The following is a 72,089-nucleotide window of genomic DNA, read 5'->3' as shown; positions in this document are numbered from 1 at the left end:
TTTGTCGGAATTATCTTTTGGCAATTTATTAATTAAGTTTAAAGATATTACAAGGTGTGTAGCTGGCATCACTGGTCGGACGCAACCACCCAATTACTCTTGGGAGGTAAGACGAGACCTTTATATTAGGTTCGGAGTGGGAGGGCGACGATTGATGGGTTTACAAAGCTATTGACTTCAAATGTATGTTGTGTATCATATTCTATATAATAAGATCACACCTCTGTGTTAGGTGTAGGCAGAATCATATCATATATCATTCGAATTAAAATTATTTAACGAAAGGTAGTGCTGTGGTATATAAATAATATTAGGATAGAAATATTTTCGTTATAAAAACATTGAGCGGTTGACAGACCGAGGCAGTGTTTATGTAGTATTTGTGAAAGTATATGTGCACTAAGTGATATTTCTTTTTATTTTAATATAAATCACTTCAGTTACTAACAATATATGTATATTGTGGAAGAAACTTTTTTCCAGAAAAGCGTATTTTTAAGTTATATTTTCTCTTGATGTTTCGAAGACTTTGCAGCTTTATAGTCCGAGGGGGACTGAGGTAGTCGAACGAACGGTCAAAGTTAAAATATTTACCACTTTTAGGTACCTACTATAACTTTTATAAACATAAGAAATCATTATCTATTCATATCTTTTGATTATGAAGTACTATAATAGCAATGCCCTGGGTTTAATAAGACTATACTATATTAACATAATAGTATATTTATATTTGGTGACAGACAGACAAAGCGGATCACCAGACCGGCTCGGAAACAATATGTACAGACAGACAAAAAAGTACCTAAAAAAATTAAGATTCAAATCGCCTTTAAACTTTTAAAAATAAATTTCGGTTGAAGATCACGTCACAAGAACGAGAACATATTGGAATTTTGAATTTGTTTACCTATGTGACTGACCGTACACTGAACATGTCAATTCATCGATATAAGTACTACGTTTTAAATTTGGCGTTCCGAATATTTACTGTGTTCAACTGAATTGAACTGCAATCCATACAACTGCTTAGTATGGTGTCAATATTGACAGCTTGTTGTGTACGGAGTTGCGCTCATAATAAAAGAACTCGCGTCTAAGTGTAAACCTGTATATGAATAAAAAATATTAGTCAAATAAGTAAAATTATTTGTTATTTAAGTGAATAAATAGGTTGTAACAGTGACGTTTTGTTTGCCATTTTAGTTCAGATTTTGAACGAATAGTTTATATGGACGTACGTGTCTATAGAATATACGTCAATGTGTCAATTATATTAATAACAACAACATGATCCGGAGTTAAATTGACCCCGGATTAATGTCCTCGGTCCGCGACTAGTTGAACCGTCTCGGGTAATGGTAGCCGAGTGAAATACGACCCCACGGCATCGAACCCATTCCGGTTTTAAACAACGCAATCTCAAGGCGTAGGTGAACAATCGTTTTCCAATCGATGGATATTTATGTCATTTTGTTGGGGATATATCCGACATACTGGTGGTAGGTCTCTCATATGTGAGAGTCCGTCTAGGTAGGTACCACCGCAATGTCTATTTCTGCCGCCAAGCAGCAGTGTGTAGTCACTGTTGTATTCCGGTTTGAAGGACATTGTAGCCAGTGTAACTACTGGACGTAATGTGACTTAACATCTCACGTCTCAGGATGGCCAGTGCAGTGGAATACCAAATAATACTTTGTAATTCAAGGTGTTGGATGGTGTTTCTACTGTTTATGGGCTATCGTATCGCTTACCATCAAGCGAATGGCATGCTCGTCTCGTCATTTAAAGCAATAAAAAAAGAATAAGTGTTTTTTTAGATATACGAGTATTAAGTGTTGCTACAAATTTATCAAAATTGGTTTAATGGGTTCACTGTATCCGAGAATGTAGTAAACACGGACAAATACGAAGGTAAATACAATATGTACATAAAAATAAAAAAAAATATTCAAGAAAAAAATTTACGACAAGCAACAAATTCTACAATAGACAAACATAATAAATATTTTAAATTGTTTTTGATTTTTTTTTTTACAGATGGCAAAGTAGAGTTGCAACCAGTGCATCTATTTTACCAAATTAAATTGCTGTTACCTGATTCGGCTGGGAAAGAGACTAGTACCCAAATAAAAATTAAAATAAAAAAGTGTGTTTTTAATCTAATCACAGATGACATGGAACACTAGCGTAATATCTCATGATTCAGATCCCTGCGCTGCTGTAGAAATAAGGCGATATATATGACGACTCGAATATTCTTTAATTCAATTATTACCTATCAGATTTTACCGGCAAGCAAGGACTATCGATATATCTATATCTGCAAACAAGCATCATTTAGATCTCACACACATTCTGATAAATGTATTTCATGAACATTCAATTCGAATCCAAAATGTCAGGGTGTATACCACTACGTTATCCCACACAGAGCTTTGTAATAAAATTTCAGATGGTTACTCTTTATTAGCAATTATGAATTCTATTTAAACAAGTAACTAATGTTCGTTATTTAATATTAAAGTCATTAATATCACATTTCATTAAGGACTAATTTTGCAATTACTAGATAAAATTTATCCGTCAAATATATATTGTCAATTTTATACGTACCGTCATTTTTAATTCGTTTGTGTTATACTTTACCTGATGATTGTAAATCAGCCATAAACGTTAACAAATGTGTCTTTACTACTTTTAAAATATTTCCTTATATAAATTAAAAGAGACCATCATATTGGTTCTTTCCTAGGCGATTTTTAGCCACGGCCAATCTCAACGATCAGGCAGGTACGCAGGAGATATTCTAGTGCACAAATGTGCGCAATACACAAATGCACTCCCTGTTTCTTCACTCTCATAACCACATTAATCTCTTTTTAACTAACACATTATATAAGAAAACGTACGAATTACTATGAGAGAACAAACCGAGACTAATTTCCCCGATGTAATCTTTTTATTTCTAACCAGAAGTGGTACGATCTGTCTTCGTCGAATGGTTCCATTAAGGCTACACTCCACTGGCGGCGATCCAAATTTACTACAGTGGGAAATGCCACGCGCGAGATTTGTGCGCTCCGTGTTAAACTTATTTGATGGCGTTAGTTAATAGCTTTACGTAGCTTGCGGTAGCTTGGAGTGTGACGCGCACTTTATTGTTATTATGGGCATCGATTAGAAATGTTATTCTTATGTTGTATAAGAATTAAGCATGATGAATGAGTGTTGGAAGTAGGATTGGAAGTTTCGATTTCTTTGTGTATATTCACGCTGGTATCCCTGAGCAGGGAAGTAGAGACACATGTATTGTAAGATGCCATCGCCATATCACTTAGAAATTTCAACCCAGACAACTCATGCGTGATTAATACTCGACCAGAGAATCGGCTGGTTTCATAGCACGATTGCCATTAAACCTGTCTTTGATTACTATTATAAGTAGGTTTGTTAATCCTTATATTGGTAGGTAAGAAAGTCATAGCAATGGGAATAAAATTATTTCACGCGCTGTAGAGTGATTAATTTAAAAAAGTACAGTGCAGTGCTTGTAGTAAGTTTCAAAATACACTGGCAATACCGCGTGCGAACGCTATATATAAAAGCTGTTTGTCGGGTTTGTTTGTGGGTCCAATCAGCGGGTGTAATGATGTAAGATTACAGCCCGGCCGGGTCGGCTTTGTATCGACACAAATTAATATCAGTAGGTATTCAAAGCGGGAACTGTTTAAGGCGATACCTCAAGGTCATATTAAATTTCGTCATATTAAATTTTAAAGGCCGAAATATCCATGATTATTAATTATTTTTACGTTTTTCTTTCAACTGCGAGGACTAATCACTAACTAGACGTGAATTTAAATTCTTTACTTGCCAATACTTGTTTAGTTACCCAGATTAAAGGTGAAACAAAATGTATGAAAATGGACCTTGAGGTATCGCCTTAATGTGTTTCTGTAGTTTAATACGGTATTGAGTTTTGTTTTAATGCGAGGTGTTAATTGCTTCAATATATGAATAATTTTATTAAAATGATTTTTATTGAATATATAATGTTTATTATTGGATAGGTATTAAATCAACGACTTTTTTATTGCTACTTTAGAGAGGTTTTGAAAGTTAGCGCGACACACTGTTACAACGTGATAGAAAATATTCAGCTTATTTTCTAACTAGCGGCTTCCTGATTTCGTATCGTTTTACCAGTAAATATATAAAAAAAAAATCGTACAAAAATAGTTACCTAACCTGGGATCCGAACCCGCGACCTTACACTTTACAATCAATTTACTATCCAAAGCTAAATTTTCAATAAACGATCCCAATCGCTTTTTCGATCTATCTCAAAAATGGACCAATCAGAACAAAGGTTTTCTGACATGCGTATTGCGTACAAGTGAGTTGTTTTGATTGGTCCATTCTTGAAATCGGATTGAAGATTGAGATTGGGATTGTTTATCGATGACTCCTAAGTAAACTATCGTATCTGAAAGAAAAGTGGACAATTAATATTTCCAACTCTTCCATATCTTTCTATTTGATTAATTTCGTTGCGGGATAATGACATATTAGTTTTCCCTGAGACTCGGCGAGCTTCACTGCTCGGTGTCATAAAATGCATGCCACTGCTGATCCTGGCTTACAGGAGTTGTAGTGGTAGGTGTGAGGACGGGAAAGTCTTGATTCTTTATGTAGGTACTGCTTACTACCAAAACCCATTCAAAAAAAGTTTGTAAATGATTGATAATGAAGTGTTTTTTTCTTTAATAACTTTTAAATTAAATGGGTTTGGTACTAAATATCACATAGATAATGAAACGCTAAAATGAATGTCGCAATTTTTACAGATACGATAATTTACTTAGGAGCCATCGTTATATAAAACGGCTATTAATTTAAAACTTGTAAAGCCATAGTTATCTATTAGTCAATATTGTGCTATCATGGACCGCGAGCTTTCAATTACATTCGCATCTGCCAAGCATCCTTTCATTTCCGCCGCGGTATCGGATATCTGAAATGTTACGCCGATGGCCAGGTGTAATATTTATCTATAAGTTTGTATTTTGCGTTATGAAGCTTTTAAACTCTTCCGATAGAAGGCAGCCGTGATTCTTTTGACCATTGATGTAACGTCATTCGTTGGTTGACGTCATATATCGATTAAAGCAGTGGCGAAAGTTGAAATATTTTGAACAGTAACCCGATACAATACATAGGTTCTAATATGCATAAATGCTATGTGCAAATTTATTTATTAGGTTTTCCAGCAGACTTAACACTACAATTACAATAATTTAAATATAGTTCTAATGTTGATTAAACTAAAACTGAAGCGATTTGATGAAAATAAAAAGAACTACCACTGGCTACGGAAATATTTTCACAAATATTTCACCAACCAACCGACCGGTACAACTGTCAACGACCAATTGCAACAGACCGAGGTCTGTCAAACGCTTAATGGTTTTATAGTAAATGAATGTCACAACACCCTCACAAATATATTTTTATTCTAACAATAATATCACGTCTGCATCCCGTAGGAATAGGCAGAGAGTATATACTTTGACTTGTTCATCTACTTTCATTAATCTTCTCATACTCTCCCTTCGGTAAAGGGCTTGACATCAAATAATATGTTACATTTTCTGAAATTAAAAAAGTAAAATTTTATCAAGGTGACTAGAATTTCAAATAATAAATACAGCATTTAAGTTCCCATCTTTTAGAATCTATTCGAGCGGCCACTTATTCATCGGCGCCCGGCCACCGAGCGTGACATTTTACTAAAAAAATACGAGCTCAACTAAAATATTTAAAAGCAATAAAATTCCCAAACGTATAAAAATGATTTATACATTCATACCTTATCTAAATAGTTAGGTGGTGTTTTTCAGACTGATATGTCCCCAGCGGTATATAAATTCGTGTGTAAACGATCCTGACGCGTTCTGTTGTCCTGGTACCCCTGAGGGAATCTGACAAGCAAAACATATTAATTGTGGGAATTAACCGTTTGTGCGAAGTCTCTTTGAACGATTGTGTGAATATTTGTGGTTGTTGATTGACTGATCTTGTTAATGGAAGAGTTGATATACAAATACATTTGCTATTACGTACGTCCTTTGTTATGTAGTGGTTAAGAAAGTTAGGTACTCTTAAAAACTTGGCATCCTTGTTTCTGTTCTTATGTTTACGCGAATGTTAGACATTAAAATATAACTATTAATAGGATTTTAAGTATTAATAGTATAATTTTCTACCGACGTTTTGAAGACTTTGCAGCTTTCGTGGCCTTTGCAGTCTGCCCCGTGACGTGAATGCGATAAAAAAAAAAAACTTTTAAATCCTTGTTTCTATTGTATAGAGACAATAAATGTAGATTCAACTCACATTATCATATTACAAAGTGCACATATGACCTCGTAAAGGTCGCAACAGCCCGCTTGATGCAGGCCGCTTTTAACTGGTTATTCTGGAAATCAAATTCAAATTCAAAGTTTATTGACTCCACAATAATTTTAAATCGTTAGACCTATGTTGAGCAGTAGAGTTCCAAAGACTGAAGAAGAAAACAACTAATTAGTTCTGTTTTAGTCAACAATACCAAACTACATAGAACCATATATTATCGTTTATTTTTTGATATGTCAAGCACGCCATATCGCTTGATTGAAAGCGTGAATTAGTTAAGCCAAAGCTTTTAACGTGATGAGAGCGCTCGTTTGTTCGCGGCGTTGCAAATGGCTAATGTATAAAAAAACGCGCTGCAAAGCGCTGAATGAGATTTTATGTACAATGTAGCTTAATGTGCATTATTTTATACTTGGTGGCTGGTGCTAATGTGCTGGATTTTTTCTTTGCTCTGCTGGATTTGTGAATGGCGGTTTTATGCCAAGCACGCTAAAGGTTGGAATGGATCACCTGAAGCAAGCTGCAGAGCAGACCCAAGATAATTTAGCGTAGCTTAGCTCGCGTAATTGTTAATATAAGTAAACTCAGCCAAAAAAGCTGAACAAATTCCAAATTTCATATAGCCTTTATTTGAGACATTATCAACAAACGTTCTTTATTCACTTAAATAAACTTCAAAGGGTTTTTATTATAAATAGAGAAAAAATATCTTTCGTTTGAAAGCAATGTTGTGTGCGGTCGACACCTACCGACTCTTCCATCCACACTCTTGGGCCTCTACCGTAAAATTTTACCCTCATCTCTCAAGATCATTTTACGAACTCGGCTCGTGGGTACTTAACCTTTATTGCATGTCCCAACCCAGTCGAATGTTAATTAATGGCGATAGATATTTCTTTTCAAATTGCTTTTCCATTAAAACACGTATCCATCAATGCCAAATGCACTTAATGAAAGAGTTCGAATCTTACAATCATTTTGATTTAAAATTATTATTTGAGCTTCAATTCATAAAATATAATATTGTTTTGTATATTGACTTTATGATTAATGTTTTTATGTTAAATATTTTTATTCACGAAATATTTTTTTACTAAATAATTCATTGAAGTGATTTGTTTGAGTTTGATTTTCTAAGGGTTAATGTCAGGCAGACCTTGCCTTAACATCAATGGAAGAAGTATTACGTCACTACATGAAGGTGTGATTATTATCCCACAAGAAGAAAAACAAATGCACTTCACACCTTTATCGCTGAAGGGATAAGCAGAGGTGCAACTAGTACATCCACTTTTCGCCATATGGCCATCCCGTGATGTGATAAGGGACCAGCCTATCGCCATATCGGACAGAAAAACCAGATTCCGACATAATACTGAGCAACAAATTTAATATCACAGCCAAACCTCGGATTCGAACTCAGCAACTCAGAGTGGGGGTCATACTGCATATGTAATACAACTACGCCACCAAGGCTGTCAAGCTAAGCTTCAAGATAATACTGAGTAAAAAAAAACAAAATCATTTGCCCGACCTGTGGACCGAACCCGAGACCTGAGCATCATAATAGTACCGTTATACATCTACACCACCGAGATAGTCAAAACACAATAACCCTCCCTAGTATTATAAAAAGAAGAAAAAATCTATCAAAAATCCAATATTGATTTACTGACGTTTCAAGTACAACGCTCAACATGATTAAAGTTATCGCAAAGGGCAGATTCCTGTGTGATGCAATAGATAGTAGAAGATATCGTCACAATGCGCTTTGAAGGCACAGTTACACTTGCGTCATTCATGTGCGCTACCCGTGTAGTGGGTTTTTGGTGGGCAATGTGGGAAAATGTGGATACGGCTACTCAACTATACGTTAAAACGTTATTGTATCAGAATTACTCTAACATGCGTTAAACTTAGAACGTTAGTGTATAAAATAAAAGTTGCTTCTAAATGTGTTAGATAGCGTCTTCACTATGCTCGTAGCATTGCTAAAATATATGAGCAATGGAAGCCGCTATCTGTCTGGCAGCCATCTTGCTTTTCTGCTTCAAATCACGCTGAAAAATATTGTGCCCATGGTGTACTATTAATTTTTTTTGACAGTAGTCAATTTGCTCTTATAGGAATTAATTTATGAAGTTTACGCCATTCCACGTTGAGATAATATGAACATTCATAACAATCCTTACTTTCTAGGTAAATAGATACATTGCTAATCGGGAAATAAGTATAATAAGGATAAGTGATAGGACAGAGATTTTGATGTGATCTCCCGTCATCTTCCTAGCCGTACGATCAACGACACAGTTAAGGCCTCTTCATGCCAGTTGTTTGGGTGACAATAACACTCATTGATATTTGTCTCTAATTTTTTTTGTCTTCTCTTAATTTTCTCCTGTCCGGTAAGTGTACTTATGACTATTTTCAACATTTTATCTTTCACTTTACTAAAGACAATAAAATATCAATCTTTAATTTTATTACCCCTATTATAATTACTACGTCAAGTCTATCTGAGGTTGAATAATTTTCTAGAAATAGACCACATTCTCAAAACAATAGTTAAAGTATTTTAGTGATATACTCAGCTTGCATTTATAAAAGGCAAGGGTGAACTTGTATAAATTATTTATCCATCGATAACAAACACCTCTTATCTAAAAATTGACACAGCTTTCGCACATGGATCTAAAATTTCTTAAGTTTAACGACAGCTATTATCGTGATCTGTAAGTCAAATAAATCTGCAATGACATCTTATATAGACTTCGATTGGCTTTATTTTAAAAATGTTTGATATTTGACAAATAGGTATCATATAACTATTAATCGTGATCTGTAAATAAATGTCACAATTCATTTTTAACGTGAAATTCGAATTCAAAACGTTAAAAAATCACTATACCGTATCTAACCATTCCTACCTCTCTACCAGTCACAGCTAAACCGAACTATCAGTTCATCAGCTGAGTGAGCCGATACGGTTTGAGCTCGTCAACTACATTTTCCGCAGCTGCGTTGGCTTTATGTCTACAGAGTACAGCTGGTAATAACAGCTAGCTGGCATCACAACATTCAATATCGTACGTTGTCGAATAAACTGCAGCGTTCCCAACGTTTTGGGGTAAATGGTAACGAAATATTGTTTGGGGTATATGGTAAAAATTGGGGTAAATAAAAAAACATATTTTTTTATACAAAAATGTCTCATGTACCCATCTAACTACTTTTATCTCTATAAAGAAACGAAAATTTCGATCTGTGATATTTATAAAATTCACTAAACAGCGTACATTAATAGTAATAGCCTCAATACGCCTTACATTTCCAGGGGACAAAATCGTAAATTTTAATCAAATCATAAATCTCCATCAACTTGGGTCTTAAAAAGCTTTAAAATAAAATAGGAAGGTGAAGCCGTACACATATTTTAACGCACCGTAAAGGGACACCGTAGTTTCAAACTAATATTTTTTCCAATACCCCAGGCGCGTATCTTTTACCGTTTACCCTAAATTTAGTCTTACTGTATACCCCTATTAAATACGTTACGCCTTATCTAGACATTAACGGCTTTGCCTGCGGTGACGCACCTTGTTTTGTAGACGTTACTTAGATAGTAACGCTCGTATACACCTTTCTGTTCTGTCTCTACCTGCGGAATGTCATGCTTGCGCCTGAAGGGAAACAGTTTCGTCGGTATATCTGTATCTTGAATGAAGACAAGCTTGTCTTTTGTGGCATAGCGTTCGAATATGATGTTCAATGTGAACAAGGTAGTAATATTGAGATATACAAGGGAGATATCGTATACAAATGTGTGTGCAATACACAGGTACACTCTGTTTCTATTCCTTCATTCTCATAGTCCGGTGAGACGGCAATTCGACATGGAGAACCAATGTATTTACGTGCGTTCCGAGGCACGGGGTTATCACACCGCCAACGTCCTAACTTTGAGAAGTGATGGAGTATTTTTTGGCCCGATCCGGAATTCGAACCCAGGACTTCAACGCGATAGTTATACTCATACCGCTTCCGAATTACAAACCACGCCACCGAAACAAACAAGTCCTACAGAAAGATAATAATTCAGTGACAAAACGTCACTGTGTCTTAATAAAATAACAGCTCTCTAGATGCGGAAGCAAAATGAAAAAAAAGTATTATCGGAAAAAAGTATCGTACAGGGCTTTTTTCTAGGAAAATCGCAATCAAAACCTAGTAAAAAATTAAATGATTATTACTATCTTGAAACCTTAGTGCACCTCCACGCAGACTCGTCAATCTTATTAAGCGTGAAAGCACTGAAACACTGAAACGATTACTGAAACAATAAAGCAATATACTCCAACAATCGAGTTTAATTTAAGCCTTGTTCCGTAAGGTTTTTTTGAAACTGAACGTTCCCTGTACAAAATTAATTTCGTTTAATGGATTTTATAAACGACAACGCGTTCGGTGAGCTTTTTCTTATTCACAGAGACTTGAGAGAGATAACAGGCTACTGAGCTTACCTTTTCGGGACTCCATTGTTTCCGAGAAACGGTGAGCTTTTTTAAAGCTTTAGGGGAACGTTAAGTATTCATAAATGTGATCGAGGTTACGATAAAGAATTTTTAGTGTTATGAATTTATAAATAATAGTAATATAATAATAATATCAGCCCTATACTATACTGTCCCACTGCTGGGCACGGACCTCCTCTGCTATCGATAGGTATTAAGCCTTAGTTTATCACACTGGCCTAGTGCGAATTGGAAGACTTGACATACCCTCAAAATTCTTTAAAGAATTTCTCTGGTATGCAGATATTCATCACGATGTCTTCCTTCACCGTTAAATCAAGCAATAATTGACCAAGTATATACATAACTTTAGCGAAGTCAGAGGTGCGTCTCTTTAGGTTTTGAACCTGCGGACATTCCACTCCTAACTAAGCTATCGACGTTATCAAACTTAAAATATAAACATGTAGTAAGTATTCTACTACCTAATAGTGGTTACTTTTACTGTTTTTTTTTTCTAAGTCTTATCAGTGGAACTCTGAAATACTTTTCCCCCCATCATGTAACCATGAAGTCTGCAGACTGAACCGTGTAGAGCAGTGGCGAAGGTTTATATAACCCGATTCCTGCCGGCTTCCCTTTATGTAGAATCTAAGTATCATTAGAACGATAATGATTTCTTATATTTACTCGAAAGTTTTTTTCGGATTTTATCGCGGTTTATATATTATAATATTCTCCCGACATTTCGAAGTCTGCCAGGTAGATCTCCCCCTAGACCATGACGGTTACTATCTTCGAAGCGTCGGGAGAAAATTAAAATATATAACCCGCGATAAAACTCGAAAAATTATTTAATTTTAATGTCATTATAACGATGTGCAGACCGCATTCATGGATATTAGTGTCTATATGTTATTCACCACTGTTCGGTACTAAAATTATTTACATAAACCGCGAAAAGGTAGATTTATTTAAATTTATTGAAACGAAAAATTGTTATACCTGTTTGAAAAAGCACTTTATCTTAACTTATAATCGTGTTTTCAGTACAGTCTTATCGGATATTTGTAATGATTGCCACGATACCTAAGCCTAGTGTTATCATAGAACTATTTCTGTAAAAATTCGGCCTACTCGAAATAAAATGATTCACATATTACACACACACGCATACGCACACTCACACGCTCCTACTAAGTTTCCAAAATAACCGAGCTCCGATGCATCTAATGTAACTTAGGTAATGCCTCATGTGAGAATCCTGGTACCCATAGCACAAGGTTAATCTTACCTTTGGTACCAGCGTTCAAACAGACACTTTAAAATAATATGTTATGTTGTATTGTATCAACTAACACAATGTTATTTGTAAGTGTATGTACAAACTTTTGTTAAATAAACTTATGTTATTATATTATTCTTAATTTCGATCATTTTTTTATTTTTTTTTTTCGTATGAACCAAATTTAAGTGTCCAATCTCCAGCTATAAGCCCCTTGTACATATAACGCAGCAAAATGTATGCCTCGCACGACCCCCAACTCGTACTTAGAATACCGATCCTATGTATAAGACGTTAAAGGCGATATAGTGAATATTTTAATAGCTACAGGAAACGGATATCTCAAATTCAGTGTTTTAAGTCGCGTTTCCATTGAATTTGTGAAGATATATTTCTTAAATTGGGCGTAAGGACTTATCTTGAAATTTAACATGACGTAAAACTAGCACTTTATCCATTAATGGTTTATTCGTACTATTTATGTGTATTCTCATTTCGGCGAGTTTATATCTGGCTTATAATATGATAGATTTGTTTATTTAATTAGTAAAGCCCTGCCAACTTAGCCAGGCTATCATCATATCTGGTTAGCATTCCAACCTTCGCCATCAGATGGTCGTTTGCATTTTTTTTACCTGACCTAAGGATCGAACTCTGAATCTCGCGAATCACGACCCAAGTGCGTTATTGCGGTATTAATGAGGTCTTATTACATCTGAAAAATTGTTTCAAAGTCCTGTTTCACAATTCCCAAGTAGTATATAATCACATAAATATGTAAACCGGCTAAATACAAAAGTGGAAAGTTACTCTCTAATCTATGCTCTCAAATAAAATCAGAACTATCTGCATAGGTTGTTTAATACGATAACTGTCAAAAAAAATTACTAGAAACTAGTGAAAGGCCTTTAGCCTTTATACGTAAAAATAAACGTCTATTTATTCCACTTAGATCCCATATATCGAACCACAAGGCTGGTAAAAAATAAATAAATTTCACTTCACAAAGAACGTACGGTTTTTTATAAAAGGATGAAGCGAGACGGAAACATTAAGATATCACGAGTTAACTGCTTTTGTATTGACATGGCAGCTGTGTTTCACGATACATTTTCGTGTTTGTATGAAAATTTTACTTATGATATATTTTTTGACGTTCCGATTTTATTGTTATTTTACAAAAGATCGCGCATTTTAACACCTTTTGTACAGAGGTCGCTGTCCGGGTATACAAATATAAAGTATATCCTACCATCAAATTGAATTTAAAAATGAATTTCCTAATAAAAATATCGTGATAAGTCGTATATATACCTGCTTTCCTCTTAATAATGCATTAACTAATCCTATTAGATATAAGTGTCGTCTCCGATTCTTGTATAAAGATGTTTGATCCCCGTTTTAGGTCACACAAAAATACAATTTGAAAGCTTTCGTAACACTATGGACGCTGAGCCTCGTAACCATTAAAAATTCACTATGTTTAAATAGAATAGAAAACGTGCCAAGTGGAGTAACATGCCGACCCGCGAGGTGTCATTTTATATTAATAATGCGCTATTATGCATACGTAAGGCGATATAAAAACGATATCGACTGCTTAGGCATATTATTTCTGGTGTTTTAAAGCAGAAAGCAGTATATTAATAATATCTAACAACAGAAATAATCTAGACATAAAAATACAACCGTGTTGTGTGTATTCAAAATTATAGCAGCATAACACGGCATGGGAAAGTGACCTCTCTGCACTTGTAAGAGGAATTGGGTCTAGATAGTATTGTCTGATGTGAGATGTTTATCCCTTGCCACTTGATATAATTATGCCGGCCTGGCAAACCGGATATATACAGGGATATGCGACATACTTACATGGGCAAGTATGGCGGGGTTTAAACCTTGTGTACGGTGGTCGCTAACCGGGCGGATACAAATAATATATACGTCCATCTATCGACTTGCATATCGGTAACAAACTACACTGAATGAATTCCTCCTAGCCAAATTCGGCCACGGCGGCCAACCTTATCGCAGATGACCCAGGTGCACATGAGATATTATAGTGCACAAATGTGTGCGAAATATAAATGTGCATTTTCTGTTCCTCCACTCTCATAGTCCGGTGAGACCGCAATCTGACATGACCGGTGAGAGATCAGGTGCAGGACCAATTCTACATGCTATCCGAAGCACGGAGGTATCACACCGCGAACCTTCCAACTACAAGCTGCGGCTGAGTAATTTTTACGATGGAAACACCCAGTTACAATTATTTTGGTTCGACCCGGGATTCGAACCCAGGACCTCAGCGCGGTAGTTGTACTCGTTCCGTGTACGCATAACCAAGGCAAAGCACCGAGGCAGTCAGACTCCAATACTGAGTAACTGACGTGCTTTTTAATTCAAAAAGTTGGGTAATCCAAATTTTCCACTTTAGAATTGAGTTTTGTTCCACACGTTATGGATTTTATGGACCCATTATCTACTTGTAATGGTTGGAAATATCGTAACAAAACTTTTAACGAAACAAAACCATAACTCCGTGATCGTGATAGCAACAGGTTAAGGTGCTAGTTTCCTTCCAATATTATAACAGACTGCGTTACTTTTAATCGTAGTTGAACGAGGAAAGAAACACTTTCAAACAAATAAGCAAAAAACTTTTACAGAAAAGTAGCGAACAGCTCTTCGTTGTAATATCAAATTCAAAACGATATTGCCTCGATATAGTGGAATAAGTACATCTAGGTAGGAAAGAACGTTGGCGGTAATTTTAAAAATGTACGATATGTGCTTAAGGTCGTTTATTGCTTGCATTATACTATATTTATATAGTATATTATTACTTATATAAAAGAGTTTCTAAAGGACTCGGGCTAACAGAAATGAGGTACATAAATTTCCACTAGGATACTGAGACTTATTCAAATCGAAATATAGTCCTTGGTTGCAGATAAACAATGGGTTAATTAATAATAAGATTTATTCTTTACCTATTTAGGACTAGAATACAACTATTCATAGTAAACAGTTCCCGTTAGCCAGACAAAAAAATCTGTCGACCATAAAATCCACATTTATATAAACGGGAAATATTTTTCGAGAATAATCTCAATCATTTTATCCGTAAATTGAGGCACAAAATGTTCATAGAGCCATAAATAAAAAAATGAAAGCCGATTACCGTGCAAATAGAGGTAAATTGTACGAATATGGCGTATCTGAGAGATCACGCGAGCGGAACATTTTTCGTGTACATTTTCATTATCAAAATGAAATGCGATTTTCATTAAGTATACTCCGTTTCATTCAGCTTCATTTCATTGTGCATGAGGTCAATAATGTGTGGTTTTATGGTAAAGTAAGTTACATAGCACCGCCCGCATGCAAGTCCTCCCCACGTAAAAATTGCACTGTTTTTTCTGAATCAAAGTATATTATGTATCTATTAATTGTAAAATGAATTTATTGATACAAATCTCATATATTATTTTATTACAATAAAAAGTAACCCGACATGTATTTACTTTTCAATGGCCATAGAGAAGCCATGAGTGCAACAGTAGGTTATATGTTGTCTAGGACATTATCGATCTTCGTGTTGGAATTGCTGAACGTATTTAGATGAATTAGAATGCATTAGACTGCGTTTGTTACAAATATAATATCCAAACACCTTCACAACAATGTCAGTTCCATTGTCGGAAATTCAAAGTACGATACTGATATTTAAGAAGCAATGAGGAGTGACAATAGGATTTGGAGGCCTGGCAATACCTCTAATAGATTATAATTGAAGTGAAGTCCAAAGTCCAAACCAGAGTCTTAGCACCCCTCAATAAAGAATACTAAGTATACCTACACCAGCTTACTCTACAAAATAACTCCTTATAAGGACGTTTTGTCATTTGGATCTTGAATGCCCTGGTACTGTAGTTTCATCGCGTACGTGGTACGAGGTGCGAATCCCAGGTCAGATAACGTAATGTTCGGATTTTCCTTCTCAATGTCTGAATCAGGAATTTGTACCCAATATATACTCGGCCCTGATCACGTCATAGAACGGAAGACACCAGCGAAAATTGGATGCCGGAGACAGATATCAGATATCTTGGTAGATACCCTATCAACAGATCCTAGTACCCTCCCACAAGCATCTCATTATAAATCGTCCCGTACAAAAGAAAATAGTTTTGAACAATAAATATGGCTTTGCCGTCTGTTGTCGCGCGCAGCGTCGCGACGCCTTTTGTGCCGGCTTGATGTATCGCTTACCATTGTCATCTCATACATAACATTCCACTTTACTGGTACATTTTCATGCCGATATCACCGTTTTGATACCGGCTGGAGTATTGACGGACGCATTGTGTTGTACTTGGACGTAGACTTGAAGTTTGCTCGCTTTTTAATGGATAGGTCTCTCGATGTAATGATAGCTTTGTGTTTCTCAAAATATACTAACTGCTTACATTTCTTAACACTAACAGCAGGATTTTTCTACGTATAAAAACAAATAGTGTAGTTCACACATACTTTTTGTGTCAGATATAAACATTGCTGTATTTTGTTAAACATTAAAGTATTACATTTGAATTAATTGCGTGTTAAATATTAGCAACTTATTTTTGGATAATTTATGTGAAATTGTTTATTAGGATGGAAAGAGTACACTGAGCATTATGAGACTTGTTCTTGTCTGAGAATGACAATTGCGGTGATTTTGTTATAAACATCTGAATGGTATCGTCATTGTTTATAGTCAAGCGTGCGCGTACTAATACTCGAGCTGTGAACACGACTTATAATAACTCAAGCTAATATCTCATGAGATAATTGATGGAATTGGTATGATAATGTTCATAACACTCCATTATAAATATTACTGATATGTTCAATGCTAAATTTTTAGGAATGCACCTAAAGGCTTAATGGCAGCTGCAACTTACTAGAAAATTTGAGAGTGTTTAATCACCATCATCGATAATTATAAGTTCTTATGGGCCTTAAAATCTAATGTTTTAGGGTGCCAAGTGCGATGCTTTGCAATATTTTTTAATTCCTAATTGTTATAAAGTTACGACTATTTATGAGGAAATGTGTTACATAAAATTAAACGAGCACCCTCTACGTCTCTTCATTGTATTATATAAAAACAATGACAAATAAAACAATCAAATAGGGCGTGTGGTAACTCCAAACCGCAAAACCATTAATGATGCCATTTCCGCGAATGAAACGTCTGGCCATGCGCAAAAAACAGAAAAATATAAAAGTGCAACAATTAAAAATAAACCTCGACAACGAAACAATACGAATTTAAAATGTACACCAATGTCCAACGCTCTTGTTAAAATACCTTTGCGCAACCTAAATTCCATTGAGTTGGCGATAGAAAAATACCAGGGTAACATGAATCGACGTAGTTGCGCAATAAAAAAAATACGCAGCACCGCATTCGGATTCCGCGACCCGTAAATCGTCGCTCGCGTTGCTTGTGCTTGCGGTTCTCCATTGTACCTCTATGTTTGTGGGAATGAGATAAAACCTCCTCTTGTGGTATACGCTCCTGGTAAATAAAGTTCACTTACTACGTAGTAATGCGATGTCAACCTCTTTTCAATGTAATTGGAGGAGCTTCAACATCGTTCGTATGCGGGAGTTGTATGTTTGTACCTAGCGTTAACATTGTTAAGGATCTTAATAAGACTTTTTATGACTCAAATTTTGAGTGCTTTGAACCGGTTTTTGTTGTTTAAGCGTAGGCATACAGTTTCACAAAAACTGATGTGAAGTGACAAATTTAGTTGACGTTTTTTAAAGTGAAAATTCCTGGAGGCCCAAATCAGCTTCTTCCTATGCTCTTGTGCGGGTGTTCCTGGTGATGATCACTTACCGGCTTCTTACATGATTGCTTAAGAAACTTTAATCTTATCGTTATATACATTAGAAGATATTGTATGCATAACTCCTTAGTAGTTTTATATGTCGTCATCGGCGTCTGAAAAACAAAAAAAAAAACTAATGAAAACATGATTTATAAAAAGCTATAATTAATTACATGGAAAATATAACACTTTTTAAATACTTCGAGATGTACAGGTACTTGTCGAGCTATTTATTGGTTCTGTGACTGAACCTTTCAAAACAGGAAGGAGTCTTCGTGAGAGGGTTACTTAACTTTGAGGATTGAGAAGGAAAGTTGGATGAGGAAAAAGAATATATTAGTCTACAGCCTTTGTCCGTAATATTTATTCCAATATATTTTATTGATATTATATTGTGTAATAATATTTAGGTGATTCCACTGTAAATAAAACGAAATAAAATGAATTTATATAGGTATATTTATCGCCATTAAGAAGTGACATCCAATGACTTATGTTACATATACATATAATATGCAATAAACTAACAAACACATGTATCACAGAACATTTTGATAGTGCTCAAAATTGACTATATTTTATACAACGTGGACATTCACTATTAAATTATATACAGTTTCCGTTGTCAAATCAAAATACAACACTATCATTTTGTGTTTGGGAGCGGAATTTGGACACAAGCTTCTACGATTTATGTTCGCCTATTAATAATAGTACCGCACATTTCGAATTTACATTTTAGTTATCCAAATGATTTTATCGATATTATTCTGATTAGTAAACACGCCAAATTAACTCGTTCAATTGTTGGAGAAGATGGTTAATATATCTGAAACATTTACTCAAATATATACTAAGGAACAAGTGGTATATTAATTTGATAAAACAAATCGCATTCCAGATTGAGCTAGTCTGTATTCAGTAAGACTTGAAGTTTTGGAAATATTGAAGCATACAATGCCTTTCAAACTCGACATTGTTTGAATAGGAAACTGTATATCAAAAGCTTAAAAGAAGAAATGAAATAAATTAAAATATAACACCACAGCGACGGCAAAACCCAGTCGAAACGGATCTGTAAATTCCAGTTAAAGTATTATTAAACGTTTTAAACCATTCAATTATTCCCGTGAACTCACGCCTCCCAAACACGTTAACGAAATGAAAATAAATTCACCCGACACTGAACGCTTAACTAGCTCTCTTAAATTTTATATACAATATACATTATAGTTTTTTTGTCAATAAATATACTTTGGCACGTACGATTAAGTTTTAAGTGAAAAATAACATTCGTGATGATAATAATTTCAATTTTGAAATAGTCTATAATCTATAATAAAGTGAAAGTAATTCTTAAGCAGGAATCTATGAATTCGATGACTTCACAGGTAAATAAAGTTAAATTTCACCATCCAATTGGGTTCACTTGGAAATAGTAACATGATAGTACATGCATTTTATATTCTATAAAATTACTAAAATTCAATCGTAATTATCATTATTGAGCAATTTATGTTCTTCTGCAGATAATTTAATAAAATGGAAAGAACGAATCAAATGTTACTAAGAGAAGATAATTACATTAAAAGCTATGAGAATCCAGATAAGCAGACAAAACTGAAATTATCATCGCACGAATACATAACCTATTTAGTGAGTTAATGCTACAATGAGATTAGATTTAGAAATTACAAATTATCTAGATTTTAAGAAATATTCTGCAGAAATTGGGCTGTTGATAGAGAGTTAAGTTGAGTTGTTTAAATTCCAAAGTCTAATATAAACAATAAGACGTAGATTCAATTTTTCTAGGCTAACATTTGAAAGATCTGCAAACATTAATTCGTTATCTATTTGGTGTACTCTGGCGTCCTGGACTGGAATGACTTAATTAATATAACTCGATGATTTGGAGTAAATTACGTTGGCGAAGGCAAAAGTGTAGTCTGCAATCAGTCAAAGGTTTATTCATTCTACAACCAGGACCAGGTGTAACATGAATCGACGTTGTTGCGCAATAAAAAAAATACGCAGCACCACAGCTTCTAGCCGCTTCACAGTACACCGCTTGTAACCAATGGCTACTAAAATTAGAAACTCTTGGTGGTCATTGGTTACAAACACCGCAATTTTAAGTATATTAATGTACTGTTAGCTTAAAAATAATTTTGTGAGGATATTTGTGACATATTTTGTTACAAAAAAACTAAGCGTTTGCAGACCCTAGGCAGTTGGTCGTTGACAGTCATACCACTCGATTAGTTGGAGAAATGTTTGAGAAAGTATTTCTGTAGCCAGTGATATTTCTTTTTATTAAATCATAACCGCATTAGTCCCTACCAATACAATAATAGTAAACAAAAATGTGAGGTGTTCACGAAATATATCTGATCATTGATCAAGACTGCACAGCATAGAAAGCCCTTAGTCTTTAACACAAGCTATTATAACGAGAAAGTATTTCTGTAGTTAGTGATATTTGTGAGGTGTTCATGTTGTATATCTGTTTCATTGATGCCTTGAAAGATTGAAAGTCATTTGCAGTTTTTATTCAAGCCATTATAGCAAGGTCTGTAGAAGTAGAAGTGACTCCGACGTCCTAACAAATTTAATTTAACATACCAATTAGCCAATCTCTCACCTAATAATAAATGAATGGTTCAATAATTATGAAATTTATTAATTTGAAACAACAATTAATTCTAGATTAGGGTAATTAAGCAATAAATTTAATAATAACAAATTCGGACACATTGACACGTGGAATATTCGGTTATTTTAAATACCGTAATGAGGTGAATATTGTAAAAAAATTGTTAACGAATTATTTTGGATAATTAAGATTGTTAGCGCATTTAAATATTATTGAGGAAGGAAGGAATTTATTAATTCGGTAGTGAGGTAACTATTTTTATAGGATAAAACGACACAATTAATACGAACGATATTTAAATTATCACTGCAAGGCATCGCGATTATAATTTAGTGAAGTCTTAAAAGAGTGTACTTAAAGTCATTGATATTAAGCACAAGATAGGGGTCGTCCATTAATCACGTGAGCCTCGAAAGGGGGCAGGGGTTCGATAATAAAATCGCGAAATATCACAAGGAGGGGGTAATGAGTGGTTTTGGGTTGGGGTAAAGAGGTAATCTAATACCTCACCACATATCATCAGGGAGGAAAGGGATTGAAAGTCACTAATACACTTGATAATGGCCCGATATTTCTTATCTTTCTACCAACGCCCAACTTCAAGAAGTGTGAACCAAAATCATCCTACAAACAATACAATCGTACACAGCAATTGAAAGGACACGCATATCAAAACTTACATAACAAATTCGTGGTAACCAACTAAGCGACTTAAAACGAATTATCAACATTTATTTATAACAATTTTACATTTTATTTGAGATTTATGATACACATTTTTTTATCGCCGGCCCTCAACGCGTATGTATATAATTACAAAAATTTATCATTCGTGACATAAAACATCGAAATTCAGTGCTTGCTATAGAATAATTGATTTAATTATATTTTTGTTACGTTATACGTTGGCACATTGCTATATTCCTTTGTGAGAAATACAAACGAAATTTTCTTTATGCAAATGTTGTAATAAAGGCGAAAGTAGAATGAAATCCTCAACAACAAAGTTGACCTTAGACATCAATATGCAAATGGAGTGATAAAAAAAGTAAACTTGATGTGATTTTTCTAGGTTTAGAAAGGAATATGTTTGAAGCAGTAAGATAATAAAAAGTAGCAATTAGGAAGTTTAAATATATGATTTGAATACTTTCTCGGGTAGCGCTGGAGGTTTGAGACGAGATTTTGTGCTTACAATTTCGGCATTTGGAACATATACAATCTAGATATTATTGTACTGATTCTAAATACGTATCTCCGGAGTTTTTGTTGCAATTAGAAAGTCAGCCGAACAGTTTGTTTATTCAGTGTTTTATTTACTGTTTTCCGATAGTCGTTTACATTCGAATGGTAATTACAAAGAGCTGCCGTACGTATCGAACGCCACTCAGTTGATTTCCAATTGGTATACATCGGGACAGATTCCCACTATCAATACTTTTTACACCAATGTATCAATCAACCTCTACGTCCACTGCTGAACATGGCCCTCTCCAAGTGAGCGCCAACCATCCCAGTCTTGAGCATCCCGCATCCATCCACCACCCGCCACATTTTTCAAGTCGTCAGTCCATCGAACAGCAGGGCATCCTACACTACGTCTACCTAATCGCAGTCTCCACTCCAGCACCTGTCTGCTTCAATTTATATAGTTTCACTATGTACATGGCTAACCAAAATCCAAATAAACACAAAACACACGAGAAACTATCGGTCAGATTCATTCACAAATCCACAATTCGTTTTGAACACGCATTTCCGAAGTGAAAACGGCAGAGAAACGGCCTGTTAGTACCGAAATGCCAGAGGCAGTAATATCTAGAAGCGTCGATCAAAAGGGATGCCTTACGAATACAGGCTTTCGGCCGCCACAGTACCCCTGTATGTCGCTGTACCTCTGATCTATTGCAGATCCTTTGATGGATTCCCATTAATTGGCCTTTGAGTTTCCCAGACGCTGCATCTTTTGTTAACGTTACCTGACTAGTTTATCAGATTGGTTGGTTATTTCGTTTGGGATTAGCAGAGTTCTAGGATTATATAGAGCGGAAAATGGCAGAATTGTCAAACAAAAATGTTGAGGTCATGTGATGGTTACTCAATCTACTGTGAAGTAGCAAAACACCAATGCCAAATACTTAATTTTTTCCATATCTTGATTTGCATGTTTTTAATGCGCATTATACTGTTTTTTTTTCAAACTTTTGTGAATATATTTCTTTGTATTAATATCTACAGACATTAATACAAATAAATATATTCACAAAAGTATGTCACATGACATCTTGTCACACAGAAATATAATATTATAACACAAAGTCCCCTTTTCTGTCTGTATGTTATCGATTTTCTCAAAATCTACTAAATTTTTATGAAGTTTGGTATGGAGACAGTTTAAGACCCTGGGAAGATTAAAGGCTACTATTCCGGGGAAATATATAATGGGACTTTTATCCCGAAAAACTTCACGTGGGCAAATTCACGAACAGAAGCTAGTATTATTCTAAACGCGGATTTCAGGTTCTATCCAGAGGTAGTAGGACAAAAAAAAAAACAAAATTTATACACGATATACGTAAACAATAGTATTAATCGCATCTCAGCTAAATAGTATTAGAATACTCGTTTGGAGAACTGACATAACGAGGGTAATGTTAATAATTATTATGAACCATCCGAGCCCACAACGAAGGGGTCTTGATTGACAGGAGGATGAAGATACGTATCCCCAGATCACACCAACTGTCAGCCACGACGCTGTTTCCGGTTTAGGATTTCCTTCATTCAAAGCGAAATGGCGGTTTTTTTATTTTAGTTTTCAATTTTACATCCATTTTTCATTCAATCTCGAGCTACGAGGCATCTGTTACGCGATAGCTCCGCTGTGCGCGAATGAAGCGTCATTTCTATGAATTCTATATTAATATTGAGATTATGTACTAAGTAATTGCGATTTATTGATTGAACTTCCTCGGTGGCGTAGTTGTACTGCATACTAGGTACAGCACCGTTCTTAGGTCATGGGTTCGAATCCCGGGTCCGGCAATGTGGTATTTGCGTTTTTCTGCTCAGATCAGCCTGAGTCTGGAATTTTTAAATTTGGAATTCGTTTACAAAACTTACGAGCGTATACTCCTTCTTCTCGTCATAATTTAGTGCTCACGTCCCGGTAGTCAACGGCTTAGCTGTGCGTCTGGCATTGCTCGCTAGCTCGTTTGCCTACTAAGACAATAAAAAAAAAACAATCATTGAAAGGGTGTTAAAGGTCCGGGAGTTAAAATGCCAGTACTACGTCCCGATGGATACGAACAACCACACTAAATAAATAATTCCGTGATAAAGCAATTTAACTGATTACGAACAATGTTTTAAACATGAAAAATATTAGTACAACCGAGTGTTTATTTGCGGAAACAACAATTTGTGTATGTTACTGAAATAAATGGCGTGACCACGGTACAGTTATTTTTTGGCAAGCGAATTTCATCCGCATGCCCGTGTGTTTCAATTCGAAAATCGGTTGAATAAATTTTTTCAACGAATTCCGCGCACCAAACTGACCGAATGATGCATTTTTGATTTATACATGCATTCTATATTAGTTTTAATATCATTTTCATTCATATTTTTCGTTTATGTTTCACGTTAGCTTTAGTGTAAAAATGTAATACCTATTTTATACGTAATGCAAAATTTTAAGAAACGATATTCTTTATAAAATATCTCAATGTCGTGAAGAGTAGGTTCAGTCTTCATACTCTTATGGAATGTAAATGTTATTTATGACTGACTAGCTCTTGTCTTCGCCCGCGTAGAAATCAGTGTGGCACAAAGAATTTCCCGAGTAAATTCCAATCCACGAGATTTTTTACCACGCGAGCTCTTCAATAGTAATAGTTATATTACAGTTAATTTACATAAAACTGTAATGTACTATTAACAAAAACCTTCCTGAAGAATTGAACTATCTCTTAGTAAAAACCGTACAAAAATCCGTTCTGTAGATTTTGAGAAAATCGATCAATACAGATAGCTTTTTTAGACTTTGTTTAAAAATACGTATAGATATAGCCTAGTTGGGAAGATCCGCCAAATTAAAACCCAAAGCATACACCTTAAACTTATGAACACAAACAATAACATATTCCTTAATCAAACTTTCACCCTTACTACTAACTTAAACAGGGTTCCACCGTACATATATTTACAAGCTCGGACAACTAGTATATCGCTTGAAAACAGGAAAATGTGTATTGAACGTAACTTTAGGCACGCTGAATACGCAGAATTAACAATAGTACAAAACAGTAATAACGAAAATAAACAGAATATAGCAATGTGTCTGCTTTGTTTACACACTGAAGCGATTGGCAAATACTTTTAGCTTTATTTATTCACATGTTACAAATTTACATGATACAGGGTCATTTGACATTGCGTTACTAACTGATACCACATACTTATCTACTTGGAAATAATACTTTACTATAAGTACTAGATGTGAAATAAAAAATTTAAATTTCGAACAAAATAAATATTAATAAAAAGTAATTTGAATTTTACGCGCCCTAATGCCACTACTCTAGAAGAATTCATCGCAGCAGCAAAATCATACTCTCAGTCAGAAATACACTCACGCACACGCCATATTCGCATTAAACTACAAACTGATAAAAAATAATATAAGTAAAACTGGAAAAATCCCTGAAAATATTCATTATTAATGGATGATTTTTGGCACAAGAGCGGCAAAGGTGAAAACAAGGTGGTTTCATTTAGTAATACAATGTCAAAATGACCCTGTATGAATAACCTCGAACTAAATTGGTTTTCGAAATGTACGTAAAGAACATTCTAGAAAGGTTATTTTGTATCACTAGCCTTTGCTGGCGTCTCACCCGCGTGGAATATTTGTGAAAAATTAAAAAAAGTTGGCAATATCCTTTCTTAAAATATAAAAAAAAACATTGTGTCCTTTCTTAGAATTCCAGCTTATTACAAAATTCGCCAACAATTGGTAAGTGATTTAACTTTTAAAGTCCCATAGACAGACGTTCGCATTTATAATGACATATTGGCATTAATAAGAATTCATTGTTGAATCAAAGTAAAAAATCTAGTTTCCCTCGAGTATGTAAACAAAGATTCATCAGCGAATTTGAATAGGTTACTTTAAGCGATATCGCCAAGAGTTATTCTTACCTAAAATACTACCATTATAAAATAAGTATCAATATCATGTTATATAAACGATTTTTAAGACACGGAACGTTGTTTTTCATACTAAAAATCGTTCCATGTCTAAGAAGTTCGTTTGTATAACATAAATGATGTTATTTTAATACTTTTTAAGCAAGAATACTTCTAATACCATCCAAGATAACCTTTCAAATTCGCGAGAATACGCCAAACGAGATTCGTTCTTACCACACTATACATATAATTTAGATTTCACTCAAGGCACTGTATTTAGAAATTAACTGTACTATACACGTGATGAGCAGGAAAGCTTCGATGGCCGACCGCTGTGAGCCTGTGGACAAGGAAAAATTATCAAAATCAAGTCGTATTTCTAATACTTAAAATCCAAATTAAAGTCACCCTACCATACAGCTTAAAACAATATAAATAATAATAGTAAAAAACCTTTTATTTATTGCTACAAAAGTTACAGAATTGAAAACATTAATTACAATTACAAATTTAGCAGAATTCATTATTATTATGTTACAATCATGTTATGTGTATATAATTATCATTATTATATCATTGTTGAACTGCAATTAATTATATTTCAATTTATGTAAATAATATTGCAATAACCCATCTTAATATGAGGTAAAGGCCTCCTTAAAACAATAAAGTCTAAAATCCGCCCTTAACCAATCCTCTTAATTTATTCAATTCCTAGTGGTAAGAATGACCTATTTCTCTTGTCTCAAAATGTATCACGTTTTAGAAGTATATCTTCTGTAATAGTGGTTTATTCGGAATCTTGGGAGAAATAAAATTTTAGACTATCTACTATTAGGCTCGCTATCTGTTTCGGACGGCCGGCTGGTTGGGACCATGCCAAATGGGAGCAATACTGAAACATGTCGGAGTATAATGTGATAAAAAACCTAGAAATCCAGTTAATTTTATCTGTGGTCTTATATAACCTTGGTAGAAATGGAACAGACTGGAAAAATGAAATATATGTAAACAAGGCTAGGGGAGTATACACAAATGATATTATTAAAAAACTATAAATATGAAATTCGAAAACAAATTAAATGGAAAGTGTTCCGTATTTACGTTACACATTTTTTTGCATTTTTAAAAGTCTCATTTGTGTATACAAGTGTTAAGATTACTGGTGGTACGATATATTTCATATCCGTGCGTATAGACCACCGTACAATAAGGTGTTAAAACCCGCCTTATTGGCCCACGAAAATGTGACGCGCACCGGGATCAGCCTGTGTATATCCGGTTCCATTAGGCCGGCATAATTGTATCGACTACTAAGGGGTAATCATCTCTATTGACATTCTATTGGATCCCAATCCATTTACCATCAGGTGTAGCGGGGTTGTAAAAAAAAAGATTGTGAGTGTTAACGCTAATCTATAGTTTTTAATTATTGATACACTCAAAATTTTGTGAATATCAACGCTCTTATTGAAGCTTGTACTTGTTCAAATGAACCCCACAATAACCAGTCACGATTCGAATCAAACAATAAGAGATAACTGTTTAAATCGAATCGCCGCACCGCAACTCGGAACATCCATTATAACAAAGACAATATTGTACAATGAAGTTCCAGTGAAATTTACTGAAGTTTCTTGTTACTCGTGGTCCCAAATAATTCAGTTAACTTGGTCTTGTGACGTCCTTAATGTATCCTTAATATTTAGTCTTTACATATGAAATTGGCGTTTAGACGTACTGGCTAGTTTCATCTGTAATATCTCCTCGTTGGTTAAGAATTCCAAATTCAAATAAATGTATTTAACTGGAACATTTGAGTTCCGAAAACAATGATTTATTTCTTTTTCCTGATTCGTTTTTGAATAGTAACAAATAAGATTATTAAAGTAGCTTTTCATGTATGGTGCGAATAAATGTGGTGATGAGGAAAGGATCGTAGGTTGTACTCCGAAATCGCTAAAAATGTGGCAGAAAAGTGCTGTCCAGTTTTATGTATTGAACTGATAAACCAACACGACAAGGTCAAGTAAGCTGTCCTAAATCAAAATACTGATGAAGAAACAATTTTACTTTTGCTTTTATATAGCCTCACTGCTCTATTAGTAGCGTACTTACGGGACTTTTGATCCGTAAGTTCCGTGAACTGCCGTTCTAATTTTAGTTCGGGGAATGAAAGTTTTTATGTGTTGATGACTTGAAGTGATTTAATGGAAAAAGCATATCGCCTTATAGGGCACAAAATCCAAACCCTGCCCGGGTTTGGATATTACACTAGCTTTTGCCTACAACTCCGCCCGTAAGAAATAGTTTATCCAAGATAGGAAGTAGCCTATAACACAGAGGAGTAATGTAGTTTCCTATCAGTGAAAACAATTTAAAATCCTTTCAGTAGTTCCTGAGATTAGTGCGTTCAAACAAACAAACTCTTCAGCATTAGTATAGATTTTACAAATCCATTTTATCCTGAAAATCTAATTCTGAACTTGAGGTTTCACCATCCCAATTCACAACCAATACACCAGAGCCGATTTATCGAACCATATCATATCTTACAAGTTCCAAATCACACCCACGTCGAACAACAGCAGAAACTTAATTTACTGGTCCAACTCACATATCCGTATTAGAATGTCAGTATATCGAAACTATCCCTTTGATAACGTCTTATCAATGACTCGTTCGAGTTAGGGGACGTTCACAATACGCAAACGTTTCGGTTCGATGTTTGTAGTTGATGACTTGGCCGGTCGGCCGTCGGCTGGGGAATCTATGTCGAGTTCGGAACTGTGTGGGGTGTTATGTGAGAGATTATTGGATTCGGTCTCGCTGTACTGGGTCTGAAACGAGATGCTGTCAGGTTGATTGTCGGTATGACTACAAAGATGCTATCTAGATTCAACGACTTTAAAACTTGATTAAACTAGATTCAAATTGTTATTAATTTTACTGTTTTGTTAACAATTGCCTTACTATCCATTGTTTTATGGTGAGCAAAATGGACAAAAATATGGTATCTGTATACAGAAGAAAAGACTGGAGAATTTTTCCAATGTGATTTTTCTAATAATTATATTTCATACGAATTTTAACACATTGTTAATATTCTTTAACTACAATGTAAGCAGATACTACAAATATATGAAGTAATATTCCATTAGACTTCAAGCCATTAGCGCCCCACCAAATGCTTCCTTTAGAACATAAGAAATGGACCAAAGGTACAGGCGACGACACAATGCTTTCAACGGAGACCTTTCACATTCTGCCCGATCAAGATCTATAGCGGTAAGGAGATAAACTGAAATGTCACGAGTGTAATCGCAGCTTTGGAATAGTTGGAGCCTTCCGGCCACTTAAAGTTCCGCTAGAACTCAGCCCGCGGCAAATTACTGAAATGACTACCCTCGTAAGAGGATTTGAACGCGACCGACTGGAATGTGAGACGCGAGTAGCGGGGAGAGGGGGAGGGTTATAATCCCCCCCCCCCTCCTAATAAGTAGTACTCATGAAAGGCATTAAATGTAAAGTATGAATGGGATTGTTCGATTTTTATTTATATAATTTGAAATGCTTGTTGGAACCGCAAGAGATGAGTTGTGGGATTTTTAAATATTCGGACGTGCAAGTTTTGTTATCAAAAGTAACTTGATTATAGAACAGAAGCTTTATTGATTCATTTGCCTCATTGTGATGACAGATATTTTGAATTTAATCATTAAATGAACATAGCTAACGTTTCAATTCTACTCACCTGACGCAGTAAACTTAGAGAGGTGTGGCGACGTGACGATGATGGTGGCGTTGGTGGACCTCATGTACGGTGGCCACGTGGGTTGCGTGGCCTCGCAGCGCAGGAGCAGAAAGCCCCGCGCAGTGGCGACCCTGAGCCGGAGAGACCGCCAGCTAGACCGGAGCCCGAACTCGTTCGGCCCTGAGACTTGCGTGTTGTTCACCATCCATGGTTCGGTCTGTTGGACAAGTATCGATTATTTAGTACTAGATCGCTTATCGCTTTTTATGTGAAACATCTATAGGCGCAGGTATAAACCGAATTTTACTAGGGTATATATATAGTCTATATATCGTAGTGTACGATGTATTATGTATGAAATGAAAATAAATGTAAATAAATAGTCACCATTTTCTGTAAAATAATCGTAATACGTAATTTTGCAATATGATATATTTAGTTCCTGTTGTAATCTTGTCTTTTATACATATTAATTTTACGAACACAATGTTTCACATCTGCCAGGCTTCCCGTGACGGCTCTTTTTTTTTTTTTATAATTTGCAGACTGCCTCGTTGGCGCGTATCTTAGGTCTCGGATAAAAAGTTTGTATCGAGAAAAGTTATGTCTGCTGTCAGCCCATAATTTGGAATTTGTGCTCGATATAAGGCCCTATCTCGTCATGGGACAGAATACACTAAGGCATAGATTAGGTGCACTAGCCGCCCGCCCTGTGGAATGGGGGCGTTTGGAGAATTCCACCACGGTATCCCCTGCCTGTCGTAAGAGGCGACTAATAGGGGCCAAGAAGGGGGCTGTCCGCCCTAGTGCATTTCTGTGCATCTTTGCACATTTGTCGGTTAACCCACGGGTTGGACGGCAGTGCGTGTAGTTGGCCTCACGCTGCCGTAGACGCCGAGGGCGTCCTTCGGTGCGCGGGGGCTTCTGAGGCCCCCCCCCCCCCTTAGGAGACGCGCCGCAAGGCGGCACCGCGCAGGGGCGGCTGCGGTCGCAGACTAGACACTTCAACGTCAGAGGAAGCCCGCAGCCGTCCCTAATGCGCCGAAGAGGGCCACCGCGGAGTTTTAGCTGGTAGGCCGTGCATAGGTTTAAGTTGTATATAGGGTTAGGGACTCGGCCCGGCGGTCGCCCGAAGGTCGTCATCAAACCCGGGCGGCTCAACGCCGGGCCGTAAGGCACGGTTACCCCAGCATAACCGCTCAGTCGCCCCCCACGAAGGCTGGGCGGTAGTAATAAGGGACTTTCTCCGCGAAACAAAAAAAAAAAAAAAAATGTGCACTAGCCGCATCTCTGCCTACCCTAAAGAGATTAAAGGCGTGGTTCTGTGTATATATTGGAGGTGGTTAATTCTTTATAATTGCGTCAGAGTAAGACCATTGCATATGATGTTAGGTGAAGTAAAATCTAAAGAAAATGTCGACCGGCTAAATCTATGCATCCCTTGTCAGCACAAGGCTTGTCTGCACTGATTTTGTTTATATCAGAATAAAGTTTGGAATACACATTGAAATACTATTTTTCGTAGTTTATGGCGTTTTTTATACTATTATTTTGTCCCGACGTTTCGAAGACTGCAACCTTCATGATCATGGGGGGACTGAGATGTTGATCATCCGTAAAGTCAAAGTTACAATGTAATGTAGGTATGTAGGCAATGTAGGTAGATACTACAGTTTACAATATAAATAATAATATAAACAACAGCGATAAAATCCGGACAATAGTTTTATTTCAAAATCTAATATTCGGATAAATATAAGAATCATTATTCGGACTAAAATTCGGTTTGCTGGAATAAAATGTTAATCCAATAGTATATATCTATCAATGTTTATCCCAATCCGTTGTGGAGTTCCTTCATTTACTTGTCACAAACGTTCAAACATATTCACTTAAATTCATATTTATAATACGAAGTATTAAATAATCGCTCACGCACCACAAAAGTGTACAGATTGGGTAATATTAACGAGTTTTTAATACCAAAAATGTTTAATTAATTTCCATCTACGCTATAAAAACCTTCAGTCTAACCGTGGCCTTAATTATGATCGTCCATACATCCCATCGTATAATATAACCATAATGGCGTCAATATTAACGAAATAATCACACATTCAGCAATTAATTATCCGTCGCGAAACAATTTATACATGACAATAATGTCGGAACACGATATAAATTCATTAATAATGTTATATTACTCAGCGATGCGACAAACGTGGCCCGCGATTACTGCACGCCGGTAAATGTCCCCGCCATTTTATTATCACGGTTTATTACGTTAAATAAATGTATTAATTATGGTGGGAATAAGCGTAGTGCGTACGGTGTAGCTACTGTTCGGTTATGTGTTCCTGGTCAGGTAAGTTATATTTTGCTTACGATTGTCTGATATGGAAATAGGCCTTTTTATTGCTTTGAATGACGAGACGAGCTTGCCATTCGTCTGATGGTAAGCGATACGACCGCCCATAGACATGAGAAACAGCATTCAACACCATGAATTACAAAGTATTGTTTGGTATTCCACTGACTCGCCATTTTAAGACATGAGATGTTAAGTCTTATTATGTTCAGTAGTTACACTGGTTACAATGTCGTTCAAAGTGAAACACAACCGTGGCTACACACTGCTGTTTGGCGGCAGGAATTGACATTGCGATGGTACCTACTCAGGCGGACTCTGAGAACCCTACCGCCAGTAAGGCTGCGCCCAAAATATGGGACTCATCATGTCTAGAATTTAATATCCGCCTTTATATTCTTTGTATATAAAGTGTAATAAAATAAAATAAACTAATGATTCGCCGGTTTATACCCGGTGCCAATAGGCCGGCATAATTGTGTTGACTGCCAAGGGGTAATCATCTCTCGTCAGTCGACATTTTTTTGTACCCCACTCCACTTACCATCACACTTACAACGGGTCATTTTATCGTGCCCGTATTAAAATATAGAAAAAAAATTGGGTGATACTCCTCTGCCTACCCTGAAAAGAGAATTGATGTATTTATGTGAGGTTTCACTGCGGTAATTAGGTAAGTTTCATCCGTAACTCCATATAGAATTTGTCTTTTTCTGCCACCAGGAAGTACCTTTTGTCAATGTTTGAAGGAAATTATTGCTTACATAAGTACAGCGAATGAGATATAATGATAAAATTAAATTAATATGACGAAAACAATAAACACAAAGCCTTATGTGTAGGACGATTTCATAGAATCAAGAAAGGATCTGAATTATTGGGACTCGGATACTGGTTTGTGGCTAATCTATTTATAACATTTAACCTTTATTGTCTAAGCTTTTAGAGACTATTTTTGTTTGAAATTTAACATAAAAAATTACCAATAGGAAAGAAAGAAGAATAACAAAAAAAATTGTCTAAATGTCTATTTTTCTTTATCCCTTTCAATGCCCCTTTCATATGGTTGTCTGTAAGATATTTCCTCGAGTGATAAGACCGCCAATCGTACTCTATAAGTGGATATACTAAGTATTTCTTTCCTTATGTACATGTGTAAAATAAAGAATTAAATAAATATAAATGGTAACTATTCGAAATTAATACCACGATATAAAAACACGCCGAAATACGTTGAATGCAAACTAAACAGAAACTAGATTACAAAGTGCACCGCTGCGCATTTCAAAAATTTTGCACTGGATTGCATATTTAACACTTATTCTACATGTTTGAAGAAACTCCATGTTAATCATAATAAATTGTGAAGTTGAAAACGTTTTAAAAATGCGATGTTTTATGAACTCGACCGTCCTCCTTTTGGCGTTACTTGCCCTTATGACATCGGATTATGAGAGAAATATCTATTTTCAAAGATAGATTTCAGAGTGCTAGCAATACTGTGTTCTAGATTAAAGGACATTAAAGTATACTTTGCATTATGTGATTTAAGATTAAATAAAGAGTTACAAACAATTACAAGAATAACACATTCAGCCTCTATAAATCGTTTTATTTTCTGAATAATTGCTTACTGACTAAGTCCACAAGACATACGGACCCATAAAGGGCATAAGATAATATTCGGAACATGAAAAGTGACAAATGCATGTAAGTAAAAAAGTTTCATTTATGTAACTGTATGGTATTAAATAAAATAAAGAATTATTTTTCATAAAAAATTATGAAACAACCAAAATGGTTTTAATCACACTGTCTACTAGTGGTAGACAGTGTGATTCAACACATAAAATAAACATCGATGTAAACATAACATAAATATTACTTTAATTTATCCAGCAATGTATAGCGTTTCATAAGCCTAATCATTAGTTGGTGTTTCTGCTGTTTATAAATGTGATACCGACCATGAGAGTCATATGGTCACGTGATCGTTTCACAATATTCTATCAGTAGTAGGAAATTTGTACCCGCTTGAATAGAATCAACCGCACACAAGGTATTAAACGGCCACAGTGGCCCACGTAAGTGTGTATCCAGTTTCAAACAGGCCTACATAATTGTATCGATTGACAAGAGGTAATCATCTCTCGTCAGTTGACCCTACACAACTTATCATCAGGTGTAATTATAATTGATGTTCTATGCGATCGTACGTACCATTTCTGGTTTGGAGTCGACGTACCACGCGATGTTGGCGGGCGGCATGGCCGGTGCCGTGGTGCAGTTCACTATGATGTCTTCTCCGAGCTGGATGCTGCCCGGAACGCCCGTTATCACTGGGTCTTCTTTCTGTGTTACTGCACAAGAATGACACATTAGTTATAATGATTTCTTATGTTTACACGAATGTTAGACATTCAAATTAAACTATTTTGCGGATTTTAACGCGGTTTTATTATTTTTTAGTTTTCTCCCGACGTTTCGAAGACTTTGCAGCTTTCGTGGTTACAGGGGAGAAATTTAACATTTAGTAATTTTATATTTGTAGTTGTAGAGGAATATTGGTCTAGGAGACGGTATCGCTCTTACTACTGAATCTGGAACTCTTAAATCCGCCATTATTAATTCGGATGAAGCAACTCGGACGACACCGAGCGGTGAAATTCAGCTAGTTGCTAGAAATGCTAATTGACACACACACGCCGTTTATCTTCGAAGGGGTAGGTAGAGGTGCATCTAGTGCGACCACTTTTCAAATCAAACCGAATGTTTCCGAACCAATGTCTCTGAACCGGGGATCGAACCAGAGATTTCAACTCTGCTGTCGTACTGTAGTATAACTACGCCACTGAGGTAATCGCAGATCGCTAATTGAATTTTCAAAAACTTGCACCTTAGGAATACCTACATCATTTAAAAAGTGTGTGAAGTACTCTATATCCACCGGTTTACGTCGTATATAAAACATCAGTTAGTATACAGACATTTTGTTAAATGGTTTTTAACGTCTTTGTTATACATGATTACTTTAATACAAATATTATGTATGGCTTCTTTTCTACGAAGTAAATTGTCACTCACCAAACAAAACATATACGACTATTCCAAGAATGAATCTCTTAACGTATTCTCTATAAACAAGCAATTTAGAAAGTAATATAAAATGAAACAAGCAATTGAATAGGCGTCTTGAGTTTGCTTTCTTGATATTTTTTTATATTATCTATACAATTTACAGTCGGTTTCAGCTATTTAATTTGTAACTCTATATGCTTTTGACTAGGTCAAGTAAGCAGCCATTAGTGAAAAAAAAAGCAAATCATGTCTGCAATTTTACTAAAAAAAATATATATTAAACGCACATCACACCTTTATTCCCAAAGGAGTAGGTGGAGGTGCAACTAGTGCCATGTGTATACCATTCTGTGATGTGATAGGAGGCAAGTCTATCGTGCAATGATACGAGACTCCAACCTGACACTGCTCAAAAAACCTAATACCTCTTTGTCTACGGCTAACAGGGATGCACTAGTTATGAATCTAACTGTCTCTTTGAAGAATAAGGCGTGGTTATGTGTAATAATATAATAATATCAGCCCTGTATTATATACTGTTCCACTGCTGGGCTCGGGCCTCGTCTACTACTGAGAGGGGTTAGGCCTTAGTCCACCACGCAGGCCTAGTGCGGATTGATAGACTTCACACACCCTCAAAAATTCCTATAGAGAATGTCTCAGGTATGCAGGTTTCCTCACGATGTTTTTGTGTGCGTGTATGTAATACTTACCAGCGACAGTCAAATTCTTGACTTGCTTGACGACAGCAAACCTCGGTCCCTCTGTTGAGACCTCGCAGGTGAACGAGAGTCTTGTGTTATAGATCCTCGGGAGGACTACGCTGACTGAACAGCTGTGCAAGTTGCACGACCCTCGCGTCACTCTCTCCACGGTCGTGTTGAATGTTCGGGTCGGTGGCTGCAACAAAGGTTACGTCATCAATCTATTCAATATCATTCGTTCTATGCTTGTGTTAAATATATAAACTCCGCTTGCAATCAGACGAGAGACTTTCCCATTAAATCAGTTTTTTTTTTAATCCAATCCAATATTCAGTGTCACTAGCTGGCCCACATGAAAGTCAATTAATTTTTTTCGAAATATTTGTCCAATTCTATCGAAATCCAAATCCGTTTGGCAGTTTACTTCCAAGAACATCCAAACACAAATTTCATTTTTAATATAAATAAAACTTAAGATAGCCACAATCATTCTAAGATAAAAATTAATCTCGATTCTTAAGTTATGAAAGAACGAGTACATTTAAGCAAAGCAAGCCAATCATTTCACTCATTTGTAAACCTCAAAAGCGACGAGGCTTGTTGCAACGAGACGTATATAGGGCACCGGTCCATTGTCGCAACTGTTTACACGCTGATATTGATCGCAAGGGTACCATTCATTACCTCTGAATGGTTTCATTATACAAGCCGTACAAAATGTCCCTATTAAACAAATAGTTGACACAAAATAGGATGGTGGCGTAATTAAAATATGAATTCAGTTGTTATTAATATGGATCAATTATTTTGGACCACATTGCCATCACATTGATAACAATACGATTTATTGGTAAATAGGTGTTGTTCGGGGCCAGCAATGCGAAATTTCCTTCATTCTATAACCCACTGTGTATTATGACTATAAAAAGCAGCTTATATGTTATAACTGGATTAACAATATGCGAATAAGGCGATTAGATTTTGGATATTTGTTACTGCAATGCATTTAGATTTATAACGATAAAACAAGCACAAACCATTAAAAAACAAACCACACATGAATTTCCTGACGAACAAATGGCGAAACAAGCTCCCACAGGATGTGGTCTGAGCAGAAAATGTGGACGGGTTTAAAAACAAACTTAACAATTATTTTGCTAGGAAGTGAAATCGGGATCCAGAATTGCAGGATACAGACATATCAGTTAAACGAACTGCCTGTCTGATAATATATAAAAATAATAATTGTGAAATGAAGGTAGTTATTTCAGTATTAACTTTTCAGATGATCAAAACATCAGTCTACCCGTTGCCCATGATACCTGCAAAGTCTTTGAAATGTCGGGAATGATACTTAAATCGAAAAATCTGAAGTAGTTTTATTCCAATCGACAAAAAAACCACACATTATTGCCCGTTTCAATTACTGAACCCGAATATTTTAAATCTTAACTTCACGTCTTAATTAGCTCTCAAGGTATTCATAAAAATAAGTTCAAGATTCTAAAAGAAACGTTTCTTTTCATTCGAGCGTCGCTTTAGTATCGATTAAACCGCAAGTTTTAATGAAGAAAATATTTTACCAGAGACGAGAAGCTAAACCAAAAGGATAAACGATGGAAACTAGGAAACAGTTTTAAAATTATTTTGCTACGGTCAATTAATAGTTATAAAGAACGTAGTTAAAGTCTAACTCCTTGTAAACAATTTTAAAACTTTTGTAGTAAAAAGCTGAATATTTTATTAAGAATAATGAATCCTACGTAGATTGTAATAAGACTTAACGTAGCAAATGGCAGGTTGAATAGTAAAGAAAATATTATGGATATACTTGGATACTTGAAAATGTCACAAAAAACACCAAGGGTTTAATACTAATTCGAATTAGACTAACATGATGGCAAAAAGCCATAGCCTAGTTACAGAGAGGCCCAAGTCCACAAATAGAGCAGTATGCGATACATAGCTGATATTTATATATTTTTATGAAGAAGTTCCAACAGGCCGGCATAATCATCTCTCGTCAGTAGACACTCTTATGGACCCCACTCAATTTACCATCAGGTACAGTGGGGTCACTTAGACGTGTCAGTTGAACAAAAAGTAAGCCTAACTAATACCTTTTGAATTTTCTTTTACATCCAAGGTTTCTACAAGCCAAAGCAAAACATTTTTTGTACAGCACATATGCAAGATTTAGTTTAATAAATAAGATAACGAAAACAAACTGTTTCATATCAAAGACAATAAAACAACTTACCTGCTGACCAGGGGTGTATCTGAATATCTCATCCCTCCCCCTGTACCACTTGACGGAGTGCAGTGGAGGGTCGTCCTTCTCATTCACGTAATGGCAGACGAGATTCGCTTCCCGGTGCGGGTCGCCGTACCTCGGCACCTCAAGGAACGTGATGTTGTGTGCCGTTGCTATCACTGGAACAAAGAAGAATTACGTTGTATAGAATCTAGTATAACTTAATTTTTTTCAATTTTTTCATGCAATACTATTTTTAGTCTACTATTTTTTTTTTATAACGGAATACCAATATTTCGCAATTCAAGGTGTTGGATGGTGTTTCTACTGTTTATGGGCGATCGTATCGCTTACCATCAGACGAATGGCAAGCTCGTCACTCAAAGCAATAAAAAAGCCGGTAAATTAAAATGCGCATATAAGGACGGATACTGTTTCCAGAAGTATCCGTCTGTCTTACTTTACACCAGATTACAAATGGCGACTTATCGAAACAAGTCACTGTAATAGATTTCTCATGTGTATAGCTGTGTCTATTAAATAAAGTATAAAATGAAACACCCCTACTCTTTCCCCTTATTTGGCTGCATAACGCAACTCGTTAGATCGAGATAGATTGGCAGGTCTTTACCAACTTCAATTTGTTTATTATCCAATCTAGCACATTGTATTCCCTTACAACAAAATAGTTTTAAATTAAACCCTTCAAAATCCAGAGCACTATAAATTCACCAACACAAAAAGAGAACCAACATTTCCAAACTAGAATATCAATACGTTAATTAATATCAAAGTCCAGCTCAAACAAGTAACAGCGGCGAGAACTTTTTAATCAATTCACATGGCAACAGCAAAAAGGTTTAACAATCTATCATGCAACATGTTTTGCGAGACCAACTTTAGATCGGGTCAACTTTGAACCCTGTTAATTGGTTGTAATGGTAGTTTTTGCTTTGCTGTCTAGGTAGGTCTTTTGTATTCGAGAGACCATTTGGGTAGATAGCATTGCAATGTCTATCTTTGCTGCAAAGCATTGTTCAAGCAGTGTTCAGGTTTGAATGTTAGAGTAAATACTGATGACTTAATATCTGATGTCAGTGACTAGAGCAGTGGTAGTGCTTTGTTATTCAATGTTCTGGAGAGTGTTGCTACTGTATATGTGCGATCGAGACGATTACCATCAGATGAGCCTTCCACGACATCAGCATTTTTTTTTTATACGGCACGACAAAGTGACCCAATGCACCTATTGGTAAGTGGATTTGGATACAATAGAATGTAGGTTGACGAGAGATGATTACCTCTCGCCAGTCGGCACAATTATGCCGGCCTGTTGGAACCAGATATACACAGACTGATCCCAGAACGCGACAGACGTAGGCCACTGGCGGGTTTTACACTTGAGTACGGTGGTCGCTATCCGGGCGGATATAAAATATGTCCTACCACCGGCTGGTGGTAGGTCGTCGCAGACTACATTTCTCTCATCATGTCCAATAAGGTACTAGGTGGCTACTACCTTATTGGACATGATGAGAGAAGTGTAGTCTGCGGCATAAGTTACTTTATAATTTGTCAGTGTAAAATTTCACCTGCCATTTCGTTATTTTTTTTTATTGCTGAGAATAACGAGAAGAGCTTGCCGTTGGCCTGATGGTAAGCGAAACGACCGCACATAAACAGTAGAAACACCATCCACCATCTTGAATTACAAAATATTGTTTGGTATTCCATTGCACTCGTCATCCTGAGACGAGATGTTTAGTCTTTATGTCCAGTAGTAATACAGGTTACAATGTCCTTCAAATCGGAACACAACGATTACTGCTGTTTGGCGGCAGAAAATGATATTGCAGTGGTTGCTACCCCGGTGGACTCTCACATATAAAAGACCTACCACCAGTATTTATTACATAAGAAGAGTAGGAACTCGCCTTTAGACTCACAAAATACGATACACAGTAGACCCTGGTTAATGATACTTCCATTAAATCTAATCAAATTCTATTACATCCCTTCAATACTCACTAAATGGGCCATTAACCTAATGTGTTTCTAATTAGTGGAGATGACACAGCGCGTGGCGCTAAGTAAACATGTAAACATAGGAGTTTCAGACAAACATTATTCGTAAATGTAATTATGTATTTACTTCGTGAATAGATTCTTGATCTCTTATTGAGGTACCATTATCTTAGCACCAGAGTAATATGACAGTTTGGTGTTGTATTTCACTAGGAGAGCAAGATTACTAGAGTACATAATCTATTTCTAGTCCCTATTTCTTTCGTGTCAGATTGGCAACGAATCCATGATACTCTAGAATATGTAGGTGTCTATGATGAGGTGATTCTAATTAATCTCCATTGACATCAATGGGACCCACTTGCTAGTATTTTTTTTTCGTAGCTCGTCATAGTGGCTTTACTGCACCTGATGTTAAGCGAAGTGAAGCTAAAGAAAGTTCGACCGACAAAAGATGCAAGCATCTCTAGACAGTCGGCACAGCCATGCCGGCCTGCATAATTCTTTTTTACCCTCCGCTTGAAGGACCCTAAGTTATAAGAACACGTATGCTGGCAAACCATTCCTAAGTTTGGCGCTGTATGCCATTAAAACTTATAGAAAAAGGCGGTCGAAGCCGCGAGTAAAAGCGTCACATGAAATAAAGTCACACCACCCTCTTTATCCACTCACGTCGTGAAGATATTCCGTAATCCGTCCCGTAAATCCCGCAGGAACTATCACGAAACGCAAATTATTTTCGGTTGATTCGTTATTTTAGTATTCATTGCATTTTCGAGTGGAGAACGTGCCGAAAATTACGAATGCTGCCCAATCCACAATGCTCAAGTCGTATTGAATAGGATTAGTTGGTGTACAAAAGTAAATCTGTTGCTGGGTGGCAGGACTTTTGTGTGCGACTGTCAGGGTGGGTCAAACGATTTGTCTATTTTCAACACCAAACAACAGTGTGTTTTGTAGTGTCTGCAGTTACACCTAATCTTGACTATAGCGGTACTGTGTTATAAACTACTTTCTAACTTTATGTCATGTTAAGTTTATACTATTTTGAGCTGGTGGCGTTATTGTATTGCATGCTACGTTTTCCACTCTAAGGTCTGGGGTTCAAATCCTAGGGGTGATATTGTTTTTTTTTCTCAGTATCAATCCTATATAGCGCTAGGCTCATCCCCTATCATACATGGACGGAACACACAAGCGAAGAGTGGATGCTCTACCTCTGCTTACACTTTCACGTATAAAAACATGATGTGTGTTTTGTTTTTTACTGTTTTGGGCCAGCAATATATATCAGCCTAGCAACTAGTCACAATGTCATTCCGTTCAGTATAGTTTAATCTCTGATATTTGGTGATAGAAATAGTCATCCCTTAGTCATATCTTTAGCGCCTAGATTGCGGTGTCAAATATTCTATATAACCGGATTCCTATCGGCTTCCCTTTATATATAATTTATGTAATCTAATTATCATTAGAAGGATTTACAGACCGCATTTATGCATATAAGAACCTATATGTTGCATCGGGTTCCCATTAGGAAAATTTCATCCTTCACTGGTAGATTGAATCTCATGTGTGAGATACCTACCAACTGCTATTACTAAGACATCCATTTTATCAAGATTTTTAATACGCATAAAGCCTGAAGCAACAATGGCGCTTACATTTTTAGTTATATTCAGTAATATCTTAGGTCTCATGACAAAGTAAAAGTAATTTAACGTCGAAGCCAAAAAAATATCAATTTGCTTTAAAAGGAAACCCGTGTAGTCTGTACATAAGAATAAAATGTATTGTGATGTCCCCTATAGCGAAGTATGAGACTGTCAATTTAGAAAAAGCGTACAGATAGGGTTACCACACACGTACATAAATAAATAAATAAATAAGTTTATTTATTTATCACGTAGGCGAACATAGTTGCACTTATGATAAGTCAAGGTACATGAGAATATTTAATTACTACTTAAATTAAGTCGCTTATGTAGCTGCAGACATTTTATATTGGATATATAATAAATGAAAGGCTACAAAGTAAACAACGAAGCCAGCTCGAGCTTGAAGGAAATATGTCAATGCATTATCCAGAAATGTCTTGGATTTGTTGCTAGAAACGAGACAAATAAGTCGCTCGATGGTAAATACTACGACTCCTTGTAAAAGCAACATTGTCCAGGATTTTCTATTAAAAAGATCTGCAAGCCATAAAATTGTGTAAGTAACCCTAAGACATTATATCAAAATAATCGACAAAGAGTTTATCCAGTTTTTTCATTAGTATTAATTTGCCCATAGTCTAAAATTATGAATAATTAATTCTTATATTAAACTATTGGTTTAAGTATGGTAAATTTAACGTATAATAAATTAGTTATTTATAATTTCCCTTTAAACATATTGTCGGTATTTTTTTATATTTTAGAAATGTTGAAACATTTTCAAATTTTGCATTGGCAACCCTACCCTCAGTGAATATGTTGTACAGCGTCTCGCCGTCAATTTTCATATTAAAAAATATTTTTATTACACTATTGTTTGATGTTCGTTCGCGTGGTGAAAATAGCACAGAGAATACTTTGTGTCTTTTAAGAAATTACATTAGTAACCTCTCTGTGCTGATGGAATTTTTTTTAAGCATGTTGCTCACCGCCCCAATCACGTAATAGACTTCCTCGGAATAAAAACCTATAGTTAATGATACCGACACTCCTGTCATGGTTTCTCTACCAAATTTCATTTAAATATTTTAAGCGGATTTGCGTTCACTTACTTTTAAATGTTAGGGTTTATCATTTGTTTCTTTGTTTCAAGTCTGAAAAATCATATATTTATTATATAATTAAAATAGCCGTGTTCAATTTTATTAAAAAACGTGGTATATTTAAAGCGTGTTATATTGAATGTTTAAAAATAATTTATGACACAATATTTTTTTAAGTGAATACGTAGAATACCATTCTAAAATATTTGAAAATATCACGCTATTGAAATGAACGTGCGATTTATTTGTTTTTTGTTAGAGAAACTTATTTATACTCAAATTCTGAATGAATGCAGACAGGTCCATAAATTTTACTAAAATCCCAACAAAACAAATGCAACGACGACTGGGTGGACAGAATAGTTTCTACATTCATATATTTACACAAGTACAAACTTAGGTTCCTCGACATCACATACATTAACCCGGCCTCTCACACTTCAATTAAGTAAACTAACCGAAACTATGACTTATTTGCTATTACAAGACAAACTTGAACACTCAGAAACGGTAAGTTCGAGCCACTATCTCAACAGCGCACGATTTAGAGCGCTTTAAGCTCCGCTACTTAGCAGATTGTCTGAGCTTTGTACTCTGTTCTAATGTTGTATTAGCATAATTCGAAATTATTATTGCGTGAGTAATATCTTAATAGCAGGCTTGAAGCGACGCGTCAATGTTCATAATGCTTATTAGATTATCGTGATGAGATTGTCGGATTCGGTCTTTGATTCCTGAAATGTATAGGTATTGTAAGCTTTTCATCCAACATGCATTATTGTGTGATGGTAGACTTTACACTCATTTGAAACCATTATTACTTTGAAGCGGCGATGGCCTAGTTGGGTGTGGAACGGACTGCCAAGACGAATGTCCGCAGGTTCAAATCCCAAGGGCACTCACCTCTGACTTTTCTAAAAAATCATGTGTGTATTCTTTGTGAATATATCGTTCGCTTTAACGGTGAAGGAAAACATCGTGAGGAAACCTGCACATCTGAGAAGTTCTCTATAGGAATTTCGAAGGTGTGTGAAGTCTGCCAATCCGCACTAGGCCAGCGTGGTGGACTAAGGCCTAATCCCTCTTAATAGTTAGAGGAGGCATGTGCTCAGCAGTCGGCAAGTATATAATACAGGGCTGATATTATTATTATTATTATTACTTTGAAGTGTAAAAGGTTTCGAGGGCGCAATCCGATGTGCTAGTCGGACCAAGTCCGCTCCGCTCTCGACAGCAAGATGTACGAAGCTATCCACCTTGCAGAGAATCAGCACCATTGGCGCAGTATAGTCCGGAATAAAGTGATTCGTGTAGAGCGTCACCACCCTCAGCATTGAGGATATCGACGCAAGGAGGAGTATTACTTTGAAGTCAATATCAAAGGGAATTTACACGTACCTTTTATGCTGACATCTTATTGGCAATTATTCCAGTATTGTAGTTGTTTTATGGCAACGACGGCAACTTACCATCACCACTTGATATTTGCCGTGTCCCTACTATACACTACTGCAACTGCTGGTGGTAGGATATAATTTATATCCGCCTGGATAGCGACCACCGTGCACAAAGTGTTAAAACTCGCCATAGTGGCCCACGTAAGTGAGACGCGTTCCGAGATCAGCCTGTATATATCGAGGTCCAATAGGCCGGCATAATTTAAAATCATACATGCATTCACACCTTTTATAGCCGAGAGGGTAAGCATAGGCACTAGAGCACCCACTTTTTCAAGCTTATTTAATCCCATAACATAATATGAGCGAGCCTATCGTCATATCGGGCATTATCTCCAGGCTGGTAGTGACCAAACAAAGCCAATATCACTTTACCCGACTCGGATTGGATCACGAAAATTAAACCGGAAGACGGTTACACCTTAACTGCGATATTGCAAAATTTTAAACTTTTATAAAAAGGTTTTTGGAAAGTGCAAACCTCCCACTGAAGTCATGAGTTTTGTGCCAAATTTAATAATTCGATTAAATAATTAATCAATTATGTTTTTGTCAAGACCATTAGATACTTCGTTGTGGATGTTGCTCTGTATTATAAGTTTCTTTGAAATATGAAAATCGCAAGTTGAAATACGTTTTCGGTTGAAAATTTCCTGACGTATGAACGGATGAATCCCTCCTAGCCTAATTTCAGTCACGTTTGCCAATCTTACCGGAAATCAGCCAGGCACGCAGGATACATTACAGTGCATAAGTGTCTGCATAATACACAGATGCAGTGCTCTCATGCTCTCATGCATGCTCTCATAGTTCGGTGAGACGGCAATCCGACATGACCGGAGAAAGATCAGGCGCAGAACAAACGACTTTACGTGCTTTCCGAAGCACAGTGGTATTAATATTTCTATCGTACACCAGTGTCAATATCACAGAGACAGTAAAAAGAGTTATTAATTCAATTTCAGTTTGTTTTTGTCCCTTTTCACTCTTTCATCCTTATTCGCTTCGGTTTCCGGTGTCCATTACATTCAGTCAATTTACCCTACAGCCAGTTTTATAAGCCTTTTTCATTTATTAAAAGGGTAATCACAATATTATTGACAGGTAAATCAATATTATCGCTGTCGTACAGATGACATAAATATGCTTTTCAATAGAGAACCCTAATTGTACTATTATAAAAATGCTTTTCGGGAAAACTTGTTTTTTGCTGTTTCAAAGTCAGTTTTTTTAACGGTATAATTTTCAAAATTTCCTTTTTTCTCCAGGTTCCATCCGTATAAAAATCCGTTTTGTCTGAAAACATATTATTTTTATGTGCTTTTGAACTCCTATTTACCTTCGTAGGAGATGAATTTCGAAATATTATAGTTCCTTTTAATACTTATAGGAAATCTATGTCTAAAATTTTAGGTTTCATGGTCTAATGGTTAGGGTGAAGCCTTAGTGACACAGTTGAGATATAATAATAAAGATATTCTTAGGTAATACTAATAAAACCACCCGAATATTAAAGAAATTTAATTACGAATAAGAATAAAATATTTTTGTCACTATTCAACAATATAAAGAAGGCATTCAAGCCAATATCAGTTCAAAGAATACCTATTGAATTATACAAAGAAAATAATTTACGATGTTCCAGACCGTAGGAACTTCTAAAGGAAACGCCTAAAGCCGCACAATATTTCCGAAGGTCGCGAAGTAGTTATTAAAATGTTAAGTTAGGCAAGATTATGTAACGGCTAAGTGGGTATTTTAAACAAAGTACGTAATTTTGTCGCGACCAAGTGTTAGTTATGAATATTTAATAAGAAAACGTACTTTCTTAAGAGGCTACTTAGCGTTTGATAACTTCGCTTTAAGTAGGTTTTAAAATATGTAGTTAAACGACGGAATGGCTGTAAAGAAATGTTTAGCATTTTTGTTAAAGATAACGTTGAGGAAGTGAAACGAACTGCTGAAAACAATGACGTTTTACAAATAGACGCGTCATAGACTAACAAAATTGCACATAAAACAGCGCACTATTTACTATAGTCACATGCCTGTACAGCCCTAGCAGCTCGCATTGATACGGCCCGAGTGTCGACCGCCGTGGCCATCTAGTTTATTGGTCTCTGGTCGCCATGACAGTCGAATAAAATGCATTTATTAGTTAAAAATATATTAAATAGTGTATACTTATTACTAACGTATGAAATTAAACGTTTTTCTATTCACAGTTGGAGTATAATTTTTACATAGTCTAAAAACACAGGAAGGCATTTTATTTATAAAAATACAAAAAGTTAGTAAGCCGACTAACCGCAACAGTGGTTGGAGGTTGACTAAGTGAATCTCGGGCAATTACCTTGCTTTTGTCTTGCCAATATTGAGCTCGGACAACGTATTTATGTAATAAAAACAGGCTGAAAGAGATTCCTAAACTGGACAGAGAACTTGAACACACCCTTGTCTGGTACTAAAAAATCTTTTTATTGTTTAGATATCTATTCATACTAATATTAAGTGTATAATATTATGTATATATACCTCTATGTGTGATACGTATTCACGACAAAATCACTAAACAAATTTTGATGAAATTTGCTTCAGAATAATTGGGTAATCCAAAACAGGAAATAGGTTATTTTTCATATACACCATCACTTACACCTTCCCCGAGGAGGCACAAATAGTTCAATCTCTTTTTACTATGGATCGATGCCGAAATCGTATTTGACTTTCGAATTTTTTCGTTTAATCTATTCTGGTCGCAGTCTTGCATACGTTAAAAAATATATCCGATTCCAAGAGGCCGGCATAATTATGTCGACTGTCGAGGGCTAATAATTCTTGTCAGTAGACATTCTATTGAACCCACCAGCACTTCATGGTGCACTGCAGATATATTCTTTCATCTTGCACCAACAGGTGCACTGAGGTTACGTTGCCATGGCCTTAAAGTAAATGTGAATAAAATCCTAGTTGAAATAAAAAGCAGATCTCGGTAAAGCCTCATATTAATGTACGATCAAACTAATAGTATCAATATTAAAGCCTCCAATTTAAATGATGTACGATAACAGTACGTTAAAACCATAAAAAATCTATTTCTAAATACGACTTTAGGTGTAACCGCGTATTTACAAAACAAAGTTGAAACAATAGCCTTGCTCGAAATAGAGGGTCAACAGGTAAAATAATAAACACGGCTGTTTAAGACTTCTTAAGGATATTTTTACTTTCTATTGAAAAATTTATGACGTAACAATTTCGTAAACTAATATTTTTTTGACATGTCAAATTGATCTCCCTGCATCTAATGATAAGGGAACTGAAGTCTAGATAGCGGCGACTGCCGATGGGTAATCATCTCTCGTCAGTCGACATTCCACTGGACCCCACTCCACTTACTATTAGGCGCAGTGGGAATATTTTTTGTGCTTTTATTGATTGAAATTATTAACACCAACTGCCTGCCGATCTTCAAACGTTTTCAGGAAATCTAGATTCTAGTAAGTTACGGAAATACACAACTGTTTCTCCATTTGGAGCCCGAACCCAGGACCTTCGAATGCTCACAGCCCATATACCACTGACCAAGAAAACCGTCAAAAAAATCTGCTCATCGTTTCATGACCTTGATTTCTCTCTCTCTCTCTCTCTGGTCGGCCCCTTCCTTCCTATATCTGAGAATCGTGGTCAGCATCAGGGTTGCATCTGGAGCGGATGATGAGCGGATGATGATGGTTGTGTAGAATTTAGAAGACAATGAGTAATATTGACCTTGATTTAATCTCAGTATATAAATCGATCCAAAAGAGGACACGAACAGACTTCAGATAAAAAAAACATTTTCGATTCACGCATCAGTTCCATTCCACACACCGGATTCGGCCCCACATCATATCGATATTCAGCTCCGAGAGCGGAGCCTCGCTCGATTACCCCGTTTCCATAATCGTTTGGCTGATCTGCACCAATTCTGACGTAAATATGACGCTCATTTACATTTCTTTTCAGTTCCAGCCGACAATACTAATAAATTAGTTTTTTTTTCAGAAGCAACATTTACATATTTCAGCAATAAAAGCTGCCGGGGTATCCCCGGGGAATCGGATTATCGTGTTCCCGGTGGAGAATTTTTCAATGCCGCCGCTGTACAGTACGTAGTTGATTGGATTTAGTATGTATCTTACATGCGTAAAATATCTAATGGAGCGTATTGTTGATAAAGTTATTCAAGGACTTGAAGTGAATTATTTTTGAATATTTCTTAAAATAAATGTACCCAACGAAATAGTTTTAACGAAATTGTCTCCTATCTTTTTTGTTTGTCTTAATTCCTTATCAAAAATATGTAGTACTAATGTAATAAAAAAACAAATGTGAGAAAAATCGTAATAATATTTAGTAAGTACTATTTCCTTACGTACATTTATTTTGAGGAATACTCTTTTACGTTGTAAGTATGAGTGGTGTCCTATAGGAAGATAGGTGTTAGCAGAAATGGCCTAGTTGAGAATGAAATCGCCTGATGAGACAAAATCAGGATAAAACATCATATATGAACAAATACAACTAGATGCACAAATCTGAGTGCAGGGTGGCAGACTTAAAATACCTTCGAAATTCGTGTAAAATTTTTTTTTGCATCGTACCGCTGTCAACGCTGGGGGAACCTGCGTATGATTACTGGAATTCCCAGCATAGCGACTGCAGAGGCCTGGAGGAAAGTTGGGAGGGATATTTGGGAAAGGGAAGTTTGAGGGAAGGAAAAGGAACCCTCTTAATATAGGCGGACGGGAGGCCAGGAAATGTTCGCGAGGCCTCATATGTTGAAGGTTTTATATGTATTATATCAATTTAGCTGGCTGATGTAGAAAATGTCATTGTAGTTTCCATAGCGATGGAAAATAATGAGAACAAAAATGGTGTAACGGTGATACATACGATGTAGCGTAAAACTCAGCTAATGGTAAATAAAGTCTACTCTGTTTATAAATTCTACGGGCGTTATTACCCTGCAAAATTTCCTATTGTGTGTATTGACAACCAAGGGATATACACTGAACTGTGTACCTAGGGCCGCGATAATTTCCCCCTGTACATACACATGGGCGTGAATTCGGTGTAAGACTGGGCGCACAATAATTGCTTCGGGAGGTAGTATGAACGTTACCCCGCGATGTTTGGTTTATTAATAATTGACAAAGGGTACACATATATTCGATATGGGTATAACAAGTTATTTACTAAAATATTTCGTGAAACACATTCGCTACTTTGAAGCCAGCGTAACTGGCCATTACACTTAGTATCTAAGGATTCCAAGCGTATGCAGTATGCATGCAGATCTTTGTCATTCACAGCCCTGGGGCCTTATTATGTATGATAGTGTAAACGCGTAACGCGGCCGCGTCATGTTATCTTCGTGAAATGTGCGTGGAATGGTATTCTGTAAGCTAATTTCTATAGTCTTAAACATGTTGCGTTGTGTTAAAATAACGTGCGGGATAGAGAATAAGGGCCCTGATACTGTTAATATTTATAAGTTTTTGTTACGTTGTCTGCGAGCAACTTGCTTCTCCCGTCATGTATACACTACTAGTTTTTAATTACCAAAAAAGAAATAGCGTTATCTATTGCCGTTATCGAACAAATATTTGACATTAAAATTAAACTGTTTTTCGGATTTGATCGCGGTTTTAATATTTCAGTTTTCTTCCGACGTTTCGAAGACTGCAGCCTTGCCGGATGACCAACACCTTAGTCCCCTCCGTGACCATGAAGACTGCAGTCTTCGAAACGTCAAGAGAAAACTATAATATTAAAACCTCGATAAAATACGATTTTTTCTAATTTTAATGTCTAACATTCGCGTAAACAAATGAAATCATTAAGTATTTGACGTATAGTATGGATACGTACTGAATATGTATCAATGTCTAAAAAAAAGTCAAAATGCATACTCTACGATTACACGAATCTTCCGCTCGATCGATGAATTTCGATATTTATACGGATTTATATAAAGCAGGTATAAACTCCTGATCAATTAACCAAATAACAAAAAATACTTAATTTACAAAAAAATCGTGTTCTTAACGTGAAGAAATTAAGAAAACCCATCGCCGGTAAGAGCGAATGAAATATCCATAAATACCGATAATTATCATTCAAAATGTCCCTTTCGGTGCCTTTTTTTAAGGAACAAAGTGGACCCCAGAACGGCAATTAAAATCTATTACCCTTAATTGTTTTTCTCATTAGAAATGTAATTTAGTTTCAGACCTTTGTCCCGTAGCTTTGAGTAGAAACACTGAGATGACAGAGTAACTGGCAATTTAAATTCCTCACTCCTTTGTAGCTCTGATTGTTGATGAAGCAGATTTTAGCTCTAAATAGTTCTTGGGAATTCTAGTAATGTTGATGCCGGGTTTTAGCTCTTTTTCATTACAATTGAATGACAAGACAAAGATGCCGCTCGCCTTATTGTAAGAGAAAAGGCCGCCCATAGATAGCAGCAACACCATACAGAAATTTGAATACTAATTATTTTTTTAAAAGAGCACGGTAGAGATATCTCTCTGCACCAATTGGTAAGTGGAGTGGGGTCTAACAGAATGTCGATTGACGAGAGATGATTAACCCTCGACAGTCGACATAATTATGCCGGCCTGTTGGAACCGGCTATACATAGGCTGATTCCGGAACGTTAAATACTTTTGTATGTGCGCCGCTACGGCGGGTTTTAACACCTTGTGTACGGTGCTCGCTATCAGAACGGATATAAAATATATCCTATCAACAGCAAAAATTACAACTGCATGCCACTTAGTAACATAATGCACTTAAAATGTTATGCCAATCGTGTTGGTTTATATTATTTTTTATATTATAACATACATATATTTCACGACTTTATCATCGGATGGTTAAGCAGAGGGGAGATTACTGCTTCGATCTTGTCTGTCCTTTGACGTGATCGACAAGCCTATCGCCATCAGCACGAATTCCAATTCCATTTAACTTGGGCGTATTGCTAGTAGTAGTATTTCTATTTGAATCCAAACATTGTACATAAGTGCAACATCTGCCATAGTGACCATTGTAATTGTGCCGCGTTCCGAAATCAGCCTGAATGTATCCGGTATCAAATAGGATGGCATAATTGTGTCGACTGGCAATGGTAATCATCTCTCGTCAGTCGAGAGTTTACGTGATGGTAGGGTTACTTAGCCGTGCTGAACACTATAAAAAAATCTTGTGTCTGTCAACAACAAGATTATGACCTCATGGTACACATGTTTACTACTACGTTATTTTCCTTTTTTTTCTCGGAATAGCGTATTTGAAAGGAGTTGCAATTACAGGGTTATTTATAAATATTTTGTACTAACTATAACAATAACTACCATTCATATATGGATTAACCCGTTTTAATTGCAATTTTGAATCCTTCTTAATTTTTTTTATTTAACAATATTTTGTTTTCAATAATGGAGTCCCTATAAAATTTTCTAACACTAATCGGGATAACCTCCCCTACGTGTTTTTTATAAACGAAAAAAAATCACGTCGGCGTGACGAACGCCCACATTGGAAACCGGTGTTGCGTGACAAACGTTTTTGCGCGTGTCAATTTTTTTTTATACACGTCAAATTGACAGCGATGAATCTAATGTTGGGTATAGTTCAATCCAATAATAGTAACACTAACTTTATTTATTAAAGGCGAAAAGGTGTACAGAGTCACGCTTTATGTTCCCGAAGAAGGTAGGCAGAGGAACAAGCGCACTCAGTTTTCACCATGTATTTTCTGACCGATATAGCGGACAAGCCTTTTGCCATATTGGGTACAAGTTTAAACTCCGCGGTGATACTGAATAGGAAAAATATTACTTTGCCCGACCCAGGATTCGAACGTGATACCTCAAAACGGTAGTCATACCGAGCACACGATAGAACTTCGTCGCCGAAGAAGTCCCGTATACTATTACTAGCGACCCGCCCCGGCTTCGCACGGGTGCAATGCTGATACTAAATACACTACAGAAAAACTGTGAACGTTGTATATAAAAACATAGCGGCCCGCTCTGGCTTCGCATGGGTATAACAAAACGAAATAACAGTATTTCTCCACTATTTAATGGATGTTATTATACATATAAACCTTCCTCTTGAATCACTCTATCTATTAAAAAAAACCGCATCAAAATCCGTTGCGTAGTTTTAAAGATTTAAGCATACAAAGGGACATAGGGACAGAGAAAGCGACTTTGTTTTATACTATGTAGTGATACCACAATATTGGACTCTACTCTACGAGTGGAGGGGTAATCATCTCTCGTCAATCGATATTCTATTGGACTCCACTCCAGTTACCATCAGCAGTGGGGTCGCTTTCCCGTGCCTGTATAAAAAAATATACATCAAATAAACATCAGACATGATGCAACGTTGGAATCTGTGCTCTCATTACATAGAAATAAAAACGATATTCTATTGGACTCCACTCCAGTTACCATCAGCAGTGGGGTCGCTTTCCCGTGCTCGTATAAAAAAATATACATCAAATAAACATCAGACATGATGCAACGTTGGAATCTGTGCTCTCATTACATAGAAATAAAAACGATATTCTATTGGACTCCACTCCAGTTACCATCAGCAGTGGGGTCGCTTTCCCGTGCTCGTATAAAAAAATATACATCAAATAAACATCAGACATGATGCAACGTTGGAATATGTTCTCTCATTACATATAAATAAAAACGCAAGCACACGAACAGTATTCAACGTAGAACCGAAAAGCAACTAAAAAAATATAAAATTCTGATTACAATTTACAACTTCCGAGTTCAGATAAATTTCACGATCTGAAAACCTCACGCTTGCAACTCTATCCACGTGTAACATCAAACGCAGGAACTTTCAAATGTTTTACAGTAAAAAAAAACATTTAGCGGTGCATTCTGCTACTTTTTGTAGAGCAAAGTTTGAGAACATGTTAACATTAACTTTCTAGAACTTTCGCCAACACTTGTTGCTATTTGTTCAATGTTATCCACGTTACTCGAAGTAACACAATGTTGGAATGTTACTGAATGTTAATATAATTTGGAATAATTATTATAAATAACAATAACGCTCCTCGCATCAATAGATTTTATTTGATTAATATTTTTCTATATTAAAGTATCAATTTGTAATAAAGACTCGTTATAGTTATAGCTTAATCTAAGGTCAACATTCGAATGATTCGATTAGGTGATCAAATCATTCGAATGTGTGTGCATGTTGACCTTTAACGTGAGGACTTTACTCTTCAAAAAGCAGCGACCGTGTGAAGGATTAATTCGTTCACTCTATATCATTGTAATTTTTCTTTCCGGTCTTACTCTCACTCCATTACTACATAACAAATTATTCAAGGTTGCAAAAATTATTTCTCTTAATTTTTAACACTTCCTGACATTTCTCTCTGGGAGATCCAGTCCAAAGAACCGAGTTTGAGGGAGCTACATAAGATTAGTAAATCCGCAGCCTATGAGTAGCGTATATACCACTAGCCAATTAAGACAACAGCATTATAATTGTCAGTGATTTTTTTATTGCATATTATAACGACTTGCTCAGGCAAGGAAGTCAGCTTCCTCAGTGGCGAAGTTGTACTGCATGCACGGTACGGCAGCGCTCTAAGATCCTGGGTTCGAATCCTGGGTCGGGCAAAGTGATATTTAGGTTTTTTGCTCAGTATCAGCCCGGAGGCTTGTGGCGATATGGCGATAGGTTCGCTCCCTATTAGATCACGGGACGGAACACACTTGGCGAAAAGTGGGTGCCCTGGTTACGCCTCTGCATACCCCTTCGGGGATAAATGCGTGATGTGTGTGTTGTATCGAATTAACCATACCCTGATAAAATTGGTATCTAAGTAGAAGTAGCTACAGCCTGACTAGACATCAGCAAACGTAATAATATAAATATTTGTGCAGAACGATCACGTCATAGTACTAGGGCATCAAATGTTTAAGTGGGTAAGTGGACGGTCTTCCGCCAGTTTGATTGGATGATGGATGTAGGTCAGTGCTCTGGACACCGTTTTCTGTTGGAATTCGTCTGTTCAAAGTTTTCACTTATTATTTTGAGTTTTGCTAACGGAAATTGGGCCTTATTCTCTATGCCATATGATATTTTGATAGTTCGTATTAGGCACATGTTAGGAGTACGCGGGGGTGACTCTTCATTGAGATAACAGATTTACAGAATCTACTGGTAGGTCTCTCAAATGTGAGAATCCGTCTGGGTAGGTACCATCGCAATGTCTATTTCTGCCGCCAAGGAGAAGTGTGTAGTCACTGTTGCGTTCCGGTTTGAAGGACATTGTGACCTGTATTACTTCTGGACATAATAAGATATAACATCTCAAGTGCCACGAAAGTGAGCGCATTGGAATACCAAACAATACTTTGTAATTCAAAGTGTTAGATAGTGGTTCCGCTGTTTATGGTTGGTATCGCCTACCATCAGGCGAATGGCAAGCTCATGTCATCATATAAAGCAATCAAAAAAAATAGTTTCTTGTACTCGACTTTATTATATTCTAAACATACTGGTAAAGTCGCATCCAACTGCTACAATCCTCCCCCCTTTTTTGGGGAAGCATAAAAACGCACCGCGTCGCGTCTAAGGCAATAGAAATTTGCATACAGAATACCATTCCCCGCTAATTTCACGAAGATAACGTAACATAACGTGTTACGAGGTGTATGTCATAGAGAATAAGAGACCATATGATTTTTTTTCTAGAATATTTATTTACATTTCAATATTGGTGTATATCTTAACTTGTGCACATTTAAGCTATTATAGATACCACCTTATATTTTCTTTAACCACTTTTCATCATTAAGAAATGCAACATAGTACCTACTATTTGTTGAAATGCTTCATGACCAAATTAACCTAGTAACCTTAATCTAATATCACAAAACAGTAGTACAGTAATCCAGATGTTTTGTGATTAATATTCATAGTATCATACAGGGTCGTTTTGACATTACTTTCCTTTATGAAACTACATTCTTGTCTCCTTTAAAATAACACTCAGCAATAAATTACTCGAATCGTATATGTAAAAAAAATGCAAGTTTCAAACAAATTAAAATTCAATATAAAGCAATTTTAATTTTACACGCCCTAATACCACTACTATTACTCTAAGAGTATTCATCACAGCGGCAACATCACACTTTCAGTCAGAAATACACTCACGCAACGCCATTTTCATATTATTAAAACTAAAATAGTAAAAGTGTAATTATTACTACAAATTTTCGCTGTGATGAACAATTTTTGGCACAACGTTAACAGGCCTAAAAACCATATTGTGATAAAATAAAACTAGTTAAGGATTTTATTGCGATTATTTATATTGCCATAAATAATTTATTTCAATGCCATACATTAGCGTAAATATAAGATGAGTATGTGGTTTCATTTATTAACGCAATGTCTAAATTACTCTGCATAAGTAGCGGATACAACTTTTAGCATACAAGTGCATTGACAATTGTTACCTAAATTATATTACGTCAAGTTAAGCGCTAACATACGCTCAAGCTCAGCTGCAAACGAAAACTTTCTGCAATACAGATAAAAATGTGAATCGTTCGACCCACGTGTGTTGTAAAAAGTGCAGTTAAAGTTTGAGCAATAAGAATTAAAGAATCCGTAATACTATGAGTACTTTAAATACTGTGAGATAAAAGTGAAATTCTGAGAACTAAGTTTTTGATATGTTAAAATATACTTGAAAAAAATCAAGTATGAACATTTTCCCACGACTGTTTCTTCCGCACTAAGAAATGTCTGTCAAACGAGGTTTGTATTTTTTTTTGTCGGTAGCGGCTTAGCTGTAGCGCAGTGATTGCTGACTACCATGGGTGATGGTGACCACTTACCACCAGGTAGGTCGTTAACTCGTCTGCTTTCGGAAGCAATAAAAAATATTAAAAATGTATTTTGTGCCCTATACGACTATAAATTTTTTCCTGCAACATGGACCTATGATGGATGAACTATATATTATAACTGGCTCAGATAACCTATGAGTTATACCCATTTGGAGATAAAGTCTAGACCCTACCTACAATTTGTACATACAAATGCCAAAAGCACTCGCACCCGCTCCCCGAAACACAACAATACCTCACAAACAACTCAACCTAAATGCAAATAATAAAATAGATTTTACAAAGCCGCTTTGACTGTTAGTTCTGCAAATAGCATAAAAACGGCAATCTTCAAACGCCAGGTACACGGGAGCAAACGAAATGAATACATCAAGGAATTGCACGAAACACAAAAACACTAAAAATGAAATTGGCAGTATGGACTTGCCCCACATGGGAGATGTAAAATTTTGCAGAACACAAAATCGAAAGATTTAATTTACTTTTCGTAAATAACAAAGCCTTTTATTTCTCGCCAATTAAATTACATAAATTGATCAAAATTAAATTAAATGATATTAACTAAAAGTGATTATAAAATAATATTAACATTTTGTGAAATTTTTACATTTTCATTTTTAATGAGTGAGCAAGAACCCCTTTCAGTTGAAGGCCTCCTCCTTCGTGTAACACGTAGTATATTTAATATAAGTATCTGATCGCATACTACAGTGAAAACTGTGCCATAGTCGTTCCTTAGCAAAAACTTTTAAGATGGTAGATCTCACGTAGGCCAGTTTTTCTGAGTAAAGTATTTCTACCACCAAGCAGCATAGAATAAGCACTGTTTTATGGTTTTGAGTACATTATAGCCAGTTTAAGTAATAGGCATGTTTTATAACTTCTGAGTAAATTCTACTCGTCACATTAATGTATAAGCCGACCGAATACAAAAGTCTCTACGCTTCAAATTAATGATAATAAAATTAGTACTATCTACAAAGGTTGTTTAATACAATAACCATCAAATTAAATTTACTTGAAGTGAAACAGGTCCCTAAAATCTAATGTTAATGTGATTTTAATTTAATATTCCCGTGGTGTTCGTTTATGCACAGACGTGTTGTTTACTACCAGACGAGCTACTTGCTCGTCTCGTCAATTATTTGTAAAAACAATAATGGAACCGTTGCTATCTGGTTTACAACCAGTAAGACATAATTCTGGCAAGAGAAGGGACTCAATTTGTCTTTATTATTGCAACCGTCGAAATATGCGATATATCTTATTAGCGTCCATTCTATTTTTTTTTCGCGGGCTCAGCAAACTGATTCCACTGCACCTGATGATAAGCGGAGTCAAGACCAGACAACTGACAAGAGGTGATTATCCCTTGCCAGTAGATACAATTATGCCGGCCTTGAGACGTTACTTATCAGATCTAGTGGAGTAACTTTGCCAGCAAAAACGACTTATATTTCTTAGGACAGTTGTTCGAAAACGTCTATAAATGCCAAAGTGTTCGTAAAAACAATTTTATAAAATTTACGGTTGTCATATGTCAGTACTAACACACGTAAAATTTAGTGATCCAATACTTTTTACGAACTTTATAATATTCATAGACACTAACTTGTCTTATTACTCCGAAAGGGCTATTTTCCGAACCATATGGACTTTTCTTTACCAACGTAAAGACGTATCTACTCTTCTTAGACTTTGCCAATCTTATTTCTAACTACATATTGCAACAACAGACAGAAGGACGACTTATACAAGAGAGTCGGCAGCGACTGGATGCATAAAGCAGCAGATCAGGCTCTGTAGCGTACCTTGGGAGAGACCTATGTCCAGCAGTGGAATGGAACGGGCTGATGATGAATGCAACAGAGGACATGTTTATCATTATCACAAAATGTTATTTCTGGCTAACATAGATGTACTTTTACAAATAAAAAAGGCAAAAATTTACCCGACCTGGCAATCAAAACTCGAATCATATAGTTTATAGGTTAAATACGCTCCCATTTACACAAAGAATACAAGAATAGAAAGAACATGGAATGTAATGAAACTTGAACACAGAAATAGACTTATTATTCAAAGAAGCGAAAACTATGAATAACTAATTAAATGGGATACCTAATGCCAATATTTCATAATTATAATAAAGAAATGTATAGATTTTGAATAAAAAATCATAACTACGTACACATCATTAAACTTCTGCAAACTAACACTACAATTCGATTAATTATTTCCGAAAACGATTGCAGTTCTTAAAATCGATATGGAAAACACTAAATAATTTGGAGTTAAAATAAATAAAAGTTTTAAACTGTATTTATACGGTGTAACTTATTTTTTATTATACGTTTATAATTTGTACTGTAGATGATGAAATAATATAATTGCAAACGTTAATTACAAATTTCAATCAATAACTAATAACAGCTATAATGGCATGTCTGGCACAGTCAATTCCATCGACTTCCATACTTTGCCCTATAATAAGTGAAAGTTTTGGCATAATTATTTTATTTGAATCTGCTAAAATACATATAACGTCACGGACAGTGCTCGAGAGCTAACGAAAATTAACTTAACAAGTTGTGTTAACGTAGCTAATTAATTATTTAAGCCACTTTGAACCTTAAATGTTATTTATTTCAATATAAAAGATACTAACTAAGCCACTTTGTCAAGTATTTAGAAATAAAAGCGTGGACTTGTGTTATGCAATAAACAATTTGCTAGTAATGTATAGGTACATATAAGTAAGTTGTATAAGTCGTTCTACACGTGTCAACTCTGGACTAATAATACGAATAAGTCATATGGCAATATAGGAGTAGCCTACAACATCTTTAGGGCCTCAAACGCCACAGTAGTGCTTCTGAAATGTTTGTGGAGTTGTGGTATTTAATGCTATACACTAAAAACGCATCGCGTCCTTCATGGCCAGAGTTGTCTCAAGTAAGAATTCCGTTATGAGTCTAGCTGACAGGCTGATGATGACGGCAACGTATCAGCGGTAGGTGGAGATGACTTCCCGACTATTACAGTTATTCTTTTTTTTTTTAATATAGTAATTTTGTTACTAAAACTATATTTTGTAACATTGATAATGGTATTATAATTGTGTCGACTGCCAAGGGGTAATCATCTCTCGTCAGTCGACATTCTAATGAAACCCATTCCACTTACCATCAGGGACAGTGGGGTCACTTTGTCGCGCACGTATAAAAAATGTAAGATATAAGTATTCACTAGGTGATATGCGTCTCGTACGCGAGCTTCTTGAAAGATATTGCTTCCATCGCAATGTCTTTCTGCCGCCAAGCAGCAGTGTTCACGATTGTATTTTTATTAAAGACATTATAACAACCTTAATTACTAGGTTAAAAAACCTAACTAGGGTTTGCCACGCAATGGTTTGTAATTAAAAGTTGTCACTGTTTATGGCTGGTCATGTCGCGACATCAAGAGCGGCATGCTCATCTCTTCAATTTGATGTATTAAAAAAAATTGCACACTCCACATCACGCGAAGCGAAAGCATTAAGCAAAGTTGTCGCCAAAGCATCTACCCCTTGCCATCAATATGGCTCCTAAATAACTAAATCGTATCTAGGAAAATAGCGATATTCGCTTTTTAGCGTCTCATCATCAAGGTACTGTTTACTACTAAAACCAAGTAATTCAAAAGTTAATAAAGGAAAAAAAGCCTTAGTTCAAAATCATTTACTAACTTTATTTTAATGGATTTGGTAGTAAACACTACCCAGATAACAAAACGTTAAAAAAGTTAATATCGCATTTTTATCAGATACGATAATTATTTATAATCCATCGATTATAATAGTCGATCCTATAACATGGAGCGAGCTAAGCGTCAAATGGACATAAATTCCAAACTCCGGTAATCTTCCGAATTACTACAATTACAAAATTCTCTTTAAACTTCACTTCGTGAGACACGTGAAGGACAGCCTCAGAAGATGTCTTTTATAAGGAAAAAGTAGATCCCGACATCAATCTCCAGCTCATACCCGAGAGATGTTCAGTTTGCGCTGGAGATGGCCAACAGTTATTAATCATTATGTTTGCATTCTGCCAACAAAGTTGAAGATTTTAAGGGAGATACGATGTAAAAGAACTTTATTCCCGCAGGATAGGCACAGATGTAACTACGGCACCCACTTTTCGCCATGTGTTCTGTCTCATAATATGATGGGTAGCGAGACTACCGCCATATCGGGCAATTCCAGATTCTGGGCTGATACTGAGCAGAAAAACCCGATAACAATTTGCGCGACCGGGAGATCGAACCTAAGTTTTCAACACTGCAGTTGTATTAAACTACGCCACCGAGACAATCAAAAGCATTATCATTGCCCGGCGTAAATGACATTCATAGTAGGATATTTACAATTATAACAACTATTATCAAATGTATTAAGGTGACTAAGGCACACATTTTAGATTCTGGGCGGATACTGAGGAAAAAAACCCAATAACAATTATCCCGACCTGGAATTCGAACCCGGGCCCTCATAACAGTGGCGACCACGCTAGTAACGTATTGCTTAGGTAGTAACCTCACCAACGCAATTAAGAATATCAATTGGGTAGGTAAATGTTTTGATTGAACAATGTTCCGTGATCATTGACTTATCCTAGAAGTGCTAAGTCATTTCACTAACATCCGTTTTCAATAAACGATCCCAATCCCAATATTCAATCCGATTCCGAGAACGAACCAATGAAAATAACTCATTTGTAAGCATGTCAAAACTTTGCTCTGATTGGTCCATTTTCGCGATAGATAAAAAAAAGCGATTCAGATCGTTTATTGAAAATTGAGGTTAATCCGATGGTAAATTCAGTAAAAATCTGCATCTAGTGAGATTTTATCTCTCCGCAGTCAGTAATATAATTGTAAATCATCCTATCATAATATTACGCCATCTATGACGTTTGAAGAATTTTGTGATGCCTCTAAAGTAAATAAAAGGGACCGCGACATCATGTTTTCTTTGGAAATTTAATAAAATATACCGCCAAAAGGTCAAACGTCACGGGTTGCAAATGTCAAGATGACAAAAAGACAAAGCATATTGTTGTTGAGGTAAGATTTCATTAGTTAAGATCGTAAACATGATTCATGATGATTTATATCACACGATTATATTAATTGCTAATTACGCTCGCAATACTTAAAATACTGAGGAGGATAATGTACAGAACTATTCCTTATTCCCATCGTCACTAGAATTTAGCAAAATACGAAAGAATCCTCTTGATATCATTTCATGGGCGGTAGCTTCGACAGAATTTAACATTCGTAAAATCTTAGTGACAGCGGCCTTTTCTAATGCAAGGCTTTGGGCGGCAGAGCTTTTCAAGGCCTTTCTACCCAATTACCGAAGGAGAGTAATATTTTATCTTTACGCTTCTTGCAAGCTTGAAGACCTAGGTAGTTGCCCCATCTGCCACTTTCTAAGGGCGGTACTGCATAGCGATGCTATTTTCAAATTCATTGTCAAAATTTACACCAAATTGACAGAGAATTGATAGTGAAAACGCATCAATACGACTTAACGAACATTATGTCGGAGTACCGTCCTAGACCAACCCGATATTCATATTATATATTATTGATAGGAGACCCAAATCTTGAGTAAAAGCAATACAAAGAAAGGATCTACTTCCAACCGAGAAAATAAAATACTTACCATAAAAATTACCGTGAATACTTCATCAATATTCTCCAATCGGTTAAAAAACAAAAACGCAACAACGAACACGGAATTCTCTCTTGCTTTGGCCAAACGAAAAGAAATTATAGTATAGACCAAGAAGTCAAAGCCGTATAAATTAAATTTGTAGCCTTGATGCGATTTAAAAAGCTTTGTATTAAAATTCCTGAATCCCTTGGAGTCTAACTGCTTGCTATTAAAAATACTCACAGTTTAAAAGTATTAAAGGTTTTGCAATTAATTCAATTTTAAACTGATTTAATATATTTATATAAGTAATAAGCAAGCGAGAAAATTACTCTATATATACTTAGTCTATTAATTTATAATAATTCGCAATAACTGTAATGTATCATTATTCTTTTTTTAATTAATAAATAGGTACTTATATTAAACTCACCAACAAAAAATCCCAAAACGAGAAGTACAGTCATTTTGAAAAAAATATTATCATCACACTAATATCAAACTGTACACATAAAGCACATTGTTTTTACGGCCACAACATAATTTTTCACTTCATCGTGGCAGAAACACTAAATTTTATTCCTCCATAAGTTTTTTATTGCGAGCGCGATCGCCAAAATGTGGTGCGCGGGGGCGTGCGATCCGTACCGCGGCCTCTCTACGACTGCGGTACAACATCCCGAGCTGTCATCTCCCCCCACTCTGAATTTGCCACCCCGCCTCACCCCCGCGCGCCCTTATCGCGATCCCGTAATTAGATAAATGTCATTGCTTTTGTCTGTTTTTTGCTCTTTCACCAAAGAATTCTTGGGCCTCGTAATAGACTGGCAGCCGTTCCAATACACTAATTTGCGTGAATGTTTGTGAGTTCTAGATTCTGTGGAGATGTCATTCGTTATGAGGTCTCTGTCTTCGCTGGATAATTTTCATGCTGTGATTTGTTAGCGGCAAATTAGGTTTGCGATGTTATTATGTTAGTGAAGCTGGTAATGTGTTGTTATTAATGGTCTTGTGTATGAGTACTGGAGATATCATTTATCAACAAACATTTCTTTGTAGTTATTAAAGATAGGGTGAATGCCAGAGACGGATACTGAATTTGATGTTTGTACTTCGATGTTATCAGTAGATTATGAAATACGAAGCGGCTGTGACAAAACAATAAGTATTATAATATCAGCCCTGTATTATATACTGTCCCACTATTGGGCACGGGCCTTCTCTACTACTGAGAGGGATTAGGCCTTAGTCCACCACGCTGGCCTAGTCCGGATTGTAGCCTTCACACACCCTCGAAAAATCCTATAGAGAACTTCTCAGGTATGCAGGTTTTCCTCACGATGTTTTCCTTCACCGTTAAAGCAAGCCATAATTCACAAAAAATACACAATTAATTTTTAGAAAATAAGTGTTAGAATGCACTCAATTGCACTGAAAAGCGTTTTAGTCATTTGTTACATAGCATTCTCAGTAGTGAATATATTCCTCTAACTAAAACAACGCTAGCACGTTACCGTCCGTAGATCTGTACAAAACTGTGGTCTAACCAGACTGTCGCACACGCGACCTACCCACTAAATTGCACGTTGATTTCTGCATTCTAAAGTTTATTGAACGAAGGAACGGTGAGCCAGCAGTTTTGGGTACTGTTTAACTGTTAACTACTGAAACTGCATAGCAAGAGGAATATAGTTTTAGAATTATGGTGCAAAAGATTTTGTAGTAATTGAATTGCACAAGCGGAATTATTAGCTGACACGGTTCGGACACTAGTAATCCTAGAAACAAAACTATAAACTGGATGGATCAGAAACGTCAATATTGAACAAGACTTTAGGTGGATAACTAATCATACTAGCTTGTCCTTTGGTATATGGTTTGTCCGTTTAAACTATGTTTTTGATGTCCATGAAAAAAGCAAAGCCTAATGCGGACATCGTTGTTATTTCTTATAAGAAGTGTAAATATATAATAATAATGTTAGTCCTGTATTATATATTGTCCCACGGTTAGGCACGGGCCTCTTCAAATACTGAGGGGATTAGGCCACCACGCTGGCCTAGTGCGGATTGGTAGACTTCACACACCCTCGAAATTCCTATAGAAAACTTCTCAGATATGCAGGTTTCCTCACGATGTTTTCTTTCACCGTTAAAGCAAGAGATAATTCACAAAGAATACACACATATTTTTTTTGAAAAATCAGAAGTGTGTGCTTTTGGGATTTGAACCTGCGGAAATTCGTCTCGGCAGTCCATTCCACAACCAACTAGGCTATCATTACCTTCTATAAGAAATGTGATTTTTGGAAAGTTTATTTATTTCTATTATGTCCGCATCTCCATCCGAGTGAAAATCCTAAATTCAATACTACTAATAGCCTAACATATGTTAACTATAAAAGCAACTAGAACTGAGCAGTGCAAAGTACTGCACTCCTGTAAACACTTTGATATACTCGTATTAGAGCTTATTCTATAAAATAGTCCAGTGATGACACCAGAACAAAATATGTCTTTCAAACCACAACACAACAGTATTCGTATTGTGCTTAGAACCATAGTCCAAAGGATACCCAATCGAGACTCCTTCACTTAAGGTGTAATCTTACATGTAACAATTATCTTTGCTAAACAATTATGTGGTTACAGGTACAATTTCAAACAGCACCAACAAGGCGAGACCTCGAGCTAACCACAGTAAATGCACCTAAACCAATAAAGTAAAATAAATATGAAATCCTTTTTCTAATTAATTATTTTTTGGATCGATTCGATTTTTTGGTCGATTTTTTAATATCTCTTATATTGATTTCGTTCGTATAATAATGAATGTATTGATACTTCATTAATTACAATCGGATGTATAGTTTAGGTGATACGATGGAATTTAAGAATAGTATAATAGCCCAGAGGCCTTTTTATATGCCTATGATTCTAGTAACATTGTTTAAACTTTCAGAGTATAGAAATTGGCATATAGAATATCATTTCACGCTAATTTTGAGAACATAACATCGGGTATATGTAAGACTGTTATAGAGAAGAAGTCCCTAGTGTTATCTAGGTAATGTCAGATCGGACGCGGGCCTCTTCTGAGGTTTAATCCTTATTCCACCACGCTGACCTAGAGTGAGTTGGCAAAAACCTTTGAAATGATTACGGAAATTTCCCGGGTCTGAAGGTTTCCTTGTCATATTTTCCTCTAGTGTAGGCGAGTGATAATTCAAAGAATACATACGTGACTTAGATAAGACAGAATTGCATGTTAGTGACGAATCCATATAACCCAATTCGTCTGTTTCCCTTTATTTGTGTAGAATCTTATTATCATTAGGACGATTTGCATCGCATTTATGCATATTAGTGCCTATATGTTGTCTCGTGTTTTCTTTCGGAAAATATAACCTTTCGTCACAGTTGCATGCTTTGGTACAAGTTCTAATCCACGAGTCTCTCAACTATGCTATTGACGCTTTGTAAAGTATAACTCTTTAGCTTTCCCGTAGTCGGGTAAAAAGAGCGTGTATAAACAACCCCAAACGAGTTAACGGTTAATAATCATTATGGTCTCCTTGAGATTTTGATAATGCCGAGTTCAAAAAGGGATTTAGCTGGAAATTCCTGAAATTAATTACATCAAGGGCTCTGAAATTTGGTAGGTATTTTGTTTGTTGGAATTATGAATTCGAAGTTTGCTTACGTCGCGGCTTTTGTTACAAAGAAATGGAATTTGTGTTTACGATGTAAACCGATCATTATACTGATTAGCTTTTAAATGTCAGTATTATAGGACAAAATGCGGCGATAGCCTAGTTGGGTGTGGAACGGATTGCCGTGACGAATGTCCACGGGTTCAAATCCCAAGGGCACATACCTCTTTTCTAGCAATAATATGTGTATTCTTTGTGAATTATCGCTTGCTATAATGGTGAAGGAAATCAACGTGAGGAAACCTACATACCTGAAAAGTTCTTTATAGGAATTTTGAGGGTGTGTGAAGTCTACCAATCCGCATTAGTCCAGCGTGGTGGACTATTGCCTAATCCCTCTCAGTGGTAAAGGAGGCCCGTGCCCAGCAGTAGGAAAGTATATAATACAGGGCTGATATTATTTTTATTATAACACTTACATCTAATGTTTTGAAGCGACGAGCACGGTGCATCGGAGCACTTAGTAATTTTCCAAGTTTTGAGTAGTGTTGTTTCTCTTTATGGACAGACGAGACGTTAACCGTCAGACGAGCGAGTACTCGTCTCGTCATTATTGTAAAAAGGGTTTCTTTTTGTTAATGACTTCAAGAGGATTTAATCCATTATTAAGAACGACGATGGTCACTTCGCATTAATTACGTAGGGTTATCTCTTGGTTATCGTCAGGCAATTAACATATATAAGGTTATTGGCGGGAAGTGCAAAGATCAACTAGACAGCATAATAGGAGACGGGCTTAAAATTAAAATAAAATTCGAATAAAGACACATAAAAAACGAAGTCAGGGCTTAACCAACTTCTCAACTTGTACGCTAAATCAATATTAATCTTGTAAACATCATAAAGGATTATACAACGTCAAGACTAGCAAATAGAATTTCATTTTGAATAACGAACATAATGAATATGACAGTTGCAGCGTGCCGTCTTGCAGGAGGCAGGACAGACGGAAATTAACCAGGCCGGACGACGCACAGCTTACAGGACAATGCTTCGAGCCTACCTTATCTGATGCCACGTTTGATGCAAGCAGATGCCCGATATGTCTGCCTTGCGCTATCGACCTAAAGGCATTAGATTATGTACTATATTATGTGAATCCGTCGCTTATATGTTTACTATAGTATCGTATCGTTATGGGGTTATCGTTAGTGACCTGGTTGCACTTTACCCTTTTGGGTATATAAGTGTGATGCATGTGTGTTTAATAGGGCTTACTATTTTGATTATTTTACAAGGCAAGTAACTTACTTGGCCGTTAGTCTCTTCTATAAAAAAATGAAAGTAAAATAGAATACAAAAGGTGTACAAACAATCTAGTATCTTTGTGATATATCTCAGGCTGGACAATTTCAAAATACCTGTAGATTCTCCTCGTATATAGTAATGAGACAATTTTACATTGCTATTATGTTTAAAACAATGTGTTCAGTAATCTAATTATAATTATTATATTTTATTAAACGCACTGAGACACAATACATTATTTCGTTATCAAATTTTACATAATAAAAATTACTGAATTAGATGATCACTATCTATAAAGTTCAAAACTTGTACGCAGTCACATTAGGCTAATTTATAGTTAAACGTATTCAAAACCATAGATACAGAAACAATGTGCATTCCATTTATTCCGCTGTCAGTGGCACGGGTTTTCGGCTTTCGTGTTTTTTTTTCATCAAACGCTCGGCGCGGTCCGTTGTTTTTGGTGATTTTACACTTGCCCGACCATTTTTGGTGATCCTTTTGTGTTTGCAAACAGTTTTCAATGAAGTTGGTGGACCATTTGCTGAGGTTCGACAAACTAATACACCTATTCTGTACGTAATGCCGCGGATACGGCTGATGATTATTTATTTTTTTTACTAGTTTTTGCTCACTGCTTCGCCCGCGTGAAGGAGTTTTCCGGGATAAAAGTCTCAGTATATGTTTCCAGCGTAGAAAATAGCCTATAACCTTCCTAGGGTCTTGAACTATATCCATAGCAAATTTCATAAAAATCCGTTCCGTAGATTTTGAGAAAATCGATAACATACAGACAGAAAGAAAAGTGGACTTTGTTTTATAATAATATGTATAGACAAACATGGGAAAATGACCCTATTGCATCTGATAGTAAGCAGAATAGATTCCATATACAATGTTGACTGACGAGATATCCTCTCGCTAGTCGAATAATTATGCCGCCTTTTGCCCTTATTCGTATGATTGAATAGCGTTACTCGAATTCGAGCAACAGATACATTTGTTGCACTGGTCATCACAATAAATAAAGCCGTTACGCCGAACGCCAAACGATGATAGATGAAGCCTGATCATTACAATAAATGAAACTGATACACTGAACAGCGAACTTTGATAGATGAACCCGGATGAGGTATAATAAGGGTAAACTCAGCCCCATTGGTACAATAGGTCTTCTACTCCTTCAGCATTTGGAAATCCACTGCTGAACATGGATCTCCCTTTAAGATTTCCAGCCCAATTCTTCCGCTCTCTAGGTTCAAGAATGGCGTCCATAATATGGATTTTTATTGCAGGGAGTAAAAAAAACAATCTATTTGAAGCGGCATGCATCCATCAGTTTTCTGCGACCGTTACGAAGTCCTCTGTCCAGCTTGTACGATTGGTCTATCGACCGAATTCAGTAGACAATGGGATTCGAGGTAACGACGAAATGTAATCACGGTATGTCTCCAGATTTGTATCCGCAAGAAGTAATAGAGGTGTGGTTTGTACTTTCAAAGAAAAAATTACCTGTCAGCCCAGTGAAATTCTACTTCATGCTTCAAAGAGTGCGGCTGAGGCTTTTTATTCCATAGACTGACCTTATATGGCCAATAACCACAAGATTATAACCAGTTTTCCACTGGAAAACTTAACGCACTTCCCCGAAAACTCACCAATCAACGCCATCTTTAACATTACAAAAACCTTGGATCCAATCCAAACCCATCTACGAACGAAGCCTAGACTCAACAAGTAATTAATATCCTCAGAACAATTAAAGAAAGTCGCGCCGCGCCAAGACGTCTCGGAAACGAGATCCAATCTTATTGCGGCAGATCTTCAGTTAATTCGCGTGATTGATAACCGGCCTGCTGGAGGAGGTGACGCGCCATCTGTTCCCTTCCGGTATGACCTGGGCAGGGAGGGATGAAGGGAATTGGGGACTCTGGAGGGAAAAAGGGAATTAAATTTGTTGATTCTATTGTAAGTTGTGTTGTCGTTCTAATTAGAAATATAGAAATTCAGTTCTCTTGGAAAATATAATTGTAATAGAAATGAAATAAGAATATTTTTTTTGATGGAAAACCTTATTTACTTCTAAAAATAATTAAGTAATATGATCAAACTATTTTTTAGCCACCTGGATAATACGTAAATATAAATATAACAAGCACAATGGTCCAAAGGCTCAGCTAAAAATGTTAAAACATTCCTGCAATGAACACCCAAAAAACTACATCAGCACGACCGATCCCTCCATGAACAAACCCTCATTTGTTCATGCGGCCCTGGAACGGCGTGGTCCTTCACAGCGGCGGGGACCCTTCTTGTTAATTCCCCTGATTTATGGCCACTGTCACCTTATCAAAAATTGCGTTCCGTGCAATTTACTTGACCATTGTAGTGCTGTTTCCAATTGAAAAAACTATTAGAAAAATTATTTTCGCACGGCCTTTTTATTTGGTTATAATTACAATGAACATGTTTCATAAATATATTTATAATCCAGTGTTCAGCATTATTTTTTTTGTATAATGCGCCACCACAGTGCCTTTGATGATGGGCGGAATGTATTTCTTCGGATGGAAGTAAAACGAAATTCAGATGTAGTGTTAGAATATGAATAATACATCGTCTATTGCCGCAATTATATCGGTATTTCAATACTGGACAAATACAAGCCGATCCCGTATCAAGCAACGTTAAAAACAGACCAAGCTGGATATTTGGGTTAAGGATTCAATCTCATCAGTAAAAGAAACCTGAGCCAAACAGTGACACAGAAATGCAAGGCTAATAATATATCATAAACCTCTATTAGACTTGGACTGCCGAAGATGAAAGTCCGCATTCAAATACCAAGGGCACACAATTCTTCTATTTATAAAATTATGTGTATATTCTTTGTGAGTTATCACTTGCTTTAACGGTGAAGGAAAACATCGTGAGGAACCTTGCATATCTGAGAACTTCTCTATAGGAATTTTAAAGGTGTGCGGAGTCTACCAATCCGCACTAGGCCGTGGACTACTACGTGGTGGGCAAAGGCCTAATCCCTCTCAGTAATAAAGGATGCTCGTGCCCAGCAATGGGACAACATATAATACAGGGCTGATATTATTATTATATAACATGTATCGTCGCGTGGTCCAGCTCTTCAAATGTGCGAACGTAAAAAATATCACATAGCAAGAGTGTTGTTAAGGACCCGCGAATAAAAGCCCTTGTGTGATGGACCCGAAGCCATTGGCGTTTGATGGCCGGCAGTAGGCTACAATCAGAAAATCGTTATGTATTAGGGTGCCGACCCCGGGCGTTATCATAAACTGTTTACGGCATATTGGGGCAGATTTACGTGTGTTTTTTCGTGGAGTAGTAAAAGCATTGTTAACGTAAACAATGTGCGAGTGATTTTTGTATTTATTTTCTATTTTGTTTTTGATTTTAGTAGGTTTTAGTTAATTTTGCAGGTTGATAAAATTAGGAAGTTGTTAACGCATTGGTTATTTTTATTACCAAACATTTTGTAAACGCTGTTAAGTATATTCCTTTTCTAAAACGAGATGTAGCCAGTGTATTCCTGGTCATAATGAGATTTAAATCATGTCTGTCAAATATGTGTACTGTAGTCAACGAGGAGAGAGAACGAGTATATCTCTTTCTCTCTTCTCGTGGCTATAGCCAGTGTAATTCCTCGTCAATATGGGATTTAAACCCTGATGTCTGTCTTAATACGTGTAATGAAGTCATGCAATACTTTGTAATTCAGAGGTCAAATGGTGTTGCTTATTTTTGCTTTTGTCCTTATCATAACTCAAGCGGCTTTCTCGTCCTGTTATTAATTTAAAATTCTGATGGTAGGCGTAAAGTATAATGATTCCGCTAGCGGTAGGATATATTTTATATCCGCCTGAATAACGACCACTGTACACAAGGAGTTAAAACCCGCCATAATGGCCTACGTGTTTCGCGTTCCGGGATCAGCCTATGTATATCCGGTTCCAATAGACCGCCATAATTATGTGGACTGCCGAAGGGTAATCATTTCTCGCCATTCATTCTATTGGACCCCACTCCACTTACCATCAGTGCAGTGTGATTACTTTGGCATATAAGTATTAAGAAAGAATAGTTGTGAACATCTTTTGTTATATTACTGTAATATTGTGACAAGAAACGGCATTCGCTAGGACTACAGAATGTTCCAAGCGAAGCTTTGTTATGAACGTTACATCTTAACCAAATTAAAGTCGGTATATTCCGCTTGTAACCGACTACGAAACCCTTTTTATATTGACTTTTTGTAATGTACGATCGCATCGCTTACTACAAGGCGAACGGCAACATCGTCTCGTCATAGGTGGCAATAAACAAAAAATAAAGAAAAAATAAAAAGGTAAAAAATATCAATATTAAGCTTACGTTTAATGAGTTCTGAGTGGATGTCTTTAAAAACACAAAAAAAACTAAAATTGTACCTATTAAACCTAAAATATTACCTTTGTATACAATAAGATGAATTCCAAATTATGTGTAAAGTTTTAAATCAGATCATATCCTATCGATTGTAAGAATACCAGTGAAGTCAAATATAATATCAGGCTGAGGTCATTCTAAAATGTTCCGGCGTGTAGATGTTCCGGCGACATGTGTTTATATTATCTAACCTCATTAAAAACATCAGAAAATCCTATGAAATTCTTTACTTTCAAGTATGATGGTAGACATTATTCAGAAATCCTCACATGAGCAGTGAGCAGTATGAAATCCGCAATTGTTGAACCTATCCGGCCGAAATGATCCGCTTGCTTTCGTTTAAATGAAATTTATTTTGTTTTCGGGAATTCTGAATGAAATTTCCTTGTAAAGCCGGTGTTATGGATACTTTTGTATTTGTGTGGTGGTACCTTTATTTTACGATTGCGGTGTAGCATTGAGTACGTACATTATGATATAATAATTCAGTTTTTGCTGTACATTAGTAAACGTAGACCCTTCTCAAATGAGCGCCAACCATCTGAGTTTTGGCTAGTCATATAATGAATGAGGTCAAAATAAAATGTTAAATTCCAATAGACCGAAGGTACATCACCACAAATAATGATGGAACTTAAACA

General features: G+C 36.1%; 1 protein-coding gene across 1 annotated transcript; it reads right to left on the bottom strand.

Annotated features, from left to right (window-relative positions):
• Positions 1 to 23,582: 23,582 nt before the first annotated feature.
• Positions 23,583 to 62,676, bottom strand: LOC115450371. Its single transcript, XM_030178371.2, has 6 exons — positions 62,461 to 62,676; positions 38,118 to 38,290; positions 35,867 to 36,053; positions 34,296 to 34,435; positions 29,708 to 29,924; positions 23,583 to 26,293 (listed from the first exon to the last, which is right to left on the bottom strand). The coding sequence occupies exons 1-6, from the start codon at positions 62,492 to 62,494 to the stop codon at positions 26,205 to 26,207; spliced, it is 840 nt and encodes a 279-aa protein (XP_030034231.1). The 5' UTR covers positions 62,495 to 62,676; the 3' UTR covers positions 23,583 to 26,204.
• Positions 62,677 to 72,089: the final 9,413 nt, after the last annotated feature.

This window comes from Manduca sexta, chromosome 12 (assembly GCF_014839805.1).
Source record: "Manduca sexta isolate Smith_Timp_Sample1 chromosome 12, JHU_Msex_v1.0, whole genome shotgun sequence".
Classification (NCBI taxonomy): domain Eukaryota; kingdom Metazoa; phylum Arthropoda; class Insecta; order Lepidoptera; family Sphingidae; genus Manduca; species Manduca sexta.
The sequence above is the reverse complement of the archived record's forward strand: the minus strand, read 5'-3'. Positions and strand labels throughout refer to the sequence as shown.

Bases quoted from the DNA above. Each gene is read 5' to 3' on its own strand.
- LOC115450371 (XM_030178371.2), bottom strand. From the start codon at position 62,494: ATGACTGTACTTCTCGTTTTGGGATTTTTTGTTG. The intron at 38,291-62,460 runs GTGAGTTTAATA...TCTTTGTTCCAG, and splicing joins CGTTTTGGGATTTTTTGTTG to TGATAGCAACGGCACACAAC. The intron at 26,294-29,707 runs GTGAGTAGAATT...CCTTGTCCACAG, and splicing joins CTCTAAGTTTACTGCGTCAG to GCTCACAGCGGTCGGCCATC.